The sequence below is a fragment of the Cannabis sativa genome, chromosome X (genome assembly GCF_029168945.1).
Source record: "Cannabis sativa cultivar Pink pepper isolate KNU-18-1 chromosome X, ASM2916894v1, whole genome shotgun sequence".
In the NCBI taxonomy this organism is placed as follows: Eukaryota; Viridiplantae; Streptophyta; class Magnoliopsida; order Rosales; family Cannabaceae; genus Cannabis; species Cannabis sativa.
In genome coordinates, this window is record NC_083610.1 from 61939855 (window position 1) to 62011943 (window position 72089).

The 72089-nt window shown below is 34.8% G+C and overlaps 4 protein-coding genes and 1 non-coding gene across 6 annotated transcripts; all 5 read left to right on the forward strand.

Annotated features, from left to right (window-relative positions):
* The first annotated feature begins 16872 nt into the window (after positions 1–16872).
* Positions 16873–16979, forward strand: LOC115703466 (small nucleolar RNA R71). The gene has a single exon (XR_004009228.1). It is a non-coding gene; the product is annotated as a small nucleolar RNA R71 (small nucleolar RNA).
* Positions 16980–38648: 21669 nt separating this feature from the next.
* On the forward strand, positions 38649–40557 carry LOC133032305 (uncharacterized). Its single transcript, XM_061106200.1, has 2 exons — positions 38649–38893; positions 39264–40557. Exon 2 carries the CDS (start codon positions 39274–39276, stop codon positions 40555–40557), a length of 1284 nt encoding a protein of 427 aa, XP_060962183.1. The 5' UTR covers positions 38649–38893; positions 39264–39273.
* Positions 40558–41200: 643 nt separating this feature from the next.
* LOC115720481 (uncharacterized) lies at positions 41201–44397 on the forward strand. The gene is made up of 4 exons (XM_061106201.1): positions 41201–42708; positions 42793–43172; positions 43256–43681; positions 43762–44397. Exons 1-4 carry the CDS (start codon positions 42687–42689, stop codon positions 44395–44397), a joined length of 1464 nt encoding a protein of 487 aa, XP_060962184.1. The 5' UTR covers positions 41201–42686.
* Positions 44398–44414: 17 nt separating this feature from the next.
* On the forward strand, positions 44415–45299 carry LOC133032306 (uncharacterized). Its single transcript, XM_061106202.1, has 3 exons — positions 44415–44633; positions 44717–45048; positions 45122–45299. Exons 1-3 carry the CDS (start codon positions 44415–44417, stop codon positions 45297–45299), a joined length of 729 nt encoding a protein of 242 aa, XP_060962185.1.
* LOC115702581 (uncharacterized) lies at positions 44725–46502 on the forward strand. 2 transcript variants are annotated; one of them, XM_030629995.2, is made up of 4 exons: positions 44725–45298; positions 45380–45490; positions 45910–46081; positions 46258–46502. In XM_030629995.2, the coding sequence occupies exons 2-4, from the start codon at positions 45384–45386 to the stop codon at positions 46357–46359; spliced, it is 381 nt and encodes a 126-aa protein (XP_030485855.1). In that variant the 5' UTR covers positions 44725–45298; positions 45380–45383; the 3' UTR covers positions 46360–46502. The 2 variants fall into 2 exon arrangements, with proteins under 2 accessions (XP_030485855.1, XP_060962406.1); XM_061106423.1 differs by having other exon boundaries at positions 44725–45490.
* Positions 46503–72089: the final 25587 nt, after the last annotated feature.

The following is a 72089-nucleotide window of genomic DNA, read 5'->3' on the forward strand; positions in this document are numbered from 1 at the left end:
CATCAATAGCTTGTCTATTTGATTTATAAATTCATCTTAAACCCTTTTCACATACTTGATCATGTTTATTGTGATGTCATCACATTGGAAAGTAAACATGACTATGTGAATAAAGTTTCCTAGATTTATCAGACACAGGGTTTTACTGATATGATAATCTACAACAAGAGTTTACTTGTATTTGGAGAAATACTATGTTCTTTCCAGAACATTGGTTAAAGTGAAGCTCTGGTTGGATGCATGGAGTATGCATTGGAAGGGACCGATATTGAACTTTGATTTAGATTTAATTAAACTTACCGTAAAATCTATTCAAGTCAATATCGCCAAGTTGATCCTAGATCAAATGATCTTAATCCTGTTATGATTAGGCTCAATCTTTAAAGGCTATTCGTGTTCTTTAATTTGTTAGTTAAGCCTACTTTTAGGTCAGGGTGATACGTACATTTTGGGAACACGGTAGTGCAATTGAGTGGGAGCGCTAGCATAAACATGGAATCTATAGCTTCTATCTGGCAAATAGTAAGCAAAGGATGATCTCCTTCGAGCTTGACCAAACGAAAATAAATGGTGGAGATCTCATTTCACATAAGCTGAAATATCATTTATACGGGGTCAAGTGTTTTAAGGATAAAATACATAGTAGGGTGTTACGGTAATTTAATCCCTTTACTGTGTAGATCATTCATATAGAGGATCATTGATCACATTAGGATTATAACAATGGATAACTAATGATGTGTCTATATGGTGGAACATATAGAGCATTCTATATACGGAGAGTGCAATTCTAAGTTCTATGCGTGGATTCAACGAAGAATTAATTTTTTTTGAATTAATAAGTTAGTGAATTTTAGTGCTAAATTCTTGATCTACTTATTGGAAGCTCGGTTATATAGACCCATGGTCCCCCCACTAGTTGAGATAATATTGCTTGTAAGACTCATGTAATTGGTTTTGATTAATCAATTATAATTCACGAATTAGACTATGTCTATTTGTGAAATTTTCACTAAGTAAGGGCGAAATTGTAAAGAAAGAGTTAATAGGGGCATATTTTTTAATTATGATACTTTGTATGGTTCAATTAATAAATATGATAAATGAAAATATTATTTAATAATTATTTATAGTTATTAAATAGTTAGAATCGGCATTTAACTGATCGAATTAGGAAATTGGCATTTTTGAGAAAATCAGATACAAAAGGTGTTAAAATTGCAAAATTGCAAAAATCAAGGCCCAGTCCACCTAGCCAGGGCCGACCACCTATTGTAGCTTTTTAAATTGATTTTTTCATTATTTTAATGTCATATAATTCAAATCTAACCCTAGTGGAATGCTATAAATAGATAGTGAAGGCTTCAGGAAAATTACACTTTCTGAATCAGAAAAACCTGAGCCTCCACTCTCTTCTCTAGCCGCCACTCTCTATCTCTATTCTTCCTTCATATTTCGAACCTCTCTTAGTGATTAGAGTAGTGCCCACACACATCAAGCAATACCTCAATCATAGTGAGGAAGATCGTGAAGAAAGATCATCAGCAAAGGAGATTCAGCATCAAGTATTGAGAGAAGAAGATCCAGGTTCAGATCTTGATAATACTCTGCTACAGAAAGGAATCAAGGGTTAGAGATCTGAACGGAAGGAGTCATTATATTCCGCTGCACCCAATGTAAGGTTTCTTAAACTTTGTATGTGTTTAATTTATCGTTTTAGAAAGTTCATATTTAGGATGTTAATAAACATACTTGTGAGTAGATCTAAGATCCTGGTAAAATAATTTCCAACAAGATCTTATTGGGTCCCCGCCAACAGGAAAGGGAGGAGTAAAGTATGCAATAGTAGCAGTAGACTACTTCACCAAATGGACGGAGGCTGGGCCAATGAAGACTATAACTGCTAAAAAAGCATTAGATTTTGTTATTAAAAACATAGTGTGTCGATATGGCCTGCTTCACAAAATAGTCTCTGACAATGGAAAGCAATTTGATTGCGAAGAGTTCACTAACTTCTGCAACCAACACGGAGTCGTAAAAAGCTTCTCCGCGGTGGCAAGGCCACAAACAAACGGACAAGCAGAAGCAGTCAACAAAATTTTAAAGGTCACCCTGAAGAAAAAGCTGCTGGCCTGCAAAAACGACTGGCCCGAAGAGTTGCCAAGTGTGTTATGGGCCTACCGGACGACCCCCAGAACCACGACCGGTCACTCGCCTTTCTCAATGGAGTACGGCTGTGAAGCAATGGTCCCGGTAGAAATGTTATTCCCGTCCCACAGGAGAACGACTTACGATCCAGCTACAAACCAAGCTTTATTACAGGAAGCGCTAGATCAGGTTGAAGAACTCCGGGACGCGTCGCAAATACGAATGGCAGCTTATCAAAAGAAGGTGACCAAATATTTTAACTCCAAAGTTAAAAACGGAAAATTCACTATTGGGGATATGGTCTTAAGAAGAGTCTTCCCAGCCACCCAAGAACCCGAAGTGGGGGTACTTGGGCCAAATTGGGAAGGGCCATATGAAATCGAGGACGAAATCGGCTCCGGAACCTATAAGCTAAAAAGGATGGATGGAACCATTGTGCCAAGGGCCTAGAACGCTGATCACCTCCGAAAATATTACCAATAGTCCAAATATGTAACTTAGGCTTTGTTTAAAGGATTTGTACCGTCTAAGTGCATGTAACCTCTGAATTTTAAATAAAACTGAGTGCCTTAAAAACAAAGTTTTCATGCCACTCATGGGGGGTACTAAAGCATCCCACACGGACAGATGAGAAACAAGCCAAAAGTAAAATATCCTGACCCAAAGGGCAGGTCCGAAAGAAAAAATATGCATCAGAAAAAAGATCATATATATAAAAATCCTGGCCCTAAGGACAGGTCAAAAAAAATATATACAAAGAGCCCGGGGACAGGCCTTGATCATTGTCTCCCCTTACAAATAAGGCAGCTATTAAGATAAAGATTGTCTTAAATAAAAGAAAAATAGCTGTAAATAAAAAAAAAAAAAGAAAGAGTAATGAGAAAAAGCTTGATGAAGTGAGCTGGATGAAAATAGCCTAATCAATGTAAGGAGGAAGGCGAGGACCAATGCGAGCCTCGAGCATGGCGTCAAGTTTCTTCTTCTTCTCCCGAAATTTGGCAATCATCTATGCAGGTTTTGGGTAGAAGTCAAGCTTGATGCTCTGGCCATTTGTCGACCAGGCCATGTAGACGCCATCATCAAAGCGCTTGATACAACGCTTGCAGGAGGGGAGAGGAGCTCATCTCTTTTAGCCTTCTTTAAGGCTTGATCTCTGAAGTCCTTGAGCTCCTTCATCTCCACGGCTAAGTTAGCCCTGGATTCCAAGTCCGCCTTGTGCAATTTTTCTAAGGACCTCACCTTGGCGGCCATCTCGTCTAGGGCCTCCCTGGCCTCACGAAGCTCGCTCTTGGCCTTGGCAGTGGCCTCGCCCTCCACCCTCAGCGCCTCCCGGTGCCTCGCCTCCAGCCTATCCCTCCGCAGGACCTCCTCTCGAAGCATCGCCTCCGCCTGGGCTTCCCTCTGTTTGGCCTCCTCCTCAAGCTTCGCCTTGGCGAGGGCCTCCTTTCGTTCAGCCTCCTCTTGGATCGCCCGCCTTTCAGCAGACAAGTCCTGCAGGATCCTCACGACCTCGTCTATGCCCCCAAATTCGGACAGGACGAAGCCATGATTAACTATGGTCTTGGAAAGGCGGCTGTCTCTGCCGTAATCTGGAAAAGGAAGTAAGAGTGAGAATAAAACCCTGAGGCAAATATATCGAGGAGAGAAATAAATCACAAGTACTTACCGCAGCCTGGGCATGGCTGATGTCCTGAACCTGGTAGACGGAGTTCAAGGATGCACAGGCAGCGTACCGTTTAGGCGGGAATCGAGTCAGATGGGAGACATACTCGCTGGTCAGCACCGAGGGAAAGGGGGCCAAGGTGGGCCCGAGGAAACGGTTGAACCAGTCAGTCAGGGGGTCCATATTCAGATCCCACAGATTCCGGAAGTTTGCCTCGTTAAGAGTGTTTTGCAACTCCTCTCGTAAGACCCTCTTCAAGGCTTCCACCTCAGCATGCCCCCGGGTATACTCGTCAAGGGCGTAGTTATATTTGGCTATCCGAAGATCCTGCCTCTCCTCATCTCCGGGGATCGGCGTCAACACACTGCCAAGAGGCACTGTATACTCCTCCGCCTCGGGGGGGATCCCGGAGTCATGACTCGGGGCCAGAGTGTCCACCCTCCGGGGGCGTTTAGAAGGCTCCTCTTCTACAATCTTACCCTTGCGCTTGCGCATGAGAGCAACCTCTTGCTCTTCTTCACCTTCTTCTACTTCCTCAGGAAGTACCCCTTGCTCTTCTTCACCTTCTTCAGCTTCCTCAAGAAGTACCTCCTCCTCGTCCACTAAGTCAATAGTGTTCAGAGGGGCGCTGGAAGAAGCTTTCCCGGGGGTGACCAACTGGGAAGAAGTAGGATGAGGGGAAACATCAGGACTGTGGGCTCCAGCAAGGGTGGCCAAGATCTCATACATGGGAACGACTGCTGTAACAAGAGAAAATAGTCAAGTGTTAGAATATCTATGAAAGCAGTGTACACTTAAAAGCAATCAAGCTAGCCCTACCCTGACTCTCCAATTAGGCCCTAGCAAAGTCCCGAATCTTAACACTGGCTGCATCATCCCTGAGATACCTGTCCTAGGGACGGAACCAGCTAGAAGACAGATAGGCTGAAGAGTCCACGGGAACGGGCACTGGAGGTCCAGAACTCATCCGGGACCGGCCTAAATAATCGCCTAAGTGAGAGAAGTAATGCTCTTTGGCATGATCCCCCCACCGAGTGGAAGGCATCCTAAACCTATGGAGACGTTCATCGAACCCTATAGGCCTAAGGCTAGTATACTCACAAAAAGAAGGGACGTAATGTATCATTAAAGGGGACTTACCAGAACCAGAGGTGCTGGCATCGGGAGCCCCCGTATTCGGCACCTGGTCCATAGGCCTTGGTTTGGGGGTCCTTCTCTCCGCAGGCCTCCAGATACGAAGGGGCCTTCCGGCGGCCACCTAGGCATTATTATAAGCTTGCTCCTAGGCCTTCTGGAAGAGGTACTTCTGGTACTTATCTTCCGCCGTGGCGATGATGTCCTCCCGGAGTACCTTATTTGCGGCCGGAACCCTCACGTTTGGGCAGATGACTTTGGAAAGGTTGGAGTCATCCACCGACTGATGCCCCTGGATCAGCTTGGCCTTCCAGCAGTTCTCCGTCGTGACCAACTCCCCGACGTCGAGGGCTTTCTTGTCATATGTGGCGAAGGTCTTAGCCCGTTGGAGGAAAAGTTGAGTAGGTTCAGTCCGCGCATAAGGAAGGTTCCTAACCCACTCTATGAGAAGCTCCGGATGTTCCACAGCCTAGAACCCGGAGGAGAAGAAGAAGCGGTGACGGTACTCCTTCACATGTTTCTGCTGGTTGAAAGGGACAGGGCCCTCATTCAAAGGATGGGCCCGAAAAACGTAAAAGTCGTCCTTAAGTTTTTCTCCCTTTTTAGGGACGGAAACAAGTTCATAAAAATACAGAATCTCTGCTGGTAGAGTAAAAAATAAATAAGTCTGAAAGTAGGCGATAAGCTTGAGGAATGAGTTTGTATGGCGCAAGGCCAACAAATACAAGAAAATTAATAAAGTAATCCTGAAGGGGAAGCATGGCCCCGGTCATCAAGTGCGTTTGGCTCTAAGCTCCGAAGCCTCCGTAATGTGATTAGGCATCTTCGCGTCCCAGGGCGGCCTGTGGTAAGTCCCGGCAGTCACGGGCTTGGTGCCTGCCACCACCACAATGTGCTCCAGCTGGTGGGGGCAAGTAAGGGTAGAGTGAAGCTCGGCCGCTTCCTACCCCTTAGCACAGGGCTTATACCCTTCCTGGGCCACCACTGGACCCTTCATTACTTCCTCCAAGGTGGCCAGACGTTTCCCTCCTTTCTGTGAAGATTTGGAACCGGATGCAGACATCTTGGTTCTGAAAAAGATTGAAAATTCAAGCAGTCAGGCCCCAAACCAAACCCTAAGTCAAAAAAGGGAATGGGGGTCCCCTAACCGCTGGAAAGAGGCCCCCTCTGGACAGTTGTCAACAAGAAAGCCTTAGAAGGTCCTCCTTGGCAAAAGTCGGGTGCAAGAATCCCACAGATGGTGACATTATGAATAAGCAAAGAAAAGAAAAAAAAAAGGTAAAAATCGAGAAAGACAAAGTCCTCTCTGAACCCTTGAAGGTCATTACGTAAAGAAAAGATGGGTCCTTGAAAAAAAAAATACGTAGAGTAGAAGTAACCCGAACACCAGAAAAGAGGAATCTAACGTATTACACAAAAACTCAAGACAGAAATTCCTAGAGAATTCAAACATCCAACCCAGAAAAAGAAGATGAATAGTAAAGCATGAGATGTGGACAAACAATAAAGTAGGAGATGCGAAGAACTTACATAAAGCTTGAGAACTGGGCGTTGTTGTTGATCGGCGGTAAAAAGTTGATTAACAACGGCGAAGGAAGATCAGTAAGAAATCTATGGTGTTTGAGGGTTTTCTGATTTGAGGGTTTCTTTCTCTCTAGAAAACTTGAAAAAATTAGGTGAAAGTCTGAAAGTAACCAAATGAAGTAAGAATGGTGGCTTTTATAGGCCAAAACGCATGTAGAACAGGCGCGATCATCTACCAATCGAACGGTTGGGAAGGCACACGATTTGAATTCCCAGGATCCAATGGCTGAATTGGTTCGTCATCAAGGCGGTGGAAACGCTTGAGTGTCCGCCTAACACCCATTAATGTGTCGTATCAATTAATGGACAAGAAACGAATTGACGACTGTAAAAAGTGAATTGGTGCAGTAATGGTGATCATTAAATACACCTTCACGCGCCGAAAGGACGAGCCAGGAAACCGAGGAGCCAACCGGAGGCATCTAAGCAAGCTTTGTTCATTTCACAATTAAACAAGGCTTGGGGGTAAATGTTGCCCCTTATTTTGCCCAATGTACGTGAACCAACCAGACAAGGACACGTGGACACAAAGGGTTTAGCAGTTAAATTAATAGCTAAGTCTTTGTAAAGAAAGGCATTGTCCTGGATATGCCTTCCGGAGAAGGCATGCAAGGTTTTATACGCTCCCGGAGATCAAGAGAGCATCAAAGCATCTCCGGGCGGTGTCAGGCTTCCTCTGAGCAGTCATCTCCTATTTAGTGCCGCATGGGAGGAGGCGTGTTGGAACTGCCACACGCAATAAAGTCTGACGACACAACACCCGATCTGCACCTACAAGACTATGACCAATAAAGTCTAATGACGTCTACTCTGTGAAGAATCACATCAGTCAAAAGGGAATGAGGACAGCCCTCATAAAATCCCTACAACACCTCGGGATTTGACCATGCATTACCCATGGTATATTCATCGGAAATACACAACTTTATTGATAGTTACAGAAATACATGTACTATAATTCTGGGGATCACCCCACGAAAACACTATAAATACCTCCTCAAAGCTCATTAATGGGGGTCGAGAATTCTGGGTTGCATAAGTGCAAGAAGAGTAAATACTCACTAAGAACATTCTCTGTATGAAATACAATCATAAATATACAGACTCGTGGACTAAGGCTCATTAACGCCCCAACCACGTAAAAATCTCTCTCTTAATTTCTTACCGCTCTCTAAACTTTTATTATTTTATTGGTTGCTGAAAACCTCGGTCAAGAAATTAAATACAAGAAAAATACAATAGTTTATCTAGAAATGAATTCATTAAACTAAGTGTGTTTTTCTTAAATTAATTTAAAAAAAAATTGAAATTAATTATGTTGCTAATCAATTTTATTAGGTTAAACTAATTTAATTAACCTAGCACAGTTATCCAAATCAGGCAAATGGGTCTTCACAGTTGGGGTAATTCATGTGAGGGGGAGCTAAGTTTAGTATGTCGTACCCACTTCTATTGGCCCCCAACTCTCACACAAGGCCCAAAAGAAGGGAATTTAACCTTAAAATGAACAACTGTTATTAATTGAATAGGCCCAAAAACTAAATGGGCCTAAATAAAATCTATCATGGTGTGACATTTTATTTAGCAACAACCTATATGCAACTATTACATAAAGAAAACATATAGGCTCACACAGGCACACAGATTTGGATGGATCCTATCATATTGCTAGGTCATACACAGATCAAAAAGAAGAATGTAAAATTTACCTGTTACAAATTATTTACTTGACCTATTGACATTTGAACCATGGGTTAAAATCAGATCATTGGATTTGTCAACAGGTTAACCATGACAATTTAGATCAAGCAATAATAAGTTTTAGAAAACTTACAAACAAGCTAAAACACATACTCATGCAACAAGTTGAATTTGGATAGTTGGATGTTGGATTTATTTAATTTTAAATTAATTAATTAAAAAAAAAATTAAAAATAAACCTACAATTTTGAAAAATTAAGTTTCAACTAACATAAATATCATTTCAAAAAAAATTTGCTAACCATCTTTTAAATTTAATGTTATTTTATAAATTAAATATTGAATAAAATAAAATGATAAATACATACCCTTTTCTGATTTTATAATTTAATTTAAGTAAAAATAACAAATTTAAAAGTTAGCAAAAATAATTTATTTCTTTTTAAAATACCATGATTATAGTAATCTTATTTTAAATCTAAATAAGGTCAAATTACTTAAAATATAATATTTTATAAAAGGAATTTAATATCTGACCTTAGATTTAAAAATAAGATCAAATAATCAAATTTTAAAAATAAGAAAAGAGGTAAGCAAAAATAGATTTTTAACTATTTTCAAATTCAAATTACACTAATATCTAAAATTAATTTTTAAAAATCAAATTAATTTATTTATGATAATTAGATTTGAAATATGAAAAGTAAAAATCAAAATACAAAACTACACAAAAAATCGAAAGTTAATTTTATGAAATAGCATGAAAAATCGAAGAAAAACGAAAAAACTTTGAGCTGTACGGACGGTATGCAAAGCACACCATCCAGGTGCACATCCTTGGGCGCAAGGGGCTGCTTGGGCGTACAAAGGGTGCTGCCAGCAGCAAGCCGCGCGCACAAGTGTGTGTCACCACCCCCGATTTTTTCAAATCCTCAAAAAATCATAACTAATTCAAATAAAATCGAAATTGAGTCCTGTAAAAAAAGAAATTGCTTAATTTTTTCCAAACTATCTAATAAAAATAATTCCAGAAAAGAAAATTCAATTACTTTTCATAAAATTTCACAAGCATCAATCAATCATCATATAACACACAGATCAACATGAAACCATCCAAATCAACATATATCATCGTTTTAATTCATATTTCATGAAAGTAAATCATTACCATGGCTCTGGTGCCATTTGTGTGAAATATTTTACCAGGATCTAGATTTACTATTATGTATGTTTCATTAACATCCTAATATGAATTCTAAAATAATGAAATAAACACATATAAAGTTTAGGAAACCTTACATTGGGTGCAGCGGAATATAATGACTCCTTCCATTCAGATGTCTTGCCCTTGATTCCTTTCTGTAGCAAATCATTATCAAGATCTGAACCTGGATCTCTTTCTCTCCTTCCTTTGATGACGATTCTCCTTCCTGTTGATTGGATTCTACACAATCTTTCACACTATGATTGAGACACCACTTGATGTGTGTGGGCACTACTCTACCACAAAGGGATTTCGAAATTGAATAGAAGAAAAGAGAAGAGAGGGGCGGCTAGGAATCAGGTTTTCTTTGAGAGAAAATAAGATGCAAGTCATAGTTTCCTGAAGCCATCATTTTCTATCTATAGAATGCCATCTAGGTTTAGGTTAGAATTGTATGGCATTAAAATAATAAAAAATATAAATGGTAAATCCTATACAAAGTGGCCGGCCATAAAAGGGATAATGGTCCTCACTTTGCAATTTTGCCATTTTGTTATTTTGCAATTTTAACCATTTAAATATCAACTCTAATTATTTAATAACTAAAAATTATTTATTAAATAATATTGCCATTTAGTATATTTATTAATTTAGACATATAAAGTCTCTTAATTAATAAATTAACCTAGAGTCTCTTTTCTTTACAATTTTGCCCTTACTTAGTGAAAATTCATAAACTAGACATAGTCTAACTTTAGAATTATAATTAATTAATTAAAATCAATTAACTGAGTCTTACAAGCAGTATGGTCTCAACTAGTATGGGGACCATGAGCCTATATAACCGAGCTTCCAATAAGTCGAACCGAATTTACCAAGTAAATTCTCTAAGTTATTAATTCCTTATTGAATCCACACTTAGAACTTGGAATTGCACTCTTAGTCATATAGAACACTCTATATGTTCCACGATAAAGATACGCTATTAATTATCCATTGTTATAATCCTAATTTTATCAATGCCCCTCTAATAAATGATCTACATTAAATAGGAACTAAATTACCGTTACACCTTCAATGTATTTTATCCTTAAAACACTTAGCTCTGTATAAATGATATTTCAGCGAAGTGAAATGAGATCTCCACCATTTATCTCTGTTTAGCCAAGCTCGAAGGATATCATCGTTTCACTTCTAAATTCCTATAGAAGCTATAGACTCCATATTTATGTTAGCGCTCCCACTCAATTATACTATCATGTTCCCAAAATGTACGTATCATCCTGACCCAAAAGTAGGCTTAACTAAGAAATTAAAGAACATGTATAATACTCTTGAGATCGAACCTAACAATAAAAGGATTAAGATCATTTGATCTAGGATCAACATGTGATATTGAATTGAATAGATATTACGTTAAATATTAGTATATGTAATCAAAGTTCAATATCGGTCCCTTCCGATGTATACTCCATATATCTGATATTGGTAAACTTTGCCAATGCCGTGGAGAGGACATAACACTTATCCAAGGTGTAAGAATACCTATCGCTGATTATCATGTCAGTCTAAATCCAGTGAACTGACAAATCAAGTAATAAACTTTCGAACATATAATTAAGATTATATTCCACTGTGCTGACTACACTATAATCATTAATAAATTCATATGCTCTGGACTTAAATAGAATTCATACATTATATGTATATAATCATGAAATAAATCATGTGAACCATGCAACATAAAATGTTATTTCCGATCTTTATTAATAATTAAATCTGATTATATTGAAAATGGGTTTTATTTAGGGCACAAAACGCAACACTTATGTGCTGAGGTGAACAATCTTCATGACGAGAGGACTTTCTTCGAGCAGTTCTTCATCGGATGAAGGATGAAAAGGAAGCCAAGGACGGGGAGCTTTCAGCCGAAGTGGATAGGTTGAAGGAGAAGGTCAATGCCTTGGAGACAGCCGATCTCGAGCTCTTCTTTGATTTTTGGAACGCTAATCCTCGTGCCAATTTTGACTACTTGGGTGACGCTAAGGACATGTACCTTGAGTAATGTGCGTCCCAAGTGGCTTATGGCGAAACTGAGGTGGCTGCTTCAACCTCCGGTCAGATCACTGATGCACCTGCTCCGGTTGGCCCAGAAGAACCGAACCAAGAACCTAGGACTCCAGCCGTTTAAACACTCCTCTTTTTCTCTTTTTATTTGATATATCTTATTAGGCCTCAGGGCCTTTTCTAAGACATCATGACCGACCATGCGGTCTTTAAACTTGGAATTATTTTTCATTTTTTGGACAACGGGCTGACCGGGCAGCTTTTAATCCCGGTATTACGTGCTTTTGTTATCCTTAATGAATTTCATTCTCTATTTATAATTGTCGTGCAATTGTGATTGTTTCATTTTTACCAAATGCTTTGTACAAGTATAGGTGCACCCAAGTGACTGAGCAGACGCATGACTCTTGGTCACTTGTCTTTTACAAATATATTGTTTATCTATTCGGTGTTTTGGGTTTGACCAAACCTTTTGTACGCATTGTATGGTAAATTATAAACATGCTGATTTTTTTGACTCAATTAAATTTTGAAATACTATCTTTATTCATTTATTGATCGAAAAGTGTATTTGTTACCGTAGTAACTTACATCAAAGCTATTTGATGTAATCTGATCTTTTAGCTTAAAATGAAATAAAACAAATTGTAGACATAAGAAACTGTACTTTAAAGTGGTCACCCGACCTGAGTACTTTGTTTCTTTTATCAAAACCTTTGGGCGTAGTCTGCCCAGAAGGCCATTCACTTAAAAGCAAATGTTCATTTAGTACTTAAAGTGGTCACCAAACCTGGTACTTTATTGGTAGTATTTTGTTAAATGTTCTCCATTCCAGTATCGTGGTACTAGAATGAGTTGCATTTTTTCATCATACTTACCAAATTTGTATGCTCCGGAGTCGAGAACTTCGACCACTTGATATGGTCCTTCCCAGTTAGGTCCTGGTACACCTGTTGTACTGTCTTTGGTGTTTAGGAATACCCTTTTCTCCGCGAGCCTCGTATTCTCCGGATACATGATTTACCACCAGCTGTGAATCACTGCAGATTTAATGTGTTCAGCCTTCATCTCCCAGGCCAAAAACTTGTTGCGATATTTTGCACACGCAAGTGTACGTATCGTTTTAAGTAGTAAACTCACAAGGAGTGAGGTCGATCTCACAGGGAGTGTAGTTAAGTACGTTAAAATTAAACGTTTACTTCTATTTGGTTAAATAAAAGAATAGAAAAGAATGAAAAATAAGAAAACTAGTAAGAAGCAATAATTAAAGAAAATTGAAAGTTAATAAAAACTAGGGCTTCAATTTCAATTGTTTCTATCGAATATTGCCTAATATGATTATTTTCCTAATATTAATTTCTATGCAATAGCAGGATTACTAAGGTAATTTATAGTCTTCTCAGATATATAAATCTTAATTACATGCAAACTTTCTACTCTCGTGATAAATTTAACATGCAACAGGCATTAAACACAAAAACCCTATAAGCTATCTAAACCATATAGGTACTCTCGTCCTATATCGAAATTGAGTTCTATTTTACTATAGCATATTTGACACTCACTTCTCAGATCTCGCATCAAAATCATAGACTGTTAATTGGTGATCAGGCAATTAAAAGTAATTAAGCACAAATAAAATAGAATACATAGAAATTAGGGGAAAATAAATCATATTAAAACCATAAACAATATCAAACAATATCCATCTAACCCTAATAAAGTGTTTAGCTACACATGTTTATCGAATATTAACTAATAGAAAAGAGAAGAAAAATAGAGAAGAGAAGAAAAGAAGAATGCTAAAAACTCTGAAGAATGCCTCGAATATTACAGTTGATCTCTCCACTTTGCATCTGTATTCTCTCTGTTTTTCTCTCTAAAATTGCTTGATGAAATCAACTCCCTTTTCCCTTTATATAGGCATTGAAGGCCTAAAAATATGGAAAAAACACACATATTTAAATTCCAATTCGGATTTAAATTTTTGGGAAACGAGATATTTTTTCTGCTGCGTCGACTGATAGTATTTTGGTCATAACTCTCTCAATATTAATTGGAATTGGACGATTCAAGATGTTCTGGAAAGATAAAAGAGAGATCAAGATGTTCCAAAATCTAATCAAAACATCGTCGAATTAAGGCTTGAAGTTCTGGCTTTATTTCCTTGCACAATTTTCTCTATTTTAAATATCATGATATTTTTATCTTTTTCCCATCTTTTTCTCTGATATTTTTCAAATCTTCTTCTATTTTAAATCTGCACAAATAAAAGATAACAAGCGTAAAAATGCTCCAAACACGATTAAAACTCAATTAAAAATATACTAAAATTAATCTAAAATTAATACTAAAAATAACTTAACAAATTCCCTCAAACTGAGCTTTTACTCGTCCTCGAGTAAGACACTAAATAAACATCAAACAAGTCAATCTTCAAAACATGGGTAATTTTCAAGTAGCTTCAATAACATGATTATGAAAAAAATTCACTTATGCATATAATCCAGAATTTCAGTTCAATTACACCCTTAACAGATTTTAATTTATTTTCATTTAGCTCATAAAACCATATAATGCAATTAACTAACAATTAAACCACTTTATGCATGCCAATTACAATCATCAATCCACTAACCCAGAATTCCATATGCTTGCAATACTTACTATTCTCCACTAATATAGATTAATGCACAACTAAGAATCAGAAGGTCTTTCTAGGCTTGTAATGTTAGGCTTAGGGTAAAGGTAGTTGAAATGGTCATTTAAGCTTTAATATACCATAAGAGCTTCTCCAATCATGTCACCCATAATATTTTTCACACAATCCCAATACCCCTTTTTCTAATTGCATGAGAGATATATTTTTTTTTTCTTTTTTTCAATAAGAAAGCAACAACTTTGTATATCTTTTCTGAATTTGACACTTGTTGTCAGATTTTCTATCTTTTTTTTTTTTTTTCTAAAGTTGCTGTCAATCTAAATGTTTTTCACATTCTCTCAATTTTCACTTATTCCCACACATACAACAACTTCCCATCCAAATTCCCCCAAACTAAAGATCTACTTATGGTATGATTAGGTTTGAAATTTTGGATATTCATGGGGTTTATCTTTTTAGGCTCAATATGTGTAGAACAAAGAATAGGTTAAGGCTCGAAAGAGGGTAACTAGGATAAAAATTACAAGGATGGCTTGAAAGGTACAATCGATCCAAAAAAAATGCCTAAATCACTTTCCTAGTCATGCATAATTTATTATTTCGCCTCAAATAGCAAGCAAGCAAGTTCTAGAAATTTCCAAACAACTTCCCACATTCCACAATCAACATGCATAAAACAATTCAATTACTAGAAAATTACTTCATATGATTCCATGTTCTTTTAAGTACAAAATTGAAATTAGTCACAAGTATAACATCACCAAGCACACGGATTTTTCGAAAAATAAATGAACTTTTCAAATCATACTATCTACCTACTTTCAAATTGACTCACATTAATCAAATTGACTCACAATAATAAAAACTAAAAATTAAAAATTAAAAGACATAAAACTTAAAAACAAAGAAACTAAAATTCAAAATTTAAGTCACCCCCAAACGAAAGTGACACATTGTCCCCAATGTGACATTAAAGAAAAAGGAAAGGTAACTTACCTGAGCGCCATGTCAGTATGGCAGTGGTGGTGGTGGCGAGTAGAATCCACCTCTCGCATCCATGAGGGCCTTTGTGCCAAACGAAGAAAACTGTCCTCCAATGTTGCAAATTTTAAAGCTTTCCTTAGATTGAGAGTCACCTTCATACTTCCCACACAACAGTCTTTTCATACGGCGTCGAAATGTTCGAAATCGTTCTTTAGACTTCCCTTTCTTCTTGTTGGTAGTTACTTCTCGACCATCCTTTACAACTTCCAGTCGACAACAAGTAGGAATTTCAGTTGCAGCAAATACCTTGAAAGTCTCTTCTTCTTTTTGAACACGCAACTTTAACTCCCCCTTTTGTACATCAATTAATGCTCTTCCCGTTGCTAGGAATGGTCTTCCCAAGATGATAGGAATATTCTCATCTTCCTCCATGTCAAGTATTAAGAAATCAGCAGGGAAGATGAACTTACCAATCTTTACCAAGACATCTTCAATTATACCCTGAGGATGAGTTAAAGAACGATCTGCCATTTGTAAAGTCACTGTTGTGGGCTTGGCTTCTCCTAATTTCAATCTTTTAAACATAGATAGGGGCATTAAGTTGATATTGGCTCCCATATCACATAAAGCTTTTGTTTGTATAGAATCCCCTATTGAGCATGGGATGTTGAAACTACCCGGATCTTTTAGCTTGGGTGGTAGTTTCCTTTGCAGGACCTCACTGCACTCTTGAGTAAGTGCCACCATCTCAAATTCTTCCAACTTTCCTTTCTTAGATAGGATATCTTTCATGAACTTTAGATAAGTTGGCATCTGTTCCAAAGCCTCTATGAATGGGATGTTGATATGCAGTTTCTTGAATATTTCAAGGAATTTTGAAAACTGCTTATCTATCTTATTCTTCTGAAGTCTTTGAGGATAAGGAATTTTGATGTGATGGTCAATGCTGATGGGTGGTGGAGTTTTTTTTTGTTGAAGACCGTCAGTAGTCTTCTTCTTTGTTGTTGTTGGCGCTGGCTGTTCATCTTCTTCATTCTCTGGCTTGGCTTGGCTCAGGCCATCATAACTCTTTTCAATCCTCAAGGAAATTGCTTTACATTGCTCTTTTCCTTTTACCTCACTAGTGCTAGGTGAATTTTCTTGAGCTTGTTTTGCCACTTGAGTAGCCAATTGTTCCATCTGAGTATTAAGAGTTTTAATAGAGGATCTAGTCTCCATCATGAATTGGAGCAATAAATCAGCTTGGATATTGGAGCCTCCACTAGGACTTTGTTGCTGCAGCTGTTGTTGGTTTTGTTGGGGCTGATTTCTCTGCTGGTAGAACCCCTGCTGGTTGCCCCCATAATTATTATTTTGGGCATACTTTCCAATGGCTTTTGCTTGATCCATTGGTAAACTGTTGACATCCACCGGACATTCCTCATAGGGGTGAGGACCTCCACATAGCTCACAGACCACCTGAGCTTGTTTTACTTGAACAGTTATCAGTTTTGTTAGGGCCTCTACCTGAGCTGTCAACTTGGTAATAGCATCCACTTCATACATACCTGCAACTTTTTTAGATGGACCTCTTTCTGTTGACCATTATTGGTTAGTCATGGCCAACTCTTCAAGTAATTCAAAGGCATCATTAGCACTTTTCCTCATGAAAGCTCCTCCAGCAACGACATCTATGAGTGTTCGGGTTTCATTCATCAGTCCATTGTAAAAGTTGTGCACTTCTCAATCCCATGATTAGGGCACTTTCTCAGTAAGTCCTTGAATCTCTCCCATGCTTCATAAAGATATTCACTGTCCTGCTGGGTGAAGTTGTTGATATCAGCTCTCAGCTTGGCAATCTTTGCAGGAGGGAAGAACTTTGATAGGAATTTCAGGGCCAATTCCTCCCAAGTGTTGATAGAATGAGTTGGTAAAGAGATAAACCAACTTTTGGCTCGTTCCCGTAGTGAGAATGGGAACAGCCTTAGTCTGATGGCATCATCGCTAACTCCGTTCACCTTGAATGTCTGGCACAGTTCTTCGAAGTTTGCGAGGTGCATGTTTGGTCTTCTGACGGCAGTCCCCCAAACTGGACTGAAGATTGGACCATCTGCAGTCTGCAGTATGGCTGGCTTGATTTCAAAAGTGTTGGCGTCAACAGCAGGTGGCCTTATGCAGGATCGGGCCCCTGTCAAGTTAGGAAGTAAGTAGTCCCTCAGGCTACGGTCATTGTTTTTATGTCCATTAGCCTGGTCTTCTACAACTCCTCCGTTGTGTCCATTGTTGCCATTATTGGCGTTGTCAGCCATGACTCCTTCTTGTTCAATCTCTAGTGCCGCTCTTTCCAATTTCCTCCTCCTTCTGTTTCTTCTACAAGTCTTTTCTATCTCAGGGTCAACAGGTAATCTGACAATTGGACCTTGACTTCTCAAAAACTATTGAACCTGAAAGCAGAATAAGATCTTGAGACAACAGAGTTAGTACTCAAATTAGAAAGGAACACAAAATTATAACAAAATTTAATTTTTAATAATATTAACTATCACTCCCCGGCAACGGCGCCAAAAACTTGTTGCGATATTTTGCACACGCAAGTGTACGTATCGTCTTAAGTAGTAAACTCACCAGGAGTGAGGTCGATCTCACAGGGAGCGTAGTTAAGTACGTTAAAATTAAACGTTTACTTCTATTTGGTTAAATAAAAGAATAGAAAAGAATGAAAAATAAGAAAACTAGTAAGAAGCAATAATTAAAGAAAATTGAAAGTTAATAAAAACTAGGGCTTCGATTTCAATTGTTTCTATTGAATATTGCCTAACATGATTATTTTCCTAATATTAATTTCTATGCAATAGCAGGTTTACTAAGGTAATTTATAGTCTTCTCAGATATATAAATCTCAATTACATGCAAACTTTCTACTCTCGTGATAAATTTAACATGCAACAGGCATTAAACACAAAAACCCTATAAGCTATCTAAACCATATAGGTACTCTCGTCCTATATCGAAATTCAGTTCTATTTTACTATAGCATATTTGACACTCACTTCTCAGATCTCGCATCAAAATCATAGACAGTTAATTGGTGATCAGGCAATTAAAAGTAATTAAGCACAAATAAAATAGAATACATAGAAATTAGGGGAAAATAAATCATATTAAAACCATAAACAATATCAAACAATATCCATCTAACCCTAATAAAGTGTTTAGCTACACATGTTTATCGAAGCACAAATACACATATGAACTAATAGAAAAGAGATGAAAAATAGAGAAGAGAAGAAAAGAAGAATGCTAAAAACTCTGAAGAATGCCTCGAATATTGCAGTTGATCTCTCCACTTTGCATCTGTATTCTCTCTGTTTTTCTCTCTAAAATTGCTTGATGAAATCAACTCCCTTCTTCCCTTTATATAGGCATTGAAGGCCTAAAAAGATGGAAAAAACGCACATATTTAAATTCCCATTCGGATTTAAATTTTTGGGAAACGAGATATTTTTTTTGCTGCGTCGACTGATAGTATTTTGGTCATAACTCTCTCAATATTTATTGGAATTGGACGATTCAAAATGTTCTGGAAAGATAAAAGAGAGATCCAGAACTTTCATGTTTTGACCTTTTCCAAAATCTAATCAAAACATCGTCGAATCAAGGCTTGAAGTTCCGGCTTTATTTCCTTGCACAATTTTCTCTATTTTAAATATCATGATATTTTTATCTTTTTCCCATCTTTTTCTCTGATATTTTTCTAATCTTCTTCTATTTTAAATCTACATAAATAAAAGATAACAAGCGTAAAAACGCTCCAAACACGATTAAAACTCAAATAAAAATATACTAAAATTAATCTAAAATTAATACTAAAAATAACTTAACAGCTAGTTTTAGCCCAACGATTAGAGCTTCGTACTCGGCTTCGTTGTTAGATGCCCTGAATCCAAACTTGACTACAGCGTGCAGGTGTTGCCCCACAGGCGTGAGAAGGGCAATCCCTGCACTAGATAGTTGATCTGTAGCCGACCCATCCACATGTAGTTTCCAGTTCAGTTTTTCTTCACTGTTACTTGGCTTAGTTGCTTGTACCGGCTCGGGTTGCTTTCTGGTATGCTTTCTTTTTTGCCTGTGCATTCTACCCTAAAGTCTACTAGAGCTTGGCCTTTGATTGTTTTCCGGGGTAGGAAAGATATTTCGTACTGACCCTACTCTACCGCCCACTTGAGTAACCGTCCAGAAGCATCTGGCTTTTGAAGTATTTGTCATAGTGGTTGGTGAGTATATACCCGAATAGGATGAGCTTGGAAATAAGGCCTCAACTTCCTTGTTGCTAGAATGAATTAGTAGGCGAGTTTTTCTATCAACGGATATTTGCCCTCGGCCTCAATGAGTCTTTTACTGATGTAATAGACTGCGTGTTGTACGTGGCTCCATCGTTTTTTAGACCAAACTTCATGACTTTGTAGCAATAGAGACACATATATGTTCGGAAACTTGTATGTTCTTGGTCTGGTGGATGCATTTTGATTTGATTGTAGCCTGAGTAAGCGTCCATGAAGCTTAATATTTCGTGCCTTGCTGTTGCATCTACGAGCTGATTGATTCTTGGAAGTGGAAAATAGTCTTTGGGGCATGCCTTGTTGAGGTCTGTGAAATCAATATAGAGTTGCCATTTCTTGTTCGACTTAGGCACTAGTACGGGATTCACGACCCAAGTCGGGTAAAAAGCTTCAATTATGAAGTTTTTGTTGCACAACTTTTCAACTTCATCCTTCAGGGCTACTGCTCGTTCTTTGTCCAATAACCTTCATTTTTGTTGAATTGGCCGGAAATTGGGATCGATATTTAGAACATGTGAGATAATAGAGGGATCAATTCCGACCATATCTGCATGTGATCAAGCAAAAACATCTAGGTTTGCTCTCAGAAATTTTATCAATTCTTATTTTACTTCGAGCAACAAACCCTTTCTGATCTTTAGCTTTCTATTCGGAATAGCTGGATCGATCTCGATCTCTTCTAATTCTACAACAGGTCCAACATTGCTGCTTGGGTCCCAAAGTCGAGGATCCACATCTTCATCCTCGCCTTGGGAAGTTCCCTACTTGGGAAAGTTTTTGTCCCTTGTCTGTGCTCTAGCTGGAGGATACTTCCTTCTTAGCCTTGGCCATTGCAAGGTTATAACATTTACGTATAGACTGCTGGTTTCCTCTTAGACACCTTACCCCATTCTTTGTTGGGAACTTCAGGCACGAGTTAAATATTGATGTGACAACCATTAAGTCATATAGGGCTTGTCGGCCAAGCATTACGTTAAAAGTTGAAGGAACATCCAATATTAGGAACTGTGCCATGATAGTTATGCTCGTCGGAGCTTGTCCAATAGTGAGGGGTAGCCTGAATTGTCCTACAGGTGCAACTCCTTGACCGGAGAAACCATAGAGAAGCTGGAGGCATGAAGTTAGATCCTTGAGTTGGAGTCCCATCTTTTTGTAAGCAGTCTTGAACAAGATGTTGGAAGAAGCTCCATTGTCGATCATGGTTTTGGCCACCATTTTATTGGCTATCTGGACTTCCACGACCAGCGGGTTGTTCTGCAGAAATCTAATCTTGGCAGTGTCTTCATCGTTGAAGGTTATGGTCGGCTCTCCTGCTCGTGGAACTTTGGGCTTCCTTTCTTCAACGGTCAGGATGACTTCTTCTTGCTCGTGTTGCGCTGTTCAGGCATACCTCTCCTGAGCTTTGCCCGAGTCTCTAGCAATGTGAGGGCCTCCAATAATGACTTGCAAGTATCCATCTACCGGTGGAGGTAGCAAATCTTGGTTGTTCTGACCTTGGTCGGTCTTGACATACTTCTGCATGTGTTGATTATTTTTCCTTATTAGGAATTCAATTTCCCGCTTCAAGTTGTATCATTTGTTAGTGTCGTGGCCGTAGTCTACGTGGAACCGACAAAACTTTGTCATGTCCCTTTTGTTGGTATCTTTCTTCATGGGTCCGGGATTCTTGTACGGAGCCAACGACTAGGTTGCCATATATACACTTTGTATATCTTCTGTCAGAATAGTGAATGCAGTGTATTTGGCATTACTCTCCCGGGGAGTCTTTCTGGATTCATCAGTGAACTTTCCTTTCTTCTCGTTCCCTTGCTTGTGGTTGTTGCTGGAACGCTTGCCACTTGAACTTGAATTATTTCAGTAGTTGGGAAGTTGGGCAGATGTTCCAGTGAAAGGAGCTTTTGACTTGCCCAGCTTTTGTTCACCTTCTGCTCGTTGAATGGCTTCTTCGAGCTTGATGAAGCCTTCAGCTTGGTCAAGGTCAAAGAAATCACTCATTGAGTCTACTGGCCCGTTCTTTCTTATATCCTTCCAAAGTTCACCAAGGAGTTTGATGCCCCCCAGTATCACGAATAACTTTCCATCCTCGGTTACCTGTGAAACTTTGGTCGCCTCCGTCATGAATCTGCTAATGTATGCCCAGAGTGGCTCGCCTTGTCGTTGCTTAACTTCGAACAAGTCTCCCAAATGCAATGGGAGTTGGCGCGAGGAGGAGAATTGCACATGGAATTCCGAAGAGAAGGTTTTCCGTGAACTAAACTTTTCAGGAGCCAACTTGAAATACCATTGCTAAGCGACTTCCGACAGAGTGGCAGGAAAGATTCTGCAGCATACATCTCCTCGTACCCCTTGCAAATCGATTGGAATTTCAAAGTACTTCAGCTGGCAAAGGGGATCTTCTCTCCCCGTGTACATTTTCCACGTTGGCATTTTGATCTCCGGCGAGAAAGGAGATCTACGTGCTCGGTCTAACTCCAGATCATTATTTCTTTTTCCAGCCATGCCGTGAAACATATTTTTCAGTTCGTCTAGCTGAACCTGTACGACTGGGCTGACTTGCTCGGCATTATGGTCAACTTGGATTACGTCAGCATCTTTCTGAGAGGGGACTTGAGTACGAGCTACGGGCTTCACGATTGCCGTAACATTCTGATCATCTGTTCCCATCCTTCTACTTAGATCATTCATTAGGTCATGGGTTGTTCCTAACCTTTCGAACACAGAAGCTCCTGGTTGCCTTAGCGATTTATTTGCTTGGTTGACGGGTTGAATGGCACCGTTGATCTGGTTGGAGCCATCACGTATGACTCCTCCTGATGAATTACCAGACAAGTTATACTCGCCTACCGTTGGGCCCACGAGCAAAACTCATGACCGGGGATTGGGCGGCTGACCATTTCCCGTCTAGGGAGTGTTCATAGTTGGATCCTCGTCCGTTTCTCCTAGGGGAATGACGTTCGGCGATTGCTGACCTACAGTTTGGTAGGCTCTTTGTATCAACACGGTGGCTTGCCGACTACGATCTTCAATGTCTGCATGGTGAGCCCTTAATGCTTCCATCTCTTTATCTCTCCATTCGGCGAACATACGCCTTTGTTCGTCGAACGCGACATTTACTGCAGCACGCAGTTCGTCCTAATCAGGATGCAGAGTGTTGTTATGACCATGCATGAGTACGAGTGCGTCACAGAGATTTTGTAATTTAGTGGCATCTCCGATAGTCGTCTGGGCGTAAGTTCTAGGCAAAACAGTCGGACTATGAATGCCCTGGTCTGGGCGTCAGTTGTTATTTCCAGTCTCTTGCTTACCAGGCGCAATTCCATCTATAGGAACTGTTTCACCATACCCCACACTTGCCAGCTGTCCAGGATTAACAGCAGGTAGAACCCTTATGCTCCCTGGGTTTTACGATGTAGGATCCAGCGTTTGTGAATTTGTCGGATCAGTCAGGCCTTTATGAGTTTGCACCATCGTATTGGCGGTTGGATGTTGAATAAAGAGCGATTCGTGATCCTCCTCTCCATGAAAGCACCAAAATATTGATCTCTCTTTTAAGCAACGACAATGAATCTATTTTATAAGCTATAAATAATTTATAATAACAGATATACGATAAAACAATAATAAGACACAGGGATTTTATAGAGGTTTAGCCCCGATCAGTTCGGTAATAGCCTAATCCTCGTTACTTGTATTTTCTTAAGATCAAAGAGAAAGATTTCTTTTTTTATAGCTCTTACAATAGTATCTTTGAATATATAATTCTTAGATAATAGTATAGTCTTAACTCAACAACTTTTCGACCGATCCCCTGCCCAGTGAACATACATCACTATTTATAGGGCAGGTAAGCTTGGAGAGGAAGAGTTTCCCCTCTCGTTACAATGCATATAAACAGAAAGATCGTGGGATCAATGCTGAATACAAGGATCGTGGGACTGAGGTTGGATACACTGATAGTGGGATCGTGTGTAGGCCATATCCACGTAAATTGATCCCTGAGTTATAGGGATTGTGCTGATGACTCATGATGAGAAAGCTGAATTCGCTAATTGTTGGTTGCTCTGTGCGGATTGTTGAATACTTCGCTCTGAGCGTGCCAGCGATATGTCCTGCTCAGACCACTCTTCCAGAGCAGATATTCCAAGTGGACTCCACGTGTCACCATTCATGTGATGCCACGTTAGAGTGCAAAAATTGGGATAACAGTTACTTTTTCACCAGGTGACTTAGATTTTGAAATAATGGCTGAGAAAGCTCACAAATCAAGGACTCCTCAGGATCGTATTGTGACGTTTGAGTCTGAGTTAATTGAGTCCAAAATCAGATCTATAGGACCTCATTTTTGGGAAGTCTTAAGGTCATGCAACATCAGGAATTAACAGGGATTCCACTTTAGGTAAGTTCGTGGCGGGAATTCAGTTGTTATCCACCTGAACGTCTAGCTTGAGATGAAGGTTACAGAACCAATGAACTTTCTAAGATAGGTGCTTGGAGCCTAGAGCATATAAGAGTTGGGGAAATTCTCCCACTTAGGGACTATTTCAAGGACTTCTGCTACTACGTAGGCATTGCTCCATTCAAGTTATCTCCAAACTCATACAGGATATCGGCCTGTTGAAAGTGTTTATATCACCTTCTGAAGTGGGAGAGTCCGACCCAACTTGAAATTCTTTATTTTTATTCCGTAAAGTTCTACCCTATAAGGAAGCAAGCGTAGGTCGTTTCTACTACCTCGGGACATATACCAATAATAACATGAATGTTGTGAGGCGTCCCAACAAAAAGGAGTTCAAGAATGACTTATTTTGGACCGCGGGTCTTTTTCCCATCAACACCATAAAATTTCAAATCATACGTAAGTATAGCTTTTCTCAAAAACTTGGTTTTGAGTTTTATTTCAATGCACATTGTCTATACTTTACTAATTTTATTTTTGTTATGTTAACAGTTATTACCAGGAGACCTGTTACAACTCCTAAGATCAAGAAAAGACACATGATTCTTCTTGGCCTTCCTTTTTGATTGCAAGCAGTTGACTTCATATTGCAGAGGAACAACCTGAAGGCTTGCACTCTTCTTGGAAAAGGTCAATCTACTCATGACCTTAAGGTCCCAAAGTTTTTAGATTGTCAACAAGTGCTTGTACCAGCTGACGAGTAGGATAGAGATTATGTGTCTCGCAGCCACTATCAGAAGAACACGACCCCTAAGGAAGCTGAAGATGATGCCTCCTGAGGTAATAACTTTGGTATTTGTGGATGGTCCCCAACCATTCTTAGGGCTGAACAAACTACACTAGTCAAATTCAAGGATAGCCAATGTAACTTCTATATCTGGAATTGTGTAGATCTTATTTCCCTTAGATTTGCCAATTGGTATCCCAAGCATCACTTTGGGATTGCCAATCAATATGGCACTAATTTCGATAGGGCTGGTCATCCAGATTGGGAGATATCTCCTCTTAATCCCTTTTATCTTTTATCTCACAACATTTTTTCTGTTTATTTTGCACAAGTGTTGATGGTTTTCTTATTGTCTTGTATATATGGACTTTGAAAACTTTCTATCAAGCTCTTCAAGCTCCGAAAAGGCAAGAAATGATCTATCGCATTGAAGACCGCTTCTGGGTCAAAGCCATAATCGTTGAAGAGGTTGAAAAGTCACCAAACAACAAAAAGCATGCCTCGACTCAGCTTATAATCAAGCAAGAGGTGCCCCAAGTCCTTCCTTCTGTTTCGGCAGCTGCGAGCTCTGGCAAACAAGCCCTTGTGTCTATTCACCAAGTCAAATTCTCTGGATCCCAACCTAAGATGGCATTCTTGGAGCCCTCTTGCCCCTTGCCCGTTTTTGAAGGTATCGAGGGCTCGCAAGTATGCTTCCTGCATGCTACCAACGACTGACATCACACAAGACTTTTCAACAAGAGGACTGGAACTTAATTAACATGGGTGATTATCAAAGTCTGACGGTGAGGAGTTATGATCTCATGCACTCAGTTAGTTCTTCTTCATTTTTTATTCATGTATAATATTTTTTATGAGTCCTCCTCTAACCTCACTTTTTGTAGGCTTCTCTTCTTTCCTTTGTAGCTCAACAAAGGGGTCTTCAAAACATCACCCAATTAATTTCGAGCTTTGAAAATCAGATGACCAACATGAAGCCATTGCAAAGTAATGGAATGAGTCCCCATCTAAGATTTCTAGGTTAAAAAAGAAAGTTGAAGAACATGAGAAAAAGAGAAATCCCTCAAGACTGAACTCGAGGCTGTAGAAAAATGAGCCAAGGATCTTATTGGGGCTAATAAAAAGACCCAAGAAGCACTTGAAGAGGCTCATAAAAAGCTTGAAGAAGCTGAGCACAATGCCAAAGCTCGTTTAAATTAGATCGCCACATGATCTATTTATCGAGTGTGGATGAGAAATTCAAACATGGACTAAAGCTTTCTGATGGAGGGAGCCGATGAGATGCTTGCCTTTTGCAAACAGACAAAAAAGGATGAAGCCGAGGATGCCAAGGACGTTGAAGAAGAGGAAGAGGAAGAAATCCCCACTAAATCTCCCACAATGTAGATTTAGTTTTTATTGTTTTGTTTTTTGAACAATGGCCTTTTAGGCTGAGACAGCGGTTCTCCCCCCTGAAATTTTGTAATATTTAAACTTTTCTTTGTTGGATCGCCAACATTGCTAAAATATATATTTACTGTTATGTTATTTTACCATGCTTTTCTCGAGCTAATAATGTTTATTTATTACGTTTTTATTCATAACAAAACACTTTTCTCAATTTGGCTTTGGATATTTTAGGGTTACACGCGCACCAATCTAGTCTTATCCTGTTATTTCATATGCGAGCAGTTAACATTTTGATATGCTTTCTGCGGGTAGTTAATAATCTACTGTGTTTTTTGCGAGCAGTTAATATTCTTCTATGCGCTCCGCAAGCAGTTAATATTCTACTATATTTTCCATGAGTAGTTAATATTTTGCTATGTTAAGAGCAAAATTCAAATATTTGAACAGTTCTTTTAAAAACAAATTTTGAATATTTTTTGATTGCTCGTATAAGTAGTTAATCCTCTTTTCATACTTTACCTTGTGGATTATCTTCTTAAGACATGTTTTTATCTCGTTCATAATACATGTTACATCATGCGATCCATTATTTATTCAGATCACACGTAGCTTTTTGTTGTTTAATGAGAAAAAATCTCACTTACAACTACTTTTTGAATTTTCACTTAAAGGAAGGTTTTAACAATCATTCTTTCCTTTGTGAAAAAAATTTTAAATTTTTATTTCTAGTTTTTAACAGCCTAGATCTTTTTTGCATATATCTCAGGTGAAATCTAATTATTATGCACAGGTATGCCCCCAAGTAATATTAAAGAAAAGAAACTTTATAATTACTTGAAATGTTTAAATCTTTATTCAAGATAAGGAACAACTATTACACTACAACATTACGAGAAAAATTACTGGTAATATGGTCGTAGATGCTCGCTGTTCCAATGGTTTTTTTATTAGTGAGCCATTAAGCCATGCAGACTTATAAACTCCAGTTCCAACCATAGTTTCAATGATGTACGGGCCTTCCCAATTTGGGTTAAACACTCTAGCTACTAGATCTCGCATATTTGCAAAGACACGTCTTCTCACCAAATCCCCTACTTTAAAGAGCCTCTTTTGAACTCTTTTATTAAAGTATCCAGTGAGACGATGTTGATAAGTAGCACGGGCTACTTGTGACTCGGTGCATTTTTCTTCAAGCAGATCCAAGGACTTACTTTGAAGTTCATTATTTTGTTTTTGATTGTAGAATTCACGCCTGTGGGTCGCAATATTTACTTTTACAGGAAACATTACTTCTGAGCCAAATGCAAATGAAAATGGAGTGTGTCCCATTGCTATTTTCTCCATTTTTCTATGGGCCCAGAGAACTTGTGGTAGCTCATCAACCCATCTTCCAGTGACAGCTTAAACTTATTTTTGATAGTAGCCTTGAAGGTTTTATTAACAACTTCTACTTGCCCATTCGCGTGAGGCCTCGATACTGACGAGAAGCTTTAATTATTTTATTCCTCTCACCGAGTTCAGTGAATAACTCTCCATCAAACTAAGTATCGTTGTCAGATACTATCTTAGTTATAAAACCAAACCTACAAATGATGTTCTTGATAACAAAATCAAGCACCTTCTTGCATGTAATTGATACTAGTAGTTCAGCTTCTGTCCATTTTGTAAAGAAGTAAACTGGTACAATAGCATACCTCGCGCCTCCTTGACGTGTGGGTAAAGACCAATCAAGTCAATCCCATATATTGCAAATGGATATGTTGAGGTCATCATTCTTAGCTCGGTGGGTTGTACTCGAGGTATATGAGAGAACTGTTGGCATTTGTCGCATCTCTTAAAAACTTCTGTGTGTCCTTATTGATAGTTGGCCAGTAATACCCTTGACGAATTATCTTTTTCGAATAGCTTTGCCAACCTGCATGATCTCCACTAAAGCCTTCATGAATTTCTTTGATTATTTCATTAACTTATGTAGGTAACAGACATTGTAGTAAAGGCATGGAGTAACCTCTTCTGTATAAGTTTCCTTCGACCATCATGTAATGAGGAATCGAATATAAGAGTTTTCATGCGTTAGTTTTATTTTTTGGAAGTTCTCCATGTAATAGATACTTGACGATTGGTGTGATTTGTTGGGTTTTCTGCCGTAAATAAAACCCTTTACAATCTGATTAGTTATCAATATAAGAAATTTGAAGTGATTTATGTTTGCATGAATTTTACATGCTAATGGTTTAATATGTTTATTACATTTACACACAAAATCAGTTAAGTCCAGATCATATGTTTATTTACAATTACAGTATCGTCAACACAGTGGAATGTGCTTGTGATCATATGAATCAAAAGACTAAGTCCCTGTTTCATCAGTGTTTTGGATTTACACTAATGTGATAATCAGCGATGATGTGTACTTACACTTGGAGTAAGTGTTATGTTCTTTCCAGGACATTGGTAAAGTATACTAGTTTCGAATGTATGGAGTATACATTGGACTGGACCGATATTGCAACTTAGTTAAGATATTATAAACTTACCGTCATATCTTTCTAAGTCAATATCAGTAGTTGATCTTAAGATTAAAAGAATCTAAATCCTGATATGCTTAGGCTCAACTCAGGAGTACTATTCATGTTCTTTGATTTATTAGTTAAGCCTACTTTTGGGTCAGGGTGATACGTATATTTTGGGAACATGATAGTACGATTGAGTGGGAGTGTTGAAGTCAAGTGATGATTCCCTTCTAGCTTAGCTAAATAGAAGTAAATGGATGCGCTCTTGTTTAAGTCCCTAATTCTTAGATCACTAAACATCATTTACAGGTAGCTAAGTGTTTTAAGGGGCAAAATACGTTGAGGGGTGAGAACGGTAAAATTAACCCATCTCGATGTAAATCATCTATATAGAGGATCTTTGATCACAGTAAGATTATAACAATGGTTAAATGAGATAGCATATCTATATCGTGGAACATATAATATGCTCTATATAAGTCTGAGAGTGCAATTCTAAATTTAAGAGTGGATTCAACGAAGAATTAATAAGTAGGAATTTACTTAGTAAATTCGGTTCACTTATTGGAAGCTTAGCGTATAGATCCATGGTCCCCATTCTAGTTGAGACTATACTGCTTGTAAGACTCAATAATTGATTAAAGATTAATCAAATATAATTCTAAAGTTAGACTATGTCTAATTTGTGAATTTTCACTATGCATGGAAGAAATTGTAAAGAAAAGAGATTCTAGGTTTATTTATTAATTAATAGACTTTATATGTCTAATTAACAATTAAATTAAATGAAAATATTATTTAATAATCTATTTTAGTTATTAAATAATTAGCTTTGGCATTTAAATGGTTAGAATTGGAAAATTGGCATTTTTGAGAAAATAGAAATAAAAATTGTGAAAACTGCAAAATCCAAGTAAGGCCCATTAACACCTATGGCCGGCCACTTGGATAGCTTTTTCCAATTAATATTTTCATTATTTTAATTTTTTTCAGAAAACTGAGCCTTCCCTCTCTCTCTATACCCGAACCAACCCCTCTCTCTTTTCCTCTTCTAAATTTAGAAACCCTGAGTGATAGAGTAGTGCCCACACACAACAAGTGGTACCTCAATCATAGATTGGAAGACTGTGAATGATCACACACAAAGAGAAGGAAATTCGGGCTCAGATCTTGATAATACTCTGCGACAGAAAGGATACAAGGGTTAGAGATCTGAGTGGAATGAGACATTATTCCGCTGCAACCAATGTAAGGTTTTCTTAACTTTATATGTGGTTATATGTCGTTTTAGAAAGTTCATATTTAGGGTGTTAAACAACATACTTGTGAGTAGATCTAAGATCCTGGTGAAATAAATTCCAACAACTGGCATCAGAGCCATGGTAATTGATTTGCTTGCAAGAAATTTGGACTTTAAAATGTTTTTTTTGTGTTTTGGATGGTTTCATGTTGTGTTGTGTGTTATATGATGATTGATTGATGTTTGTGAATTTTCGTGAAAACTAATTGAAATTATGTTTCTGGAATTATTTTTGTTGGATAGTATGAGAAAAATTAAGCAATTTACTTTTTGACAGAACTAAATTTCGATTTAATTTAAATTAGTTATGATTTTTTGAAGTTTCGAAAAAATATCGGGATGAAGCACTAACCCACGTGCGCACGGAACCGAGTCGTCCTCGGTCATACGCGTGTTCGGACAAGATTTTGTCCGAGCAACACGCGCAAGGGTGTCTGAAACCCCTTCTCCGCGCGCGTAAATGCTGCAGCTCCTCCCCTGCACCGAGTTTTCTCGGCAGTGCACTCCCTCCTGTGCGCGTGGGCAGTATGCACAGCATACTGTCCATACAGCTCGCATTTTTTTCGTGTTTCTTCGATTTTTCATGCTATTTCATGGATTTAATTTTCGATTTTTTGTGTAGTTTTGTATTTAGACATTTACTATTCCTACTTCAATTCTAAATATCATAATTAAATTAATTAATTTTTTTTTTAATTTAATTCATGATATTAGTGTAATTTGAATTTGAAAACAAGTAAATATCTATCTTTTTGCTTGATTTTTTATCTTATTTTTAAATTTGATTATATCTTATCTTATTTTTAAATTTATGGTGAGATATTAATTTTTTTAAAAATTAATTTTTTTTAAATAATGTGACCTTATTTAAATTTAAAATAAGATAACTATAATCATGATATTTTGAATAGAAATAAGATATTTTGCTAACTTTTAAATTTTGTTATTTTATTTATTTAAATTAAACTATAAAATCTGAAAAATATATTTATTTATCTTTTTTAATTTTTATTGAATAATTAATTTATAAAATAACATTATTTTTTCTTAAGTAGTTAGTAAATTTAGAAATGATATTTAGGTTAGTTGAAACCTAATTTTTCAAAATTGTAGGTTTAATTTTAAATATTATTTTATTTAATTTCGAAAATATATATTTTTATTATATATATATTTTTTGGAAAAATAAATATTTTTTTTATTATTTAATTATTTTTCAAAATTTAATTATTTAAAAATTAAATAAATCTTACATCCAACTATCCAGTTAACCTTGTTGCAGGAGTATGTGTTTTAGCTTATGTGTAAGTTTTATAAAACCTATTATTCCTTGATTGCAAATAGCCATGGTTAACTTGTTGACAGATCCAATGATCTGATTTTAACTCATGGCTCCCTTGGTCAAGTAAATAATTTGTAACAGGTATATTTTACAATCTTCTTTCATCTGTGTATGACCTAGCAACATGATAGGATCCATCCAAATGTGTGCCTGTGTGAGCCTATATGTTTATTTTATTATATAGATGCATAAAGGTTGTTGGTAAATAAAATGTCACACCATGATAGATTTTATTTAGGTCCATTTAGTTTTTGGACTTATTCAATTAATAACAGTTATTTATTTTAAGGTTAAATTCCTCTCTTTTGGGCCTTGTGTGAGAGTTGGGGGCCAATAGAAGTGGGTACGACATACTGAACCCAGCTCCCCCTCACATGAACTACCCCAATCGTGAAGGCCCATTTGCCTGATTTGAATAACTCTGCTAAGTTAATTAAATTAGTTTAACCTAATAAAATTGATTAGCAACATAATTAACTTTTAAAATATATGAAATTTATTTTCATTTTAATATTTTAAAGTTAATTTTAAGAAAAACACTCTTAGTTTTAGATATTATTTCTGGACAAACTATTTGTGTTTTTCGTGTATTTAATTAAATAAAGAATTTTAACTAACTACATTCTTTCTGGAGCTTATTTAATTAAATATTCCTATTTAAGTTATAAATTAGTTATATTAACTGATTTTTCTTATCTAACTTAAATTTGAATATTTTATTTAAATTTAAAATTAAGTTGAGGAATTCTAGGCATTAGTTATTAAAGTTAGTTTTAAACTTAAAATGAAATATTTTTCAAATTAAGTGGTTACAACTTAATTTTTGATATTTAGTTAAATTTAAATTTTAAAATATTTAAGTTGTAGATTTTTTTTCTATAACAACTTAAATTGATATTTTTTCAAATTTTCTGGAAAAGATACTTAGTCAAATAAGATATTTTCTAGCTAGTTATTTCTATACTACTTATTATTTCTAATATTAAATAGCAAAATATTATACATTGTGAAATTAATTATTTAAATAATTAATTTCGGTACAATTTATTTAAGTATATTTTTCCTAGTATTAAACTAGAAATTAATAATTAAGCCTTCTCTACACTTAATTATTTATTTCTTGAATTTCATACATTTAATTAAAATGAAAAATTAAATATCTAAGTTGATTTTCATCATGATACTTAAATATTTCTTTTTCATGACACTTAATTAAATAGAAAATTATTTTTTAGTTGAAATTTAATTTTTCAACTTAAATTTAAATAATTTTCAAAATATTTTTTTTTATTTTTAATCAATTTCGAAATTGCATTTCATAATGGAAGATGATTTTGAATTTATCTTGAAAAATAGATTAAGTTGTAAATTAATTATTTATTTTAATTAATTCTTGGACCAACTTAAATCAATGATTTTTTCATTTATTGATTAATTTAAAATAAATGAATTAAAGTATATTATTAGAGATTGAATTAATTAGTCAAAGGAAAATCTAGATAGGTGATATTTTTGTTTGAAGTATTTTTTTCTAAGTAATTATTATTTAAATATTTCGAAAATAAGTTTTTATACTTTTTTTTTTCAAAATACAATAAATATATTCTCATGAAAATTTATTTTGAGTTGCAAATTAATTTAAATTAATATAACTTAAATTAATTTTCTTAATATTTATATATAAAAATTGCTACTAAGATGGAAATAATTCAATTTATTTCAATCACCATCTAAGTATAATTTTATAAATATTAAATTAAATTCTAATTTAGAATTTTAATTCTAAATTCGTATTTAATGAATATTTTTTATTAAAATAATAAAGAAAATACATTTTAAAGAATGAGCTTTATTATTATTAAGATATTCGATCTCCATTGTTTGTTTTACATAGCGTTTGTTTTAGTGAGTAATCCTCCCTAATGGAGGAACGTTCATTAGCAAGTTTGCACCGTTTAATCTCGAAAGATAAGTAGCTTTGTAAGTGTTTTATATGGTATGGATCACCCTAATGGTGGCGACTATATTTGACTTGCAAAATATGAGACAATGGTAGAAGCTCATAATATAGAATAGCCTTGACTCTCGCCTAAACGGGACAACGCTGGATTCCTATCTTAATCGAATAAAAGGTTGCTAGAATGTTTAACATTTTAAATGAGCTGACAACTCTATTCAATGGATGGTAGCTTTGACTCTCGCCTAAACGGGACACTGATATTAGTTTGTTGACAACCTTGGAAATTATTTAGGATTGTATTTTTTAGTATTTTCTCTTATCATTCCTACATGCTATGTGCTTATAATTTCTGAATTAGATTTTGTGTTAAACCATTATTGATTTCTATTTATTATTTTGTAGTATCCTGTATAACCATGATGAATTCCATGTTATCACTCTTGACCGAAAAATAAGCTAAATGGATCTAACTTTCCAAAATGGAATGAGAACATTAATATTGCTCTCATAGGAGAAAGTGCCTTGTTTGTGTTAACTGAGCCGTCTCCAGAAGTGTCTGTTGGAAATTATTTTACCAGGATCTTAGATCTACTCACAAGTATGTTGATTAACACCCTAAATATGAACTTTCTAAAACGATGAAATAAACACATATAAAGTTTAGGAAACCTTACATTGGGTGCATCGGAACATAATGACTCCTTCCGTTCAGCTATCTAGCCCTTGATTCCTTTCTGTAGCAGAGCATTATCAATATCTGAACCTGGATCTCTTTCTCTGAATCTTTGATGCTGAAACTCCTTCTTGATGAAGTCTTTCTTCACGATCTTCCTCACTATGATTGAGGTATCACTTGCTGTGTGTGGGCACTACTCTCACACTAAGTATTTCGAAATTCAAGAGGGAAGAGAAAGAAGAAGTGGCAGCTAAAGATAGGGAGAGAGAAAGGCTCAGTTTTTCTGAATCAAAAGTGTAGAAAATTTAGTGTAATTTTCCTGAAGCCTTCACTATCTATTTATAGCATTCCACTAGGGTTAGGTTTGAATTATTTGGCATTAAAATAATGAAAATATCAATTTAAATTTCCTACAAAAGTGGCTGGCCCTATACTAGTGGATTTGGGCCTCACTTTTTGCAATTTTGCAGTTTTACCTTTTCTGCATCTGATTTTCTCAAAAACGCCAATTTTCTAATTCAACCATTTAAATGCCAATTCTAACTATTTAATAACTATAAATAATTATTAAATAATATTATCATTTATCATATTTATTAATTGAACCATACAAAGTATCATAATTAACAAATATGCCCCTATAAACTCTTTCTTTACAATTTCGCCCTTACTTAGTGAAAAATTCACAAATAGACATAGTCTAATTTGAGAATTATAATTGATTAATCAAAACCAATTACATGAGTCTTACAAGCAATATTATCTCAACTAGTGGGGGGACCATGGGTCTATATAACCAAGCTTCCAATAAGTAGATCAAGAATTTAGCACTAAAATTCACTAACTTATTAATTCTTCGTTGAATCCACGCATAGAACTTAGAATTGCACTCTCTGTATATAGAATGCTCTATATGTTCCACCATATAGACACATCATTAGTTATCCATTGTTATAATCCTAATGTGATCAATGATCCTCTATATGAATGATCTACATTGTAAAGCGATTAAATTACCGTAACACCCTACTATGTATTTTATCCTTAAAACACTTGACCCTGTATAAATGATATTTCAGCTTATGTGAAATGAGATCTCCACCATTTATTTTCGTTTGGTCAAGCTCGAAGGAGATCATCCTTTGCTTACTATTCGCCAGATAGAAGCTATAGATTCCATGTTTATGCTAGCGCTCCCACTCAATTGCACTACCGTGTTCCCAAAATGTACGTATCACCCTGACCTAAAAGTAGGCTTAACTAACAAATCAAAGAACACGAATAGCCTTTCAAGATTGAGCCTAATCATAACAGGATTAAGATCATTTGATCTAGGATCAACTAGGCGATATTGACTTGAATAGATATTACGGTAAGTTTAATAAATCTAAGTCAAAGTTCAATATCGGTCCCTTCCGATGCATACTCCATGCATCCAACCTGAGCTTTACTTTAACCAATGCTCTGGAAAGAACATAGCACTTCTCCAAATGCAAGTAAACTCTGTTGTAGATTATCATATCAGTAAAACCTTGTGTCTGATAAATCTAGGAAACATTATTCACATAGTCATGTTTACTTTCCAATGTGTTGACGGCACAATAAACAGGATCAAGTATGTGAAAAGGGTTTCAGATGAATTTATACATTATGTACATATAATCATGAAATAAATCATGTGACACTACTACAAAAGGCCAAATTCGCGACGGTCCCAAAAACGCTTTTTTTGGGGACCCGTCGCTAAAAAAATTATCTGAGTGTTTAAAACCGTCGCCTATATTGTACTATAGGCGACAGTTTTGAACACTCGTAAACAATAGGCGACAGTTAATAAATGTAGAGAAAAAATTAAAAAAAAAAATTGATACACTATTCGCCACGGTTTAGAACCGTCGGGGAAAGTATTCGCCACAGTTTTAAAACGTGGCTCATTCTTTGCCCGACGGTTCAAAACCGTCGGGTATAAGGTTAAATAAAATTATATAATTTTTGCTTTCCCCCGATTTTGCCTTATTATTCCCTCCATTTATTTCCATCTCTCACCCACTCACTCACTCGTCACTCCATCTCACTCTCTCGATCTCACTCACTCTATCTCCCTCTCTCGATCTCACTCACTCTATCTCCCTCTCTCGATCTCACTCATCTATCTCTCTCTCTCTCTCTCTAACGGTGACGGAAATCACACCACCGGCGACGCAGCTCCGCCACCCCTCCACTGCCGAGAGCCCCTCCTTCAACCTCAGATCCGATCGTCGGGTATGCTCTCTCTCTCTCTCTCTCTCTCTCTCTCTCTCTCTCTCTCTCTTTCCTTTTTTAAATTTTTACAGAATTAGTTTCAATTTTTTGGCTAAGTTTTCTATTCATGGTTCTTTAGTATAATGTCATCATATTTTTTGGCTAGTTTTCTATTCTAGTTTTCTATATTGTGGTTCTTGCAGTTCAAATCGTGGAGACAGCTTGGACCAGGAGACTGAAGAAGAAAATAGGTAAACTAATGACTTCATTGTTCTTGTATGTTTGGTGATTTAAAAATAGAAATTTATTATATGTGGAAATATAATAATCTGAACTTACATTAGGTACTTGAAAATGCACAATCCAAAATCTAACTGAACTTTATCTGTTTCAATAATATGTTTTATCTTTCTTTTCTTTTTTTTGAGAAAGGAGGAATGGTTTCTTAATGAATCATTTTCCGATGGTGGTTATAGATTAAGGTTGTCTTTGTTCATATAAAGTATAAAATAAAATAATGATGTTGTAGTGTTCTATGGAACAAACATGATTTTCGTTGTTGGAAACATGAACTATGACCATCAAAGTATGATGGCATTTAAAGTTGGAAAACATCATGCTATTTTTGTCTATTATATCTGGAATTTTCTTTTATGGCTGAAACTCTAAACATTTGGCTGTTTAATTTAAGCTTTTATTACAAAGTTGTCCAGACTGAATTTATTGTTAATTTTGTGACCTCTGGCCAAAGTTTGCTATTTATATACATCTTTTTCGATCCATATTCTGAAACGATTTCAGTCTTCTCCCCATCCTAAAACTAAAACAAAGAAAAAGAATCTAATGATTTGAATTCTCATCATTTCCTCAAATGCAGCAGTTCAAAGAGACTACTTTTTCTGATTTTACTTAGGAGTAGTAGGTTCTGTTCTGCAGTTGTCTATTTGACAAATAGATGAAACCCAGTTTGTTAATATAAAAATAAAAACTTGTTTCAATTGTGGTAAAGTGTCATCTTTCAAGATGTAGAGAATAACAAAGAGTGTGGATAAGATATGACAATGTGTATCATTATTGATATACAATTTCTTAATACTTTCTTTCCATTTGTCTAATTCTTTCACAATTCATAATGACAATTTATTCTTCTTTGGTGGCTAGTGGTTAATGGACATTATTTTCTTCACAGGGCTTATGCTGTACGTGTAGGTGTGTACGAGCCTACAAAGCAGACACTATTAACTTCATTGCCTGAGAAGTTTAGTGCTTTAGCACATCTCGTATGTTTTCATGAAAGTTTAGACACTATTTGGTGCATCTTTGTTTTCCCCTTAATACACATGCATCAATTAAAAAAATTGGTCAATGTTGCATCTCAGTATGCACCGATCACTAGAACATAAATTTCATTTTAATATCTCCAGCTCCATGCGAGCAGTATTATTGGGGTGTCTTTGCTTCTTCTCTCATCCGTGTGCCTACAGATGTAATTTATTATGTTTCTTTTATCACCACAGTACTTGTTTTCACTTCTTGGGTTTATATATTTTTATATTGCATTCTTTGGTCTTATGGGCTGTTTAGTTTCTTTCTTTATAGGTTGTTAAGCAAAGGATGCAAACCAAGTGGGCTTTGCTTCAAAGACCAAATGCTGTTCGTCTAATTATAGCGAAAGAGGGATTTAAAGGTCTTTATGCTGTAAGTATCCATCTTTATTTTCAAGTATATATTATTCTTTTGAGCTTAACTTATTGTGTCACGTGCAATTCTTGTAATGAGCTTTTAGGAGTTTATGCTTGTAACACATAAATATATGAAGAATTCTGTGCATTTGACTTGATTGTTGAGGCAAAATGTTTGATCTGTTGTTTAGTAGAATACAAAATCAATGCTTGTTTCAATTTAGGAACACAATAATGTATAAATCGTTTATTTTGTCAAGTGTGACAAAATTTAGGAACACAATAATGTATAAATCGTAATGGTAATTTGAGGGTTTAAATTTTGAAAGAATAAATAATAATTATAGCAATAAGTGATTTGGTCACAAGGAAAGGTAAGAGAGCGAAAGAGGAGGCAGGAAGAGAGTATATGCAATGAACTAAAATAATAAGAGTGAACAACAAGCACCCACCTGGCTCTTCCTCCTTCCCTTTGCATATGTTGTAAGCCACTTATGTAATGTAAAACTAAAACCACATTCACTTTTTGTTATATATAAATCTATGTATATATATATATATTAGGCCTGTAATATAATATTAAATAATGATGTAAATGAGTGGGAAAAAAATCCTACACAAGATCATGGAATATGGACATAAGGATATATAGTCTAAAACTGCATCATCACTAAAAGGATTTTAACTGAATGCTCTCTGTATTAAATATTTTATGAAATTGATGACAATTATTCCAAAGTTGTAGGGAAAGAAAAAGTAGAATAATGAATATTATGATTGGAGAAGAAAAGTATGAGAAGATTAATCAATATATATATACACATATATACAGAGATAGTATTTTTACTAATATATATATACACATATATACAGAGATAAAATTACATTGTGTTGTAGCAGAACCTCCATCAGAAGGATTAAGATGAGCAACACGATCAACTAAGATTCTTTCTGCTTCTACTGTATATGAAAGAGGTCCAACAAAAAAAAGTGTAAGTAACTCTGATCAATAATAGCTAAAAGAGTTAATAGCCCATGAAAAAGCAAATATTATTGATGCATATTTTAAATTTAATTTTTAGGTATCGAGTGGTTTGTGTTGATTGAAGAGTACACAAGTAGCTAACTTTATCGGAGAAAGGTATAATCACTAAAACTTTAAATTCTTAATTTAGTGGAGTTTGAATATCTTAGATATTCATCCGTAGTGAAGTAGGTTCTGTGAATATACATGTACTGCGGTCGGATGGGTGGATAGTTTTAATATTGTTTTGTTAGTTTTGTATTATTTTGTGTGTTTGTTTTTTGTTTTTTGCATGTTTAAAATTTTTGGGAACGTCCAATTACAGTTGTTATGCTGTCGAAATTTCGGTCGAATTAGGATAAATTTCATTAAAAATACATAAATTTTAGATAAAAAATGTAAGAACTTAGTGAAAATTTATATGTGTGGTGATTAATAAATACACATTCAAACAAATAATTTAATAAAGTTTTTTTTTCTTTTTTAGAAGTTGCAAAATGGATAGAAATTGGATGAGTGCGAATAGATTATCAGCAGAGTATAAGGAAGGTGTTGACTTTTTTTTGGATTTTTGTCATAAGCACGCAAAAAATCCAAAGTTGATTCTTTGTCCTTGTCTTAAATGTGGTAACATGGAGCGTATGAATACTAGTAAAATAAAGGAGCATTTATTTAGGAACGGAATAGACAAGAGTTATAAGGTTTGGTGTTACCACGGGGAAAATATTAGAGTTCATGGCGAGGAAACATCTAAGTCTAAGAAGGTTAAGAATGTTAACTTGGATTATCAGGATGATCACATTCCAGAAATGATAGGAGATGCACAATTTCAATCAAATGTCGATCCATTGGAATTTCAAAATTTTGTAGAGGATGCTGAGAAACCTATTTACCCTAATTGTAATAGGTTTACTAAATTGTCTACGCTTGTTAGATTATACAATATAAAAGCGAAACATGGGTGGAGTGATAAAAGTTTTACGGATTTACTAGCTTTTCTAGTAGAGTTATTACCTGAAGGTAATGAGATGCCTTTGTCTTTCTACGAGGCAAAGAAGACACTGTCTTCCTTAGGTATGCAATATGAAAAGATACATGCATGTCCTAATGATTGCATTCTATATCGTAAGAGTTTTGTGGATGCAATATCGTGTCCCACGTGCGGTGAGTCTAGGTGGCAAAAGAAAAAGAATTCTGATGAGGTAAAGATTGGTGTCCCTGCAAAGGTATTATGGTACTTACCCCCAATACCTCATTTGGTTCGATTCTTTCGAAATGTCAATCATGCGAAAAATTTGACCTGGCATGCCACCGATAGAAAACTAGATGGTAAGATGAGACATCCAGCTGACTCCCCTGCTTGGAAAACAATCGATGCTAGGTGGCCTGAATTTGCAAATGAACCTAGGAATATCCGTCTTGGTCTTTCTGCAGATGGAATTAATCCACATACCACCCTTAGTAGTAAGTATAGTTGTTGGCCAGTTTTGCTTGTGATGTATAATTTACCGCCTTGGTTGGTAATGAAGAGAAAGTTCACTATGCTCACATTGTTGATATCTGGCCCTTCACAGCCTGGTAATAACATTGATGTGTATTTAGCTCCTCTAGTTGATGATTTGAGTCAATTACGGTATGAGGGTGTTCCTGCATACGATGCCTTTAGGAATGAAGACTTTAATCTTAAGGCTATATTACTGTGGACCATAAATGATTTTCCAGCTTTTGGAAATCTTTACGGATACAAAGGTGAAAGGGTACAATGCATGCCCGATTTGTGAGGAGAGAACATGTTCTATGTGGTTAAAACACTCGAAGAAAATGAGTTATATGGGACACCGAAAGTTTTTGCCTACAGGACATGTATTTAGGACTTGGAAAAAAGCATTCGATGGTAAGCAAGAATTAGAAATGCCGCCGTCACCTTTGCAAGGAGAAGAATTGTTAGAAAAGTTGAATAAAGTTCAATTCCACCTTGGAAAGCGAAAATTGACTTCGAAGAAAAGAAAAGGTCAGCGTGAGAAAAGTGACGTTGCTGCAAGTGAACATCAGGGGCCATGGAAAAAGAAGTCAATATTTTTTGAGCTCGAATATTGGAAGCATTTGGCGTTGCGTCATAATCTAGACGTGATGCATATTGAGAAGAATGTGTCGAACTGACTTGCTTAATACCTTGTTCAATATTCCCGGGCGGAGTAAAGATGGAATTAAATCTCGCCTAGATTTGAAAGAATTAGGAATACGGGCCAATTTACACCCACAAGTTGTTGGTGGACGTACATTTTTACCACCGGCTTGTCATGCTCTGACTAAAGTAGAAAAACAATCTTTTTGTAGTTCTATCTCCAATGTGAAGGTACCGGAAGGGTACTCCTCAAATGTCTCTGACTGGGTAGAATGAGTAAGTTAATTTTTAGTGGTCTGAAATCTCATGATCATCATATATTAATTCAACACATTCTACCAGTGAGTATCCGTTCTGTGTTGCCTAAAAAAGTTCGATATGCAATCACAAGGTTGTGTTTGTTCTTCAAATCTCTTTGTTGTAAAGTGATTGATGTCACAAAGTTAGAGAACCTCGGGTTAGAAATCGTAGAAGTGTTGTGTTATTTGGAGCAATTTTTTCCGCCTTCTTTTTTTGACATAATGGTTCACCTAACAGTGCATTTGGTGAGAGAGGTAAAGTTGTGTGGACCAGTGTACATGAGGTGGATGTACCCATTTGAACGATACATGAAAATCTTAAAGGGTTATGTGAGAAATAGAAGTAGGCCCGAGGGTTGTATTGTTGAATCATACATTGTTGAAAAGACGATTGAATTCTGTTCAGACTACTTGTCAGAGGTTACAACTATTGGCGCTTGTCCTACTCGGGTCAATAGTGAAATAAGTAAAGGGAGTAGGGGTGTTTCTGTTTGCGGTGTAAGTCTTGCTGATCGTGAAGAAGCGCATCGTCTCGTCTTGCAAAATATTGACGAGGTCCAACCATACATTGAGTAAGATTAAATCAACTATTCATACTTAAAACAAATTAATAATATTCAATTGAAACTAAAATCAATCGAATGCTTTATTATGTTGAAGGGAACATTTTAATTGGATTAAGAGTAATAATCCGACTAAGGCAAGGAATCAAAAATGGGTACAAGATGAACATTATCGAAATTTCAGTACATGGTTAAAAAAAAAGGTATTATATATTAACATTATTGTTTTGTTTCATATCTTATATATACACATGTGCTCACTATTTCATTGGTGCATATTAGGTATATGCTGAAAATTGTGAATCCCCAAGCAATGTATCCAACACACTGCTTTGCATATCACGAGGTCCTTCGTGTGATGTACTCAAGTACCAATCGTACTATATAAATAGTACTAAATTTTGTACCAAAGATCGTGATAAATCTAGAAAAACACAAAATAGCGGTGTCATGATAGTTGCTAGAGCTTTCCAAATATCTAGTTCAAAAGATAAAAACCCAATTGAATGTAATATGTCTTTTTACGGTGTAATTCAAGAAATTTGGGAATTAGATTACAGTAGTTTTCAAATTCCTGTTTTTCTTTGTGATTGGGTTAGGAGTGATAATGGGGTTAAAGACGATGAACTTGGATTCAAATTAGTGGACTTGAATCGAATAGGCCACAAGTCTGATAGGTTTGTAATGGCGTCTCAAGCCACTCAGGTGTTTTACATGAGTGACCCATTAGATGCACGCTGGTCAGTTGTCATGACAACGCAAGCAAAAGACTATGCTAACCAAGAGCATAATGGCGATGATCTTATGATAAGTGAGAAAATTCATCAAATCACTCCACCACCTATTGATGTCACCGTTGGGGACGATGTCGTATCATCTCGTGATGATGGGGAGGGGTTATGGGTGAATGAAACTATCAAGCCATGAGTTTTTCAACATGTGTTGGTATTCTTTTTAACATGTATTCTTTTGTGGCTATCAATTTGTATATTATTGTATATTCTAATGTAGATTTTTAAATTTGTGTAGGACTATTTATTATGGAACCAGCACCAAATGACGATGATGAGTGGGCTCAATATGAAGAATCATTCATGCCTGAAGAACATAATAATGAAGTTGAAGAACCTAATATTGAAGTTGAAGAACCTAATATTGAAGTTGAAGAACCCCCACCAAAGCAGAAAAATACTAGGGGTAGAACCAAAAGACTAGATATAACGAGGCTGGCAAGCGAGGGCAAAAAATTAGAAATTGAGTACAACAACCTCGGACAACAATGGGGAAAAGCAGCAACTGATTTAGTTTCCCGGATTGGGGTGTGGGTTCGAATTAACATACCACTTGTGAATAAAAAGTGGCCACAAATTGATAAGGAGCTGAAGAACAGATTATGGAATGATGTTAAGGTAATACTTATACTACTATTCTTGTTTTTTTTTTACTATTGATTATGATTTGTATCTATAACTATAATTTCCAAATTTTGCAGGGTAAGTTCGAGCTGGAAGAGGAGGCAAAGAGACGAACAATTCAAAAAGCTGGGGAGAGATGGCGGGATTGGAAAAACACCTTAACAAAAGGTATTTACAAGGTTAAAGATGTGGCTCCACAACTTCTTGAGAAGCCACCGAGATTGTACGAAGACATAATCGATGAGACCGAGTGGACAGAGTTTGTGGCTTCAAGATTAACTAAAGAATGGGGGGTGACGAGAAAGAATGCCCAAGCTAGCAGGGCAAAAAATATTTACCCCCACCGCTCTAGACGAGGTGGTGCGAGGATGGTGGAGTTACAGATGGAGAAAGAGTTAGGCCACCAATTGGTCAAAATTGATAGAGCCGATTTATGGAAGAGACTTCGCACAAACAGTAAAGGCGAGTTGGAAGGCCCAGCTGTGGAAGTTGCCCAACGCATTGTAAGTTTAAAGTCTAATTGCATTTATATTTTTATGTTTCATAATTTAATTCTAACTCTATTTATTTATTATGTTTGTAGGATGACTTGCGAAAGCAACTCGAAGAGGGAACAATAAGTGTGGAAGGGAAGAATGACATCTTGACCATGGCCCTTGGGACAGATGAACATGGTGGTCGAGTCCGGGGCTTGGGTTATGGTGTCACTCAAACCCAATTTTTCCACACTCCACGCCCTACAAAGAGGAAGAATAAAGATGAGGATAATGAAGCATTGTCAGATATGGATAAGCGACTCCGTGAGACAGAGGAGAGTAATAGACAGCTTAAAGAACAAATGGCTGAACTCCTGCGTATAGTTCGTTCCCAGCATAGTGGTGTTGCGGGTACATCACATGCGTCTGGTTCGGGTGTTGGAGGAGAATCTAACAAACTAGCCCGTGATGATGACATTGTTTCTGCTCCTGAAGCACAACCACAAAGTCCTGTCCATGTCTCTGCTCCACGACAACCGAGTACACTGCATGCTGAGAAGGTAACCGCTCCACCAGCTCCACCGCCACATACCGATGGCATTTCAGAAAAGGTAATCTCAATATTACTTTTTAATTTGTATTGTCAATTTACAAATTGTATTGATTCCTTTTTTTTAATTTTGAAATACAGAAATATCCATGTTGGATGCATGTTCGGTTGGAGACTAGTGGATTGTCATTGAAAGTTGCTAAGGGATTCATGGTGAAGGAGCAATATTTGAAGAATGGCAAGTTCTCAGTCCAGGGTTCTGATTTCCTCTACAAGGATTATCGTCGGGTTTTCATCGATGAAGTATATGTAGAAAATGCCCGTCTTCCATGTCCCGTCGTTCAAAATGGATACACCACTGTAGGTCATGCTGTAGGACTTTATGTAGCATGGCTAAAGGACTACATTACGCCAGTTGGAGTAGAGTTGGTATGTTTTAATTAATTCCCTTAACTTAATATGTTTATTGATTAGTTAAAAACTTTAACTTAATTGCTTTGTCTTCCATATAGACGCAACGCCCCAATAACCAAATGCAGAAAAAGCAACCTGTGAGTGGAAAAGGACAAGTATCTGAAGAATTACTTGGTCCTCGAACACAGCCTCAAAAAATACCAGAGAGACCAAGTAAAAAGGGTCGCTACGTTGCACCAAAAAGGACTTCAATAATCAACAACTTTTTTAAGTTACTCAACATGTGGCCAAAAACAACAACAATCCACTTTGAGGCCAGCAATGATTTATTTGGGGTTGAAAACGACTCGATATGGCTTCCAACAATTGACATCAAGGAATTGTGCCAAATGGGATTTTTAGGAGCCCAACCTATTGCAATCTGGTGCAAGTATGATATCCAATTCTTATTAAACTTGAAAATTTGTTTTGAGAGCTTGTTATTAATTGTGTGTTTTTAACAGGTTTTTGAAGGAACGGTTGCTAGATGTTAATGGATTAAGAAGACTATATGCATTTTTAAATCCTGGGGCCATTGCCTCTGATGCTGGGGATTATAATGCCCGTTCTCGAGCACTGCGCAAACGTATTCTTGAAATTGATAATCCGGCTAAATGGATTATTGCCCCCTATAACAATTAGTAAGTAAATTTAAAATTTATAGTTTCATAATTTATAACTCTACATAATTTATGGTTAATCTAACATGTTTGTTTGTGTAGTAATATGTATCATTGGATGGTTGTACTTATCCAACCAAGTACACATACAGTAGCGTACTTGGATTCCAACAATGGATATGTACCAGAAGATTTAAAATACATTGTTAACACGTAAGTTCTATACATGCCTAAAATCTTAAGCAATCTGCTAACTTTATCCTTTTCTTTTGTTGTTGATTAGGACATAGTAACTGCATGTAGACATAGTAAATTTATCAACCAAGTGTTAAGAACTAATGCATATTTATTGTACTTAATATATGTGAAGATTGAATATGAAAAGTTTTGGAAAGAGAGAGTAAGAATGTTTGATTTCTTTTGTGGCTGTTTAATTATATATTGATTCCTCTAGTTATGAATGTGAGACTCATACAATACTCTATTTTTAAATTTGTAAGTAAAGACACATTAAATACCACCAAATTTGTTTTTTTTGTTTCTTTCTTTTCCTTATATACATATTAAATACAATTATAGGTGTTCTGAATAAGTGTGTGATATTTTATATGCTAATTTCACTTTTTGTGTAGGTCGCTCAACATAGTTAATAAAAGCTTAACTAATCGCAATGATCGTCCCATTGAGTGGATAACTCCGATATGTCCACAACAACCAGACGGGAAGCAATGTGGATATTATGTCATGAAATTTATTGAGAGTTTCATGAACGAAGAAGATCCAATACGCCGAGTGAGAGAAATGGTAAAATTTATCTTCTCGTAGTCATTATATATTACACAATAATACGTAAACATAGTAATTATAGTCTATTGTAAGCTTCTCTTTCACTAATTTCGTGGTAGTTAGCTAGGACTTAGTATAATGTATAAGGTCTTTTACTAATTAATATGTAATTTCTTTCATTTTTTTTTTTGCAGGGTAAGAGCGATCCGTACTCAAATGACGAGATGAATATTTTGCGTGATCAGTGGATTGAATATGTTCGAGCACAAGCAGTGCGACAAGGGCTTTTACAATGATCAGTTTCTATTTTTGTTTATACTTTATCCTAACTAATTAGTGACAATATACAGTAAAAATTAATTAATGTAGGGAAAATTTTACTATGTAAAACAGGATCTGTTTAACTTTCACTAATGACAATATATATACTTTATCCTAATTATTTTTTTCTTTTTTTTTTACAATCCAATGACTGGCAAAACCCGTCGTTGAAAAATACGAAATTTATAATAGATTGAAAACATTATATGCCACGGTTTAAATCTGTGCTTAAAACATTATATGCCATGGTTAAAAACACTGGCCTATAGTATAGGCTATGATTTAAAATTGTGGCTTATACTAAAGGCCACGGTTTTTACATGTGCCTACAACATTATAGACCACGGTTTTAAACGGTGGCCTATACTATAGGCCACGGTTTTTAACCGTGGCCTATAGTATAGGCCACAGTTTAAAATCGTCGCCTATAGTGTTTACTATAGGCGACGGTTTTAAACCGTGGCCCATACTATTTTCCCGACAGTTTTCAACCGTCGTTAATTTTACCAAGTTTTCGCGACGCTCGTATAGGCGACGGTTTTATGAACTGTCGGGAATTCTTTGGCCGACAATGTAAAACCGACGGGAATTTGAGATTTTTTAGTAGTGTGAACCATGCAACATTAAATGTTATTTCTGATCTATATTAATAAGTAAATCTGATTATATTGAAATGAGTTTTATTTAGGGCATAAAACCCAACAAACTCCCACTTGCACTAATATAAAACAAAAAGTGTGTTTCAAATAATCTCAACACCATGATATACAAATCAAGTGTAGTAGTAGTAAACTCCTCGTAAGAGGATCTGAAAGGTTGAATTAACCACAACCTTTTCTCCACTATTACTCTTCCTTTAATCACTATTCCTTTAATCACTATTACTTTTGGTTAATCAGGAAATTAACACTAGTAGTTTAAGGCAATTTGGAATGATGCCAAAAATGTATAGAACTTTCCTTAGACTGAATAAGTACCTTTCCTGCAACCTTAACATTCAGTCCCTCTCTGGTAGACCTAGAAACTTCAGATAGGTTTTTACGCTTCTCCAAAATCACTATTCCACCCCCAGAGTAACCACCATCTTATCAGAAAGATTTACTAGCACAAAGGCAAATTTCGAAATCTGATATGGTGTAGTCTAATAGTTTTAAACACACCCTTATAGACTAACATATAGTTCCTCTTCTTTATCTTCAGATTTACTTGATTGTCTTCCAATGTTCTTCTCCTGGATTAATCTGATACCTACTCATTACTCCCACTCAACAGCAGGTGTCTGGTCTAAGGCATACAAAAGCATATCTAAGACCTCTCACTGTTGATATAAGAAATTCTTTCATGGCTTTATCTTTTCTGGAATGGTTAAGACTTTTCCTTAGATAAATAAAATCTATACCTAAGAAGTTGTGAAGCTTCTATAGATTTCCATTAGAAAGAAAATGCTTCAGCATCTTACTAAAGTAAGTTGCTTGCATTAGAGTAAGTAATTACCAGGTATACCACAAGCCATAGGTTTAGATAAACTCAAACCTATAATACTAGGAACAGGAAGTTTGTTAAGTCCATTGAATAGACTTATTAACTAAAATTTCCTTTTATGTCCTTGTAATTGAAAACTTTAGGTTATTCCATGTGAATGGATTAAACCATAGTTCTATTGGCTTTTCTTCTTAGTTTCTTATCTTGACAATCCATTATTTGTTTAAACTCACAATGGATTTTTAATCACTAGTGTCTCCCAAGTCATAAGAAGGTGAGTTCTTAGAAACTCTCCCACTATGACGAGGTACCGTGAATTATGTCGAAGAAAACTAAATGGTATTGATCTCTTCGGTTGTCACAAGACAACAGTAGGCAGTGGGATCATCATATATTATATAAGATGATAGAACACTTTTGGAATCAAGAAAAATATCTCCTTTATTTACTACTTGTTTTCAGACTTAGTCATTATCTTAGAAAAGTAGTATTTGTTTGAACAAACACTTTCTTATCTATTGACAATGGGATGGTCCACCCCTAATCACTTAGAATAGCTAACAAACCATGGTTAACAGTTCTAGCTTTTCTTAAGATTTTGATTAGGTCATCCATGAATCTAGTAATGATTTACATTAAGTATACAACCATTACATCATTCTGAAATTGTATTACCATAGAAGGAATTAGGCAACGACTAGTAACTATTCGTCAACATGCAACTCGAAATTTCTTGGGAGGTAAGTTTGGATATAATTCAAAAATCAATTTAGTGATCTTTGAACTGCATATCTACTAACTATTTCTCCACCCCTATCAGTTCGCAAGATCTTTAACCACTTACCTTAATGGTTTTAACCATTGCTAGAAATTAATTAAATTTTTCAAACATTTCAAATTTCTTTGCTAAAAGGTATAATCTAGAGTTATCGTTTTAAGAATACAACGAAAAACTCATATCCACCCCTAAATGTACATCCATCTGCGAATGAGATCAACTACTTTCAGTGGATATAGGCATATGAACTCTTTGCAGAGATTGATCTTGTCAAATCCACTATGAACAAGATACAAATGCCATAGATTAAAAAAAATGTGGTAGTGTCTATGGATGACATAGGTTTAGTTACATCAAAGAGTTCTTAGAATACTGCAAGTGGATCCTGGTCACAGAATACCTAACTCATATTCCATACAGTTTTAATCGATTAATAGAAGATAGATATTAAACACTTGAGAAAGTGTAACTGTATTGTATTCTGGAATTAGAAATATAAGAAAATTTCTGTTTGGATTCTAAAATTAAAGTCAAAGACTTAAATTCAACCAAATATAATGAGTAATTCTTTCTTGGACCACCACTACTAATACAAACTCTAAGTCAGATTTGCCCATACAAGTAGGAGATTTCTAAGATTGAGGATTTATATCAATTGAGAATAGAATTTCGGGATTATAATCATATGTGTCATTTAATGACATGAAATGATTTATAGACCATTCATCTAATGATATGTTTTTAAAGCTAATTCGAAATGAATAACCTAAGAGGAATTAGGATAATTTCGTTTAAAATAAGAATCCAACGATGCTTCGATTAGCGAAAGTCAAAGTAATCTTATTTATACAATCTTCTTGTTTCATATCGTAAAAATACTAGTCTAAGGTGTCATCAATTGATGAAGAGCTAGATGTTGCATGTACAATATTTATCTTTCGAGATCTTACACTATTATGTATGTCTAATGGTGAAAATCCATTAGGGATTTATCTCATTAGAAAAAAAAAACATGTTTGACCAACAATGAAGATTCGAAATTAAACTACAACTTAATAACAGAAAATAACATGGTTCAATATAAATTCATACACAATTCAGAAATTATAAGCATATAGCAAGTAGGAATGACAAGTGAAAATACTAAAACATACAACCCTAAATAATTTCCAAGGTTTTCAACAAACTGATACAGTGTCCCGGTAGGCGAGAGTCAAAGTATCATTTATTGAATAGAGTTGTCAGCTCATCTAAAATAGAAACCATTCTAGCAACCTTTTATTCGATCAAAATAAGAATCCAACGTTGTCCCGGTAGGCGAGAGTCAAGGTTATTCTTATTTTATGAGCTTCCACCATTGTTTCATGTTTTATGAGTTTATCTCTAAGTAGTCACCGTAGGGGAGAGTCTAAATAGAGACGAAAACTCACAAAACACTTATCAAATGAAATCTTACGGTGTTAAATGCGTTCAACGAATAACCATCCATAGGGGGACGAAGTCTAGCGTCTCGAGGTTATATTGAAAACATTTAACTTTTGTAAGACCAACAATGGAGATCGAATATCTTAATAATAATCAAGCTCATTATTTAAAGTGAGTTGTATTTTCTTTGATTCTCTTTATTTAATTTATTTATTTTAAATATATATTGATTTAAAATTTCCAATTTAGAATGAAAAATTCTAAATATAAATTTTAATTTAATATTTATAAATTTTACTTAGATGGATATGAAAATAACATGAATTATTTCCATCTTAGTAATAATTTCCAATAAATATTTAGAAAAATATTCAATTTAAGTTGTTACAAAATTAATATAAATTAATTTACAACTCAAATTTAATTTTCTATAAATATATATTGCATTTCAAAAAATTTAAGTATTTAAGAATACAATTTTCGAAAATGCATGTTAAAATAAAAAATTAATCCTGTTCTAATTTGATGTTGGCCCAAAATTAATTAATAAAATTAATTTACAACAAAAAATATAATTTTCCTATTTAATTAAATATATAAGAAAAATTTCAAATATTTAAGTATGATGATGAAAATCAACTAAAATATTAATTTTCTATTTAATTAAATACACTAGAAAAGTACTTCAAGAAAAAATATCATCTATCTAGATTTTCCTTTGACTAATTAATTCAATTTCTAATAATATACTTTAATTCAATTTATTTTAAATTAATCAATAAATGAAGAAATCATTGATTTAAGTTGATCCAAGAATTAATTAAAATAAATAATTAATTTACAACTTAATCTATTTTTCCAGATAAAATTCGAAATTCTAGCATTTAAGAAATGCAATTTCGAAAATCGATTAATAAAATTAAGAAAAAATATATTTTGAAAATTATTTAAATTTAGTTGAAAAAATAAATTTCAACTAAAAATAATTTTCTATTTAATTAAATGTCATGAAAAAGAAATATTTAAGTATGATGATAAAAATCAACTTAGATATTTAATTTTCAAATTAATTAAATGTATTAAATTCAAGAAATAAATAATTAAGTGTAGAGAAGGCTTAATTATTAATTTCTAGTTTAATACTAGGAAAAATATACTTGAAATAAATTGTACCAAAATTAATTAATAAATAATTAATTTCACAATCTATAATATTTTCCTATTTAATATTAGAAATAATAAGTAGTCTAGAAATAACTATCTAGAAAATATCTTACTTGACTAAGTATCTTTTCCACAAAACTTGAAAAAAATATCTAATTTAAGTTGTATTACAAAAAATCTAGAACTTAAATATTTTTCAAATTTAAATTTAATTAAATATCAAAAATTAAGTTGTAACCACTTAATTTGAAAATATTCCATTTTAAGTTAATATTCGAAAAGATATTAACTTAAAAAATATTTAAAGAATCTTAATAACCAATGCCTAAAATTCCTCAACTTAATTTTGAAATTTGAAATTCAAAAGATATTCAGATTTAAGTTTGTTAGTTGTAGATAACTAAATATCAACTTAAATAAGAATATTTAATGAAAAATTTAAATTAAGTTCTAGAAAGAATCTAGATTGTCATAATTCTATATTTAATTAAATACAAGAAAATATATATTGTTTAGCTTAGAATAAAGAATTCTTTAAACTATAATTTTCTTAAATTAATTTCAAAATAAATGAAATTAATTATGTTGCTAATCAATTTTATTAGGTTAAACTAGTGTAATTAACCTAGTACAGTTGTTCAAATCAGGCAAATGGGCCTTCACAATTGGGGTGGTTCATGTGAGGGGGTGCTGGGTTCAGTATGTCGTATCCACTTCTATGGCTCCCAACTCTCACACAAGACCCAAAAGAGAGGAATTTAACCTTAATAAGAACAACTGTTATTAATTGAATAGGCCCAAAAACTAAATGGGCCAAAATAAATTCTATCAAGAACTATGATAATTTATTTTAGCAACAACAACCTATATGTATCTATAATCAAATTAAACACATAGGCTCACACAGGCACACTTTGGATGGGTCCTATTATGTTGCTAGGTCATACACAGATGAAAGAAGATTGTAAATATACCTGTTACAAATTATTATCTTGACCAAGGGAGCTATCAGATCATTAGATCTGGCAAAAAGTAACCATGGCTATTTGCAATCAAGTAATAATAGGTTTTGAAAACTTACAAACAAGCTAAAACACATACTCCTGCAACAAGGTTAGCTGGATAGTTGGATGTAGGATTTATTTAATTTTAAATTAAATAATTAATTTCGATATAATTAATTAATTAAAAAATAATTTTTCGAAAATTTAAAAAAAAAAAATTGAATCATTCAAAATTTTAAAAAAATTTAAATTTAAAATTAAACCTACAATTTTGAAAAATTAGGTTTCAACCAACCTAAATATCATTTCAAAATTTGCTAACTACTTTTAAATTTTAAATGTTATTTTATAAATAAAAATTAAATAAAAAATTAGAAAAGATAAATAAATATCTTTTTCAAATTTTAAATGTAATTTAAATAAATAAAATAACAAAATTTAAAAAATTAGCAAAATATCTTATACCATTTAAAAATTACATGATTATAAATATCTTATTTTTAAATTTAAAATAAGATAAGATATAATCAAATTTTAAAATAAGATAGATTTTTAAGCAAGAAGATAGATATTAATTCTATTCAAATTCAAATTACACTAATATCTTGAATTAAATTTAAAAAATATTAAATTAATATAAAAAGATAATTAGAATTGAATTAGGAATAGTAATAGTATAAATACAAAACTATACCAAAAATCGGAAGTTAATTCCATGAAAAAGCATGAAAAATCGAAGAAAAACAAAAAAATTGTGAACTGTACGGACAGTTTCGCGATCGCAGGAAAATTTCAAGACAAATTTCGATTTTTTAAAATCTTCAAAAATTCATAACTAATTCAAATAAAATCGAAATTGAGTTCTGTAAAAAGCTAACTTGCTTAATTTTTTCCATACTATCCAATAAAAATAATTCCAGAAACAAAATCGCAATTATTTTTCACGAAAATTTACAAACATCAATCAATCATCAAATAACACTCAATACAACATGATACCATCCAAAGAACACACAAACAATCGTTTTAAAGTCCAAATTTCTTGCAAGTAAATCAATTACCATGGCTATGAGGCCAGTTGTTGGAAATTATTTTACCAGGATCTTAGATCTACTCACAAGTATGTTGATTAACACCCTAAATATGAACTTTCTAAAACGATGAAATAAACACATATAAAGTTTAGGAAACCTTACATTGGGTGCAGCGGAACATAATGACTCCTTCCGTTCAGATATCTAGCCCTTGATTCCTTTCTGTAGCAGAGCATTATCAATATCTGAACCTAGATCTCTTTCTCTGAATCTTTGATGCTGAAACTCCTTCTTGATGAAAGTCTTTCTTCACGATCTTCCTCACTATGATTGAGGTATCACTTGCTGTGTGTGGGCACTACTCTCACACTAAGGATTTCGAAATTCAAGAGGGAAGAGAAACAAGAAGTGGCAGCTAAAGATAGGGAGAGAGAAAGGCTCAGTTTTTCTGAATCAAAAGTGTAGAAAATTTAGTGTAATTTTCCTGAAGCCTTCACTATCTATTTATAGCATTCCACTAGGGTTAGGTTTGAATTATTTGGCATTAAAATAATGAAAATATCAGTTTAAATTTCCTACAAAAGTGGCTAGCCCTATACTAGTGGATTTGGGCCTCACTTTTTGCAATTTTGCAGTATTACCTTTTCTGCATCTGATTTTCTCAAAAACGCCAATTTTCTAATTCAACCATTTAAATGCCAATTCTAACTATTTAATAACTATAAATAATTATTAAATAATATTGTCATTTATCATATTTATTAATTGAACCATACAAAGTATCATAATTAACAAATATGCCCCTATAAACTCTTTCTTTACAATTTCGCCCTTACTTAGTGAAAAATTCACAAATAGACATAGTCTAATTTGAGAATTATAATTGATTAATCAAAACCAATTACATGAGTCTTACAAGCAATATTATCTCAACTAGTGGGGGGACCATGGGTCTATATAACCGAGCTTCCAATAAGTAGATCAAGAATTTAGCACTAAAATTCACTAACTTATTAATTCTTCGTTGAATCCACGCATAGAACTTAGAATTGCACTCTCAGTATATAGAATGCTCTATATGTTCCACCATATAGACACATCATTAGTTATCCATTGTTATAATCCTAATGTGATCAATGATCCTCTATATGAATGATCTACACTGTAAAGGGATTAAATTACCGTAACACCCTACTATGTATTTTATCCTTAAAACACTTGACCCTGAATAAATGATATTTCAGCTTATGTGAAATGAGATCTCCACCATTTATTTTTGTTTTGTCAAGCTCGAAGGAGATCATCCTTTGCTTACTATTCGCCAGATAGAAGCTATAGATTCCATGTTTATGCTAGCGCTCCCACTCAATTGCACTACCGTGTTCCCAAAATGTACGTATCACCCTGACCTAAAAGTAGGCTTCACTAACAAATCAAAGAACACGAATAGCCTTTCAAGATTGAGCCTAATCATAACAGGATTAAGATCATTTGATCTAGGATCAACTAGGCGATATTGACTTGAATAGATATTACGGTAAGTTTAATAAATCTAAGTCAAAGTTCAATATCGGTCCCTTCCGATGCATACTCCATGCATCCAACCTGAGCTTTACTTTAACCAATGCTCTGGAAAGAACATAGCACTTCTTCAAATGCAAGTAAACTCGTTTGTAGATTATCATATCAGTAAAACCCTGTGTTTGATAAATCTAGGAAACTTTATTCACATAGTCATGTTTACTTTCCAATGTGTTGACGGCACAATAAACAGGATCAAGTATGTGAAAAGGGTTTCAGATGAATTTATACATTATGTACATATAATCATGAAATAAATCATGTGAACCATGCAACATTAAATGTTATTTCTGATCTATATTAATAAGTAAATCTGATTATATTGAAATGAGTTTTATTTAGGGCATAAAACCCAACAGTGTCGGGGGACAATGCAACCAAAGCTGTGAAAGAAAAGTATGAGCGTTGGGAGAAAGCTAACGACAAAGCTCTATACTTCATGTTTTCCAGCATGGTTGACACCCTTAAAATTCGTTTTTCTAAAACCGAAAAGGCTGCTGAAGTTATGACGAAGTTAACTAAGCTATTCGGTAGGGCATCTCTTCAGTCTCGCTTTGACGCGACTAAGAAATACATCAATGCACGGATGGAACCCCATCAAAACGTGTGTGATCATGTTCTCCTCATGGCAAGCTATTTCCAAGAAGCCCAGGATCATGGTGCTGAAATGGATCACACTACTCAAGTAAGCCTTATCTTGAATAGTCTGACTCCATCATTTTTGCCCTATACATCAAATTATGTCATGAATAAAAAGGACATAGACTTTCATGAGTTAGTCAATGACCTTCAGACATATGAAAATTTGATTGGAGGCCCCAAGAAGAAAGGGAGTAAGCCTCAAAATTCTGGCAATGGTAATGGGACGGTCAAACCTGAGGCAAATGTTGCCTCTACTTCTAAACCCAAATCTAAGAAGAAGTGGAGAAACACCAAGAAGCGTGCCAACGCCATGAAAAACAAAAAGGCTGCAGCTTCTGGTGATGCACTCAAAGGAAAGTGTTTCTATTGCAATGAAAAAGGTCATTGGAAACCCCAATGTCGTAAACTTCTTGCAAAGAAACAAGGTATTTCTTTCTATAAACTTTAAGAGTTTTAGTGAATTATTATCCAATTGGATTATTGATTCTGGACTAACTTTGTTTATTTGTTTCTTCTTCTTGTAGGCCAAGAAACTTGAACTCAAATGCTATCTTAGTGAGTTGGATCGGAAAGCTGGACAAAAGGGTGAAGATCGTCCAAGATGAAGATGAAGCTCATTTATCTATTTTTTAATTAATTCTTTTAGTTTAAAGACAATTTGGATTTCGAATTTTAGTTAGGGATTTTTATCCCTGTTTTTCTCATATTGTTGCAATACATTTTTTTTTAATATTAATAATATTTTATTTTATTTTCTATTTCAAACAAATTGCAATTTATGAGATTGAGCTTCATTTACTTTATCTTAAGCCAAAATTAGCACATTATATTTATATGTTTGTATGTGTAAGTGTTTTTATTATTGATGCAAATTCTATAATATTTACAACTCTTCATAGAGTTATATTAAATAAACACTAGAAATTATTTCTATGTTTATTAATCATTGTTAATTCTAATACAATTATTAAGAATTTGTTTAATAAAAGGATCTTTTGATCTGATAGGGGTGGAGAAAAGTTAAGAAAACTATGCAGTTCAACGATCTTTTATATCTAATGAACTCTGGATTGTATTCAACTCCACATTATCCCTATAACACTTAGAGAATCATGATCTTTATAACCTTTAGGGGTGGGTCATAATCTCTATAAAATTAGGGGTGGAGTTTATCCACAATACCCTATGTAACAAATATTTTCTTTAAACATGGAAGTAATTTAATAAATTAGCTATTATCAATATAAATCCTTGATCTTGATTGTATGTTCCAAGTTTTACTGTTGCAGTAAAAATGATACCTATAAAAGTTCTTTGATAATGTATCACACTACCTTAATTGATTGGGAGAATTTTAAAATTCTTTACCCATTTTCATTAGGTTGACACTTGTGATAGGAACTTAAGAACACTTCTGAAAAGCAAATCTAACCATTCATGAGGATAGATATAACTTATCAAAATTATGAGAATAAGATAAAAGAATTCTAGTTCTGTCTATTCGAATGACTTGAGCCAAGAATTCTTAATCCTCATAACATTTTATGGTATCTTAATTTTGATTACTTAATCTCTGGCAAGTATTTTTCACTTCAAATACTAGTCTGCTATGTTGATGATTTAGTCTTAAAAGAAACTTAAAGCTTCAGACTAATACAATAAGTCACAACTAGATAACTCTCCAAACAATAAAGAGGTTAAAATTATTATTTAACCAGACATCTGCTATTGAGTGGGAGCTATCTGAGTTGTAATCAGATAAAGAACATTAGAAGATATTCAAGAAAGATTTATGAAAGTGATCTATATGTTAGATATTAAGGAACTGTATATCAGTTATCCTTGTATCTACCGCAACTCATTCAAATTTTGAGATGGTGGTTACTCTGGTGGTGGAGGAATTGTTCTATAATAATTCAAGCTCTACCTGAGAAGATTTATCACTTTGTAAATTCGAAATTACCAGAAAGTTATTTTACTGAAGAAAAGTCTACACTGTATTATCTCAATTCCATATTTTAAAATATGAGAGATATGTCTTCTGTTTATTCAGATGTACTTTAAAACAGTTTGGATTTCATTATCCCTTGATGAGTAATGCATATAGTAAAGGATGTTTCATAAATGTATTTATGAACTAGTTTCTAGAAGTTTGGGTGGATTCAAATATACTACACTTGATCTGAAGATCAAGACATCAGATTGATTTATTTGCACAAGTTTGTTTTATGTTAGTGCAGGTGGGAGTTTGTTGGGTTTTGTGCCCTAAATAAAACCCTTTACAATCTGATTAGTTATCAATATAAGAAATTTGAAGTGATTTATTTTTGCATGAATTTTACATGCTAATGGTTTAATATGTTTATTACATTTACACACAAAATCAGCTAACTCAAGATCATATGTTTATTCACAATTACAGTATCGTCAACACAGTGGAATGTTATTGTGATCATATGAATCAAAAGACTAAGTCCCTGTTTCATCAATGTTTTGGATTTACACAAATGTGATAATCAGCGATGATGTGTACTTACACTTGGAGTAAGTGTTATGTTCTTTCCAGGACATTGGTAAAGTATACTAGTTTCGAATGGATGGAGTATACATTGGACTGGACCGATATTGGAGCTTAGTTAAGATACTATAAACTTACCGTCATATCTTTCCAAGTCAATATCAGTAGTTGATCTTAAGATTAAAAGAATCTAAATCCTGATATGCTTAGGCTCAACTCAGGAGTACTATTCATGTTCTTTGATTTATTAGTTAAGCCTACCTTTGGGTCAGGGTGATACGTATATTTTGAGAACATGATAGAATGATTGAGTGGGAGTGCTGAACATAAATATTGAATCTATAGCTTCTACTAGTGTATAGAAGTCAAGTGATGATTCCCTTCGAGCTTAGCTAAATAGAAGTAAATTGATGAGCTCCTGTTTAAGTGACTAATTCCTAGATCACTAAACATCATTTACAGGTAGCTAAGTGTTTTAAGGGGCAAAATACGTTGAGGGGTGAGAACGGTAAAATTAACCCATCTCGATGTAAATCATCTATATAGAGGATCTTTGATCACAATAAGATTATAACAAAGGTTAAATGAGATATCATATCTATATCGTGGAACATATAATATGCTCTATATAAGTCTGAGAGTGCAATTCTAAGTTCTAAGAGTGGATTCAACGAAGAATTAATAAGTAGGAATTTACTTAGTAAATTCGATTCACTTATTGGAAGCTCAGCATATAGATCCATGGTCCCCTTTCTAGTTGAGACTATACTGCTTGTAAGACTCAATAATTGATTTGTGGTTAATCAATTATAATTCTAAAGTTAGACTATGTCTAATTTGTGAATTTTCACTAAGCAGGGGCGAAATTGTAAAGAAAAGAGATTCTAGGTTTATTTATTAATTAACAGACTTTATATATCTAATTAATAATTAAATTAAATGACAATATTATTTAATAATCTATTTTAGTTATTAAATAATTAGTTTTGGCATTTAAATGGTTAGAATTAGAAAATTGGCGTTTTTGAGAAAATAGAAATAAAAATTGTGAAAACTGCAAAATCCAAGTAAGGCCCATTAACACCTATGGGCGGCCACTTGGATAGATTTTTCCAATTAATATTTTCATTATTTTAATGCCAAATAATTACTAACCTAAACCTAGTAGTTGCCTATAAATAGAAAGTGATGGCTCAGTCCAATAACAAGTTTTCAATAACCTTTTCTATCATAATTTTTTTTTTTAGAAAACTGAGCCTTCCCTCTCTCTCTATAGTCGAACCAACCCCTCTCTCTTTTCCTCTTCTAAATTTAGAAACCCTGAGTGATAGAGTTGTGCCCACACACAACAAGTGGTACCTCAATCATAGATTGGAAGACTGTGAAGGATCACACACAAAGAGAAGGACATTCGGGCTCAGATCTTGATAATACTCTGCGACAGAAAGGATACATTGGTTAGAGATCTGAGTGGAAGGAGACATTATTCTGCTGCAACCAATCTAAGGTTTTCTTAACTTTATATGTGTTTATTTATCGTTTAAGAAAGTTCATATTTAGGGTGTTAAACAACATACTTATGAGTAGATCTAAGATCCTGGTAAAATAAATTCCAACATTATCCATGTACGCCTTACATTTATCATGTTGACATCTTCCTCTTCACATATACTTGTCTCGTCCAGTACCTCCATGGGGACCAAGTTCAACTTATCAAGATCAAACTCAGAAGCCATTTTGTCAAGGGCATTTGCATTAGAGTTTTGTTCTCTTGGAATTTGTTCTATTTTGAAATAATTGAACATTTCCAAGTTCTTCCGAACTTTCTCTATGTATTTGGCCATTTTTAGGCCCTTTGCTTAGTACTCTCCCAAGACTTGAATCACTATTAGCTGCGAGTAACTAAAGCATATTATATTCTTGACTTTTAGTGCATACTCTGGCTCGTTATTTTAAGTTTCAAACTAAAACCTAAGTGCATAATTGTATTTGAAGCTTTCTGGCAAAAACAACTATTCCCCCTGCCCCTGAGCCATTCTCGTTTGAGGCCCCATCAATAAACAATTTACATGTTTCTATTTCATTTCCTATTGGGGAGTCTTCTCCTGAGTTAACTACTTCTATCACAAAGTCAGCCAATGCCCGCCCTTTGATTGAAGTCCCTTGGTGGTAAGTTACTTCGAACTGTCCTAGCTCAATTGACTATTTTATTAATCTTCCTCATGCATCACATTTCGATAGTACTTGTCATAAAATATGGCTGCAATTTGCGAGATGCATGAATCAAGCAGAGTGGGAGTTTTTCTAGAGGTTGGTATCACGATTCTATCCCTAGTAACCTTTTACTGACATAGTAAATAGGTTTCTGGTTCTTGCCCAATTCTTGCACTAATGTTGCACTTTTAGAATGTTTTGAGATAGCCAGAAAAAGGAATAATGTTTCCACAGTAATTTCTTTAGCTAAAACTTGAGGTGTAGAAAGATGTTTCTTCATTCCCTTAAATGCTTCCTCACACTCTTCATTCCACTCGAACTATTTATTGCCTCGCAAGATATTAAAAAATTGGAGGCATATATCGAATGATTTCGAGATGAATCTATTGAGTGATGTCATTCTTCCCGTTAAAGCCTAAAATTCCTTTGGCTTTGTCGATAAAGGCATCTTGATTAATGCTTTTATTTTAACTAGATTAGTTTCAATTCCCCTTGCATTCACAATGAAACCTAAAAATTTCCCTGATGAAACCCAAAAGAACAATTTTTAGGATTCAACTTCATATCATACTTTCTAATTATGGCAAAACATTCTGCAAGATCCTCTGTATGATCCTTGCTTTTGACTGATTTCACCAACTTGTCATCGACGTATATGTCCATATTTCATCCTATTTGGTTTTCAAACGTACCATTCACGAGGCATTGGTATGTCACTCTAGTATTTTTTAATCCAAATGGCATGACTTTATAACAATAAAGCCCCATATTTGTCACGAAGCTTGTATATTCTTGGTCTAGGATATGCATTTTATTCTCGTTATACCCTAAACATGCATCCATGAAAGTCATCCATTCATGCCCTGCTGTTGCATCTACCAATTGATCGATCCTTGGGAGTGGAAAGAAATCTTTAGGACATGTCTTATTTAAGTCTGAAAAATCCATACATGTCCTCCATGTACCATTTGGCTTTGGTACGAGTATGGGATTAGATATCCACGAGGGATAAAGGCTTCTTGTGTGAATTTATTAGTAAACAACTTATCAACCTCTTCTTTGAGCATATTTTGTCTCTCAAAATCTAGAGGTTGTCATTTTTTACGTTTTGCTAGATGATCAGGGTGAATATTTAGGTGATGGAAAATCACATTCAGGTTCATCCTGACCATATCTTAATGGCTCCAAGAAAATGATGTTTGTTTGCCTTCAAAAATTGATTAATTGTTATTTTAGTTCTTCCCCCAAACTTTTCCCAATATAAACATACTTAATGGGATTGTTAAGGTCTAAATTCACCTCTTCAAACTCATCAATTGGCTTGAGTTTGTAATTAACATCATGGATCCTAGGATCAGAGTCTTTTGTTTCCTTCTTAATTTCTTCAGTCAAAATTACAATGAGTTGATGACTGGCTCTTCTATTTTTGAGTTCCACCCTATAACATTCTCAAGCTAACAACTGGTCGCCTTTAACAGTCCCCACTTCTGCGTGTGTAAGGAACTTTACGGATAAATATTTAATCGAACTTATTGGTCCCAGTCCAATTAAAGCTGGGCGACCCCTCAACACATTGTAGACGAAAGAGATGTCGACAGCTAAGAATTCTTTGATTTGAGTCGCAGACAGCGGTGATTCCCCCATGGTTAAAGGAACTTCAATGATACCCAGGCTTGTGACACTATCACCTTCGAACCCACACAAATTTACCATACAATGTCTTAATTTGGCTTCCTCTAATCCCATCTTGTTTAACGTTTCCTTATAAAGGATGTTGAAAAATCTCACATTGTCCACGAGAACCCTCTTTATTCTTTTATTGGCAAATTGAATTGTTATCACAAGAGGATCTGTATGTGGTTACCTAACATCCTTCGAGTCTTCTTTAGAAAAGATTATTGGCAGTTCATCTGACTTTGCTTTCTTCAAAGGTTCTAGAGCAAATGTAGATAATTTATTTTTAACCTCATTAATGTACATCTTTTGTGCACTATTGCTGTTTTCTGCGAGGTGCAACCCTCCAGAAATAACTAAGATATGCCTCCCTTCCATAGGAGGAGGTTGTATCCTTGGGTTATTCAGGTTATTGGGTTGATTAGGCTAATTTCCTTGTGTCCTCACGTATTGCCTAAAATATCCTCTCGAGATTAGGCTTTCAATTTCATCTTTTTATTGACAACATTCTTCAGTTATATGCCCAATATATTTGTGGAAGCGACAACACTTAGTTGGATCTCGCTTATTCCTCGCATGTCATATTGGTTCTAGTCTACAAAATTCGACCTAATTTTCATTCGTGAGAGAGATGTTTTTGCGAGTCTCATTTAATTTAGTATACACTGAATAAATAGTTACATACTTCTCATGCTTCTTTTGTTTCTTCTTATCCTTGGATGAGTCTCTTGACTCGTCTTTGCTCTTGGTATTTGAACCATTTGGATTTTCTACCTTTGTAGTCACAGTGCTCGTGGTTGCTGTACTAGTGCTGGGTTTATATCCTGAGCCTTACTTTAATAACTTCATTTCAATCCCTACTTCTTCTTTTTGCAAAAAAATCTATAATCTTTCATTGAATTCATTAATATACCTTAGAGGACTCCCCTGCAAATCATCCCATAAGTCTCCCCCTGTAGTGGATAAAACAATTTTAATTCCAGCCTGAAGGACTGTTAAATGAATGCTATCATTCAAATTTCTCACTTTAGTTGCAGCTATATTGAAGCGACTCAAGTATACTTTAAGGGATTCTCCTGGTTGTTGATTGATGTTTAGGATATCAGAATGAAATGGTTCAATTTCATCATCTAATTGATATCCTTGCAGTTTTCCATATGCTCCATCTTGATACTTCCAAAACTTTTCCTCCAATTGGATCACTCGCAATTGAATGGGATCCACAGGTTGTTGATTTAAGTTTTGATTAAGTTGATTATGCAGATGAGGTGCATTTCGATTTAAGTGCTCACGATGGTCTGGTTTCCTTCGATTTATGTGTTTGTGGAGGTTAGGTTCACGACCCCTCTGATCATAATTACTCATCGATCTAGTCCCTGAATAACTTTCAGACTGGTAACTACGCGAGTTACTCATACTTTCTTAATTAGTAAAATAATCTTAATATCTATTCTTGTCTCGCGTTTTCCTATTAGTTCTAGTTCAACTACTATGCCTGTGAGATTGTGATTCTCCTATACTTGAACTAGCTTCACATGTCTCATCTCACAATGGCCTTCTTCTACAAAAGAGATTTGAGACACGTCCCCTACTCAAGTATGTGTGTGTATTCTCTTTATTTGTGCGAGAAGCCCTTTGAGGATGTCACAGGAGTCGACTGGACCCATGTTTATTTCTAGGATTTCTTCCATCATTACGAGGGATTTCCTAGTTTCTTGGTCATGGCTGTCTTGCATCTGCATTCATGCAAGACGACTCTGGCTCATTAGTTTGTTCATTTCCCTAGTTTACAAACCAATGGGAAGTTCCGAGAGAAGCTCATCGATGTTCCTGGTTGCTTGTATTACTTGTGTTGGGTAGATTTTCTCTTTTAATTAGGATATCTCTCACATCCCTAGGTTGATCTTCCTGAGCTTTTGTGGGATTCCCTTGGTTATTCTCTTGCGTGTTGGTCCTGGAACATAAAGGTCTTCCTCGTGGTCTACTTATCGATGGATCAGGTTGAGTTTAAAGAATGGTTCCCTGTGCAACCCTGGCTGTCGCGACTTCTCGCTCCAACTTAGTATTTTTTCGGTTCGATTCAGCCAGGCATTTTCAAAGTTGCCTATTTTCTAGTTCCACCAGTGGGAAATATCTGGTTGGATCATAAGCATCTTCACTTCATCTTTTTGTGATCTGTTCACCAACAAGATTGAAATTTCCATCATTCCTCCCAAAACGCGGTGTTTCAGTCGTGTTAGTTCTCTGCGATCCTTGAGCTTCTTTTCTAGGGCGATGCGTAGCCTCCTTTGGATGGCTTCCTTCATAAGGAATATTATCTACCATAGATATAGGTGTGTAATTATGCTTATAAGGACGGATTTTTCTTGGTTTTTATCACCAAGGCTCTCAATGAAAGCATCAAACTGTTAACGCAGATTTTTGTTAACTAAATACATAAGTCTTTTACGTAATAAATATACTACAAAATTTAATTATAATAATAAATGAACACCAGATATTTGACGTGGCTTTGTAGTTAAAATCTACATACTCCACGAGTCTTTCTTATTAGGGATATTTCTCTGGATACATAATACAATTCTCTCTATAAATGTAAAAAGTAGTTTTTCCTCAAGTTTTCCATCCTTTTTCCCTTGATTCGACCCCTATTTCTAGGTGTATAGGATGGCGGTTATTTTTATTGGAATTTGTTCATTTACAACTCTTCATGAAATTTGGACATTCCCCATGTTTCATTTTTATGCACATGTAAAAAATACTTAATAACTACCCAACTGCTCTTTGTCTTTATCCTTAAACGATTATGCTGACTAAGAAGGTTGTTTCTCCCTTAATGTGAGTTGTCATTCTTCACCGTCTTTATAGGAAAAGATGCTAAGTATGAATATACTTCTCCTCATAGTGTTTGTCATATTGTAATGATATTTGTGACTTTGTTACTCCGTCACGTAAACGGGGAGATGGATGAATGGAGTTATTTTCTTAATGTACACATATGTGGATGAATAAGTTGCAAGCTCTTATTACCAAGTATGTGGGTCAATGAGTTGTAAGCTCCTTGATGTCTCATCTTGTATATTTCTAGCATTTATTTTGTCTATCGTGAGATGGACATATTGTCTCGTTAATTACATCTGTTAATAGTTATTACTCTTATCTCGCACATATTTATGTGGTTGCGAGTTTAAATATTTCTATCAACCATAATTAATTGAGACTAGTTATTTAAGTCGAATTTAATAATGCAATTTAATATTATGATCATTCAGCTGATTCATATTCCTTTTATAGTACACATGTTAGCTTCTCATAAATAGCCAAATTTCGAGTATAACACCCATCTATAGTGATCTGGATAGTATTAACCCTCGAGTTTAATATAACTAAAAGGGGAGTAGGTCTTTACCTGCTATCACAAGGGGGTCAAACCTCTATAAAAAATCTATGTGTTTACTACTTTTCGGTCTTATTTGTGCAACACGTGGCAAGCATCAAATCTATACGAACTTGTTGTCGGTTGATCACTTCATGAGGTCAACAGGTTGGTGTTTTGATTGAAAGCGTGGATATCGTATCTAATCAAATGCCATGGTTAACACAAGAAGAACCCCTGTCGCACAATCTGCATCTTCACATCTTCCTCAAGACACACAAACTACAGGTACAGACGCTCAGGTTCTAGTCACAACTTGAATCCCCATCAATAAGGTAGATGTGGTGTATCCTATCACCACAACAATCGCCAACAATCTGGCCATTACAAGTGGCCAAACTGATACAGGCATCCCTGTGGATCCAAGTGGGAGGCCCCTGCCTCTAAGAGAACACCCACCATTGGCACCTCCTACTAAAGGAAGGACCCAAAGGCAACAACCCTTGGAAAAACAAATGGATCTTGTCTCTAGTTCTATGCTAGAAAGATAGGCCCAAGAGTTGGCGAGCCTGCGATTGGCAAGCCCCATCTGGACTTAGGAGAAGATCTTGAGTTAGCCAAACTCACAGAAGCTGTAGGCCGTGTAGGCCTAACTAAAGAACCACGTGCTACTGATTGTGATGTTTTTGCTCAGTAGAGACATGAATTCTTAAGATGGATGGATGACCTGGAATAAATTCTTTGATCTCATGAAGCAGAGTTAGATTGCCACAACTTAGAGGCCAACGATCTGATAAGACGGTTCAACCAAAGAACTGATAGACGAGGCTAGGATCTCTAGACCGATCCACTTCAAGGAAGACATCAACCCAGTTGCTCAGGAACTAGAATAGATCTTCCCTTACTAGAGGGAGGACATACCTTTCCTCAAAGGTCAGATGACTAAAATAGCCAAATCTCGACAACCAACAACGTGGGGGGCCGTCCAGGGATCTCTAGCTCAGCAACAGCCCCCATTGTGCAACCAACCAGAGTACATGTTGGAAATTATTTTACCAGGATCTTAGATCTACTCACAAGTATGTGGATTAACACAATAAATATGAACTTTCTAAAACGATGAAATAAACACATATAAAGTTTAGGAAACCTTACATTGGGTGCAGCGGAATAATATGACTCCTTCCGTTTAGATATCTAGCCCTTGATTCCTTTCTGTAGCAGAGCATTATCAATATCTGAACCTGGATCTCTTTCTCTGATTCTTTAGTGCTGAAACTCCTTCTTGCTGAAAGTATTTCTTCACGATCTTCCTCACTATGATTGAGGTATCACTTGCTGTGTGTGGGCACTACTCTCACAGTAAGAATTTTGAAATTCAAGTAAGAAGATAGAGAGAGTGGGGTCGGCCAAAGATAGGGAGAGAGAGAGGCTCAGTTTTTTCTGAATGAAAAGTCAGAAGAAAAGTGTCAAATTTTAGTGTAAATTTCCTGAAGCCTTCACTATCTATTTATAGCATTCCACTAGAGTTAGGTTTGAATTATTTGGCATTAAAATAATAAAAATATCAGTTTAAATTCCCTACAAAAGTGGCCGGCCATACAAAGTGGATTTGGGCATCACTTATTGCAATTTTGCAGTTTTATCTTTTCTGCATCTGATTTTCTCAAAAACGCCAATTTTCTAATTCAACCATTTAAATGCCAATTCTAACTACTTAATAACTATAAATAATTATTAAACAATATTGTCATTTACCATATTTATTAATTGAACCATACAAAGTATCATAATTAACAAATATACCCCTAAAACTCTTTCTTTACAATTTCGCCCTTACTTAGTGAAAAATTCACAAATGGACATAGTCTAAATTGACAATTATATGAGTCTTACAAGCAATATTATCTCAACTAGTGCGGGGACCATGGGTCTATATAAACGAGCTTCCAATAAGTAGATCAAGAATTTATTACTAAAATTCACTAACTTATTAATTCTTCGTTGAATCCACGCATAGAACTTAGAATTGCACTCTCAGTATATAGAATGCTATATATGTTCCACCATATAGACACATCATTAGTTATCCATTGTTATAATCCTAATTTGATCAATGATCCTCTATATGAATGATCTACACTGTAAAGGGATTAGATTACCGTTACACCCTACAATGTATTTAATCCTTAAAACACTTAACCCCGTATAAATGATATTTTAGCTTATGTGAAATGAGATCTCCACCATTTATTTTCGTTTGGTCAAGCTTGAAGGAGATCATCCTTTGCTTACTATTCGCCAGATAGAAGCTATAGATTCCATGTTTATGTTAGCGCTCCCACTCAATTGCACTACCGTGTTCCCAAAATGTACGTATCACCCTGACCTAAAAGTAGGCTTAACTAACAAATCAAAGAACACGGATAGCCTCTCAAGATTGAGCCTAATCATAACAGGATTAAGAACATTTGATCTAGGATCAACTAGGCGATATTGACATGAATAGATTTTACGGTAAGTTTAATAAATCTAAGTTAAAGTTCAATATCGGTCCCTTCCGATGCATACTCCATGCATCCAACCTGAGCTTTACTTTAACCAATGCCTTGGAAAGAACATAGCATTTCTCCAAATGCAAGTAAACTCTGTTGTAGATTATCATATCAGTAAAACCCTATGTCTGATAAATCTAGGAAACTTTACTCACATAGTCATGTTTACTTTCTAAAGTGTTGACAGCACAATAAACAGGATCAAGTATGTGAAAAGGGTTTCAGATGAATTTATACATTATGTACATATAATCATGAAATAAATCATGTGAACCATGCATCATTAAATGTTATTTCTGAACTATATTAATAGGTAAATCTGATTACATTGAAATGAGTTTTATTTAGGGCATAAAACCCAACAAAAGTCCCACTTGCACTAATATAAAACAAAATGTGCATTTCAAATAATCTCAACACCTTGATATACAAATCAAGTGTAGTAGTAGTAAACTCCTCGTAATAGGATCTAAAAGGTTGAATTAAACATAACCTTTTCTCCACTATTACTCTTCTTTAATCACAAAATCATTGATAATGTGAAATTCCTCTCTATATGTCTACTCTCTTGGGATACTGGATTCTATACTTTTGACAAATACTTTTGGTTAATAGGAAAATAACACTAGTAGTTTAGGCAATTTGGAATGGTGCCAAAAATGTATAGAACTTTCCTTAGACTGAATAAGTACCTTTCCTGTAACTTTAACATTCAGTCCCTTCCTGGTAGACCTAGAGACTTCAGATAGGTTTTTACATTTCTCCAAAATCACTATTCCACCCCCAGATTAACCACCATCTTATCAGAAAGATTTTCTAGCACAAAGGAAAATTTCGAAATCTGATGTGGTGTAGTCTAAGAGTTTTAAACACACCCTTATAGACTAACATATAGTTCCTCTTCTTTATCTTAGGATTTACTTGATTGTCTTCCAATGTTCTTCTCCTTGATTAATCTGATACCTACTCATTACTCCCACTCAACAGCAGGTGTCTGGTCTAAGGCATACAAAAGCATATCTGAGACCTCTCACTATTGATATAAGAAATTCTTTCATGGCTTTATCTTATCTGGAATAGTTGAGAATTTTCCTTAGATAAATAAAATCTATGCCTAGAAGTCAAGAAGCTTCTATAGATTGCCATTAGAAAGAAAATGCTTCAGCATCTTACTAAAGTAAGTTGCTTGCATTAGAGTAAGTAATTACCAGGTATACCACAAGCCATAGGTTTAGATGAACTCAAACCTATAATATTAGGAACAGGAAGTTTTGTTAAGTCCATTGAATAGACTTATAAACGAATATTTCCTTTTATGTCCTTGTAATAGAAAACTTTATGTTACTCCATGTGAATGGATTAAACTATAGTTCTTTTGGCTTTCTTCTTAGTTTCTTATCTTGACAATCCATTACTTGTTCAAACTCACAATGGATTTTAAATCACTAGTGTCTCCCAAGTCATAAGAAGGTGAGTTCCTAGAAACTCTCCCACTACGACAAGGTACCGTGAATTATGTCTAAGAAAACTAAATGGTATTAACCTCTTTGGTTGTGACAAGACAACAAAGCCAGTGGGATCATCATATGTCATATAAGATGATAGAACACTTTTGGAATCAAGAATTAAATATCTCCTTTATATGCTACTTTATTTTCAGACTTAGTCATTTTCTTAGAAAAGTAGTATTTGTTTAAACAAACACTTTCTTATCTATTGACTATGGGATGGTCCACCCCTAATCACTTAGAATAGCTAACAAACCATGGTTAACAGTTCTAGCTTTTCTTACGATTTTGATTAGGTCATCCATGAATCTAGTAATGATTTACATTAAGTATGCAACCATTACATGATTCAAAAATTGTATTACCATAGAAGGATTTAGGCAACGACTAGTAACTAATCAACAATATGCAACTCGAAATTTCTGGGGACGTAAGTTTGGATATAATTCAAAAATCAATTTAATGATCTTTGAACTGCATATCCACTAACTATTTCTCCACCCCTATCAGTTCGCAAGATCTTTAACCACTTACCTTAATGGTTTTAACCATTGCTAGAAATTAATGAAATTTTTCAAACATTTCAAATTTCTTTGCTAAAAGGTATAATCTAGAGTTATCGTTTTAAGAATACAACGAAAAACTCATATCCACCCCTGAATGTACATCCATCTGCGAATGAGATGAACTACTTTTAGTTGATATAGGCATATTAACTCTTTGCAGAGATTGATCTTGTCAAATCCACTATGAACAAGATATAAATGCCATAGATTAAAAAAAATGTGGTAGTGTCTTTTGATGACTTAGGTTTAGTTACATCAAAGAGTTCTTAGAATACTGGAAGTGGATCCTGGTCACAGAATACCTAACTAATATTCCATACAATTTAAATCCATTAATAGAAGATGGATATTAAACACTTGAGAAAGTGTAACTGTATTGCATCCTTGAATTAGATATATAAGAAAATTTCTGTTTGGAATCTAAAATTAAAGTCAAAGACTTAAATTTATACCAAATATTATGAGTAATTCTATCTTGGACCACCACTACTAATTTAACTCTAAGTCTGATTTGCCCATACAAGTAGGAGATTTCTAAGATTGAGGATTTATATCAACTGGGAATAAAATTTCGGGATTATAATCATATGCTTCATTTAATTTCTTAAGAGAAAATATAGACTGACATTAAATGATTTATAGACCATTCATCTAATGATATTTTATTGAGCTAATTCGAAATGATTAAGCTAAGAGGAATTAGGATAATTTCGTTTATAAATAAGAATCCAACGATGCTTCGATTAGCGAGAGTCAAAGTAATCTTATTTATACAATCTTCTTGTTTCATATTGTAAAAATACTAGTCTAAGGTGTCATCTATTGATGAACAGCTAGATGTCGCATATACAATATTTATCTTTCGAGATCTAACACTATTATGTATGTCTAATGGTCAAAATCCACTAGGGATTTATCTCATTAGATAAACAAACCAAGTTAGACCAACAATGAAGATTCGAAATTAAACTACAACTTAATAACAGAAAATAACATGGTTCAATATAAATTCATACACAATTAAGAATTTATTAAACATATAGCAAGTAGGAATGACAGGTGAAAATACTAAAACATACAATGCTAAATAATTTCCAACGTTTTCAACCAACTGATATCAGTGTCCCGTTTAGGCGAGAGTCAAAGCTACCATCCATTGAATAGAGTTGTCAGCTCATCTAAAATGTTAAACATTCTAGCAACCTTTTATTCGATCAAGATTGGAATTCAGGGTTGTCCCGTTTAGGCGAGAGTCAAGGCAATTCTATCTTATGAGCTTCCACCATTGTTTCGCAATTTGCAAGTCAAATATGGTCGCCACCATTAGGGTGATCCATACCATATAAAACACTTACAAACTACTTATCTTTCGAGATTAAACGGTGCAAAATTGCTAATGAACGTTCCTCCATTAGGGAGGATTACTCACTAAAACAAACGCGATGTAAAACCAACAATGGAGATCGAATATCTTAATAATAAAGCTCATTATTTAAAGAGAGTTGTATTTTCTTTGATTCTCTTTATTTAATCTATTTATTTTAAATATATATTTATTTAGTTAAAATTTCAAATTTGGAATGAAAAATTCTAAATATAAATTTTAATTTTATATTTATTAATTTTACTTAGATTGATATGAAAATAATATGAATTATTTCCATCTTAGTAATAATTTCCAATAAATATTTAGAAAAATATTCAATTTAAGTTGTTAAAAAATTAATTTAAATTAATTTACAACTCAAATTTAATTTTCTATAAATATATATTGCATTTCGAAAAATTAAAGTATTTAAGAATACAATTTTCGAAAATGCATGTTAAAATAAAAAATAAATCCTGGAAAAATTATTCTAATTTAATGTTGGCCCAAAATTAATTAATAAAATTAATTTACAACAAAAAATATAATTTTCCTATTTAATTAAATATATAAGAAAAATTTCAAATATTTAAGTATGATGATGAAAATCAACTTAAATATTAATTTTCTATTTAATTAAATACACTAGAAAAATACTTCAAAAAAATATCATGTATCTAGATTTTCCTTTGACTAATTAGTTCAATTTCTAATAATATATTTTAATTCATTTATTTTAAATTAATCAATTAATGAAAAAATCATTGATGTAAGTTGGTCCAAAAATTAATTAAAATAAATAATTAATTTACAACTTA

What these genes read in the sequence shown, in the direction of transcription:
- LOC133032306 (XM_061106202.1), top strand. Translation starts at nt 44,415, where the DNA reads ATGGTGAAGGAGCAATATTTGAAGAATGGCAAGTTCTCAGTCCAGGGT. An exon ending in CGCCAGTTGGAGTAGAGTTG is followed by an intron (nt 44,634 to 44,716) that starts GTATGTTTTAAT and finishes TCTTCCATATAG; the next exon opens with ACGCAACGCCCCAATAACCA. An exon ending in CCTATTGCAATCTGGTGCAA is followed by an intron (nt 45,049 to 45,121) that starts GTATGATATCCA and finishes TGTTTTTAACAG; the next exon opens with GTTTTTGAAGGAACGGTTGC.
- LOC133032305 (XM_061106200.1), top strand. Translation starts at nt 39,274, where the DNA reads ATGGATAGAAATTGGATGAGTGCGAATAGATTATCAGCAGAGTATAAG.
- LOC115720481 (XM_061106201.1), top strand. Translation starts at nt 42,687, where the DNA reads ATGAGTTTTTCAACATGTGTTG. An exon ending in GAGTTTTTCAACATGTGTTG is followed by an intron (nt 42,709 to 42,792) that starts GTATTCTTTTTA and finishes AAATTTGTGTAG; the next exon opens with GACTATTTATTATGGAACCA. An exon ending in GATTATGGAATGATGTTAAG is followed by an intron (nt 43,173 to 43,255) that starts GTAATACTTATA and finishes CAAATTTTGCAG; the next exon opens with GGTAAGTTCGAGCTGGAAGA.
- LOC115702581 (XM_061106423.1), top strand. Translation starts at nt 45,384, where the DNA reads ATGTATCATTGGATGGTTGTACTTATCCAACCAAGTACACATACAGTA. An exon ending in TTAAAATACATTGTTAACAC is followed by an intron (nt 45,491 to 45,909) that starts GTAAGTTCTATA and finishes CTTTTTGTGTAG; the next exon opens with GTCGCTCAACATAGTTAATA. An exon ending in TACGCCGAGTGAGAGAAATG is followed by an intron (nt 46,082 to 46,257) that starts GTAAAATTTATC and finishes TTTTTTTTGCAG; the next exon opens with GGTAAGAGCGATCCGTACTC.